The sequence below is a fragment of the Brienomyrus brachyistius genome, unplaced genomic scaffold (assembly GCF_023856365.1).
Source record: "Brienomyrus brachyistius isolate T26 unplaced genomic scaffold, BBRACH_0.4 scaffold27, whole genome shotgun sequence".
In the NCBI taxonomy this organism is placed as follows: domain Eukaryota; kingdom Metazoa; phylum Chordata; class Actinopteri; order Osteoglossiformes; family Mormyridae; genus Brienomyrus; species Brienomyrus brachyistius.
The window spans coordinates 5,647,946-5,720,034 of record NW_026042306.1 but is presented as its reverse complement, the minus strand read 5'-3'; the positions used below and the strand labels follow the sequence as shown (position 1 = coordinate 5,720,034).

Genomic DNA, 72,089 nt, shown 5'->3' with positions numbered 1-72,089 from the left:
GGCCTATAGCTGGTAGAAACGGAGCTATCCTACGGCCTACAAGATAAAAGCATATGGCACCAAATTGGAATCAGTAGTCTTTAAAAGAATAAATGGACTAGCAACTGTCTCTGGGGGAGCAGCCCCGGTTAGGTACTATTAAGCAGCATTTAGTGACATGCATCAAAACACATTTTTTAAAACTTTGACAGAATAAAGTCTTAGTTATTTTAATAAATACGTTTTTCAGTAAATGTTTATTCACGCGCATGCGGACAAACACACACCCCGGAGGTCAAACTAAAAAAAAGTTGATACAAACTACAGTTGTATCGGACACGCACACAAAAACACAAAAGAGTTTGCTCAATCAAAAAACACCAAACATATATAGTTCACGTTTTTTATTAAAATGTATAAGGATTGTTTTGATTTAAATTAATATGAGTGGAATATAAGTCATTTACGCAACAGGATTTGAGGAAGAACCTAAATAGCAGCTAGAAATGACCGACCAGGCAGGCAGAAGTCTGCTTTTCTTATCTCACAAGTCATGGAAGGGTGGGAGGGGGGGCCACATAAGTGTGGGGTAGGAACTGTGGAATCAGGCAGGGGTGTAAGAATTTAGGATATAGTCTTGTTATTTTAAAGAAGGTGTACATGATTATTTAATTATATTTAAAGAAGGTGTACATGATTATTTAATTATATTTAATAGGAACCAGTAAGCTGCATTTAGCACCATGCTGCAAATACACATTAAAAACTTTAAAGAATAAGGTCTTAGTTATTTTAATAAAGACATCCTATAAGGTGCCCACGGCCCCAGCTTATATAATCTACAAGCTTGATCTGAGATGCTTGCTGGAGTACAATGCTAAGTTGACAACGGTAACGGAGCTGCAGACTGTTTGATAGTTAATGAAACATAGTTCAAATTCAACAGTGTCAGCAGTCATCCACTATGCAGGGAGACTACAGATTCACTATAACGACCCCATTTATCTGCTAGAATTATTTAAAAATTGTTTTTGACAGAATAAAGCCTTAGTTATTTTAATAAATATGTTTTTTCAGTAAATGTATATTCATGCTCATGTGCACAAACACACACACACACACACACACACGCACACCGGTGGTCAGGGGCTATAGAGTTTAACTTTAGGTCTGTGAAAGTATAGGACCGCCATGTGTATACAGACCCCAAAACATACTAACTTAGTCGTTCATGAGTCTTATTGTAAAAAACAACACAAAATACACTTGTAAATTTTAAAGAAAACACATTAACAGCTTTTGTTAATGTTTAAATGTATAAAAACTTTAGATGTGTTTGTTAAACAGTCAAACAAAAATGTGTTATTTTAAAGTAGTATAAAATATAACCTTAACTTTGGACGCAAGATGAACAACCTACACAGACACAAACACAGACAGACACACACACACAGCAAAACCCCAAGCATGCGCACAAGCGCACAACCAAAGGTTGGGAAGTGTGCTTTCCTTATCTCACAAGTCATGGAAGGGTGGGAGGGGGGCCATATAAGTGAGGGGTAGGAACTGTGGAATCAGGCAAGGGTGTAAGAATTTAGGATATAGTCTTGTTATTTTAAAGAAGGTGTACATGATTATTTAATTACATTTAATAGCAACCAGTAAGCTGCATTTACACATTAAATGCAAATACACTTTAAAACTTTAAAGAATGGTAATATAACTTGACCATAGTTTTTAGTTACACAAATATTTTAAGACGTAACATGAACGTTTTTCAAAGTAAGATGTACAAATGTTTTAAAATGTGACATGAAAGTTTTTCAAAGTAAGATGTACAAGTATTTTAAAATGTAACATGAAAGTTTTTCAAAGTAAGATGTACAAATGTTTTAAAATGTAACATTAAAGTTTTTCAAAGTAAGATGTACAACTGTTTTAAGACGTAACATAAAAGTTTTTCAAAGTAAGATGTACAGATGTTTTAAGATGTAAGATGTTTGGGTGTTTTACAAAAACATTTTGTTATATGTTTGCAGCCCAAACGTATTTTTAAAATGTACAAAGTTTTATGCATTCATTTTGTGAATTAGTTTTGAAATCTAATATGAACATGGCTTTTATTTTACAAAAGCAAAGTTGTAAAAAGTTTGTAGGGATTTTATCAAAGGAGATTTTGTTAATGTAATATGAAGTTTTTTTTATTTTCAAAGTTGCACAAGTGTTTTAAAATGTATCATGTATACGTGTGTTTTATTTTTCAAGCTTGTGTACATTTATCAAATGAGTTTTTAAAATGTACCATGACCGGGTGTTTTATTATTCAAAATAAAAGTTGTGCATATGTTTTGTTATATGTATGTAGCACGGTTGTGTTTTTAAAATGTACTAATTTTGTGGGGTGGTGGGAATAAACCGTATTTAAAGGGGTACCTCTCATGGAATCTACCAATCTTTAACAGCTGATGAACCCTGAGCCACACGGGGACTGGGAGTTTTAACCGTGAGACTCGACACCTAGGCATTAGATCCTTATGTCAGCAATGCTCCCCATGCATGTACCCAGTGTAGGGTCAGGTCCAGAGAAAGCTGTAACTACGAGTGCAGCTGATTAATAGCATTTAATTTATAACAGTAGGAGCTAGTAAACTACATTTAGCAGTCGCATTAAAACACGTTAAAGACTTTAAAGAATAAAGGCTTAGTTATTTTTTAATAAAGATGGCTTTTCAGTAAATGTTGACTTCCCTACAAGGTGACCCCCAAGGCCTATGCTTATAGCATCCGGGTGCCTGATTTGAGATGCTTACTGAGGATGCCATGTTAACACCGGTAACTGAGCTGCACCATCTGTCACACTTAATGAAACTTAGTCCTAATTCAACAGAACCAGTCGTCATCCACTTTGCAGTGAGATTTCTGAGCGAAAAGTGAGCGAAGTTTCATTTTCTTACTTTACCACCTATCGGTTAGTAAGGGAAATGGAGGCGGTAATATGTCGGACACGTCAATGGCACTGAGCGCGAGGGAGTGTGCGGTGTGGCGCGAGCTGCTAGCTGATGTAACGCTGCGAACAGTGGGGCTCTTACGTTTTTAAGATGCGGCTAACTATCCCCGAGACACTTTAGCCAGGTTCGTGTATATTTGCTCTTAATGCTGCGGTCAACGCCAGGAGGGAGCTGGCTAGCAATAACATCTTTAGCTGGTCTTAAAGCTTGCTGTATTTTTCATTCAGTAAATACACGGTTTAGAAGAAAACCTAATCGACATTTAAATAAATAAAAAATAAACGTACAAAACTATTGAAATCCACAAGAAGCATGTGCATATTTTTCTGGTTTGCATGTTATGTGTGGTTGTCTAAGCACCGTCGGCCTAGTGTTTGATAGGTGATGGAGAAGCATACGGTCGTAAACTGCATGCGCTTATGCCAACAGGTGTTTAACATACAAACATAGACGCTTTTCTCTAACGTAAAACATTTAAAGGCTCATTCTGTTTTGTCGACATTCTTTAATTTTATTCAAGTAGCCTCTAATCACCTTACACTTGTTCTATTTTACTGTAGAGTATTTTAAAACAATGTCACTGAAATGTCACCACATGTCAAAGCTAACAAGGTAACATGATTGTATCAGCGGAACAAAAAGCCGTCGCCTGGATATGTATAGACAGATCATGTATTGCTCAGCAAATCGACAGCATTTTGAAATCTATTTGTATCTAGACAAATATATTGGGAATGAAGCGTCGCGTTTTAAGAGGCAGACATTGAGGCCGAATTTAAGTTGGTCACAAATGTATTTTTCTTCTGCAGCTAGAAGCGTCGTCTGAGCCTGATTTTAACTGGCATGTCGGTGTGGGATTCTTATAGTAGAAGTTATGTGAATTGCGGTACTCTGAAATTAAGTGATATGTGTATTAGAATCGTGAAGTGTCATCTTCTTTTTTGTTTTAGCTTCCCCCTAGGCATTTTTATGAACTGTATTGCAATATCAGACAGTGTGTCATGAATTTCTGAAGGCATGTTATATATGACCGTTCCTTGGATACGTCTCTTGTACAGTAGTTGCAGTTTGTCAGGACAAGACTGTTTGCCTAATGTGACATGGTGAACAAGTCCTGTGATTAAAGCATGTCTGCTGCTTAAAACATTGTGTTGTATGATGAAGGTTTCTTGCCGGTACATGTTGAATTACATTAGAATATTCAAGTATTATTTTTTAAATCATTTAATGAAATAGGTATTTATCTCATTATTGATGATGCCTGTGGTCCACCTGTATGACAAGTAACCTGTCCCGGACAGAGGTTTCTTCAAGGCCTGTTGTAGGAACCCCATGGTGTAGCATTATGAGAAAGTATACAGGGAGTAGTACAAATGAGCAGTCGCCCTGCCCCTCTTTTACTCATTTTGGATGCTTAAATTACTAAATTGTGTCTTTAATGCTATTCTGTATGATTCTATGGTCTGAGTGAGTCTCCAGTACTACATGAATGGTAAACTTAAAAACTCTACTTCTCTTAGCTTAATAATATTTTCTTTCTTGAGTTGAATTAGTTTGTGTCTAATTTTCATTTTATTGATTTTCTGCACACTTGGATTATTTATTTGCCCCCCTTGTCTTAAAGGCTAGAGGGGGTCTGTGCTTGTGACCTGGCAATTATTTTCGGTGTTTGTCACTAAACTTGCAATATAAAATTTGAAGACAGGTCTGTGACCTGTGCTTGCAACAAAAAACGTCTAAGTGGTAGTAGGCAAAGCACAGCACTGCCTATACTTTCTGAAAAGGCTAATCTTTTATGGCACAGACAGGAAAAGGTGATGATCCACTAGCAGCTCCAAGACGAAAATGGGGTTTATTAAAGAAAAACAGAGCACCCTGGGGTAAAATACTAAACAAAAAGGCCGTGAGGGGTCCGAAACTAGCTGGGAGAAATAAGATTGAACTAAAGAAATCATTAAGTAACACAACTAAGGAACTAGGCTAAACAGAGAGCAGGACTAAAAAACCAAGCACACAGTTCACAACTAACACTGACCACAGACAGACGGACGGACAAACGAATGCATGTGCCACACACACACACACACACACACACACACACACACACACACACACACACACACACACACACACACACACACTGTGAAATGACTGGTTGGTTTTTTAGTCCTGCTCTCTGTTTAGCCTAGTTCCTTAGTTGTGTTACTTAATGATTTCTTTAGTTCAATCTTATTTCTCCCAGCTAGTTTCGGACCCCTCACGGCCTTTTTGTTTAGTATTTTACCCCAGGGTGCTCTGTTTTTCTTTAATAAACCCCATTTTCGTCTTGGAGCTGCTAGTGGATCATCACCTTTTCCTGTCTGTGCCATAAAAGATTAGCCTTTTCAGAAAGTATAGGCAGTGCTGTGCTTTGCCTACTACCACTTAGACGTTTTTTGTTGCAAGCACAGGTCACAGACCTGTCTTCAAATTTTATATTGCAAGTTTAGTGACAAACACCGAAAATAATTGCCAGGTCACAAGCACAGACCCCCTCTAGCCTTTAAGACAAGGGGGGCAAATAAATAATCCAAGTGTGCAGAAAATCAATAAAATGAAAATTAGACACAAACTAATTCAACTCAAGAAAGAAAATATTATTAAGCTAAGAGAAGTAGAGTTTTTAAGTTTACCATTCATGTAGTACTGGAGACTCACTCAGACCATAGAATCATACAGAATAGCATTAAAGACACAATTTAGTAATTTAAGCATCCAAAATGAGTAAAAGAGGGGCAGGGCGACTGCTCATTTGTACTACTCCCTGTATACTTTCTCATAATGCTACACCATGGGGTTCCTACAACAGGCCTTGAAGAAACCTCTGTCCGGGACAGGTTACTTGTCATACAGGTGGACCACAGGCATCATCAATAATGAGATAAATACCTATTTCATTAAATGATTTAAAAAATAATACTTGAATATTCTAATGTAATTCAACATGTACCGGCAAGAAACCTTCATCATACAACACAATGTTTTAAGCAGCAGACATGCTTTAATCACAGGACTTGTTCACCATGTCACATTAGGCAAACAGTCTTGTCCTGACAAACTGCAACTACTGTACAAGAGACGTATCCAAGGAACGGTCATATATAACATGCCTTCAGAAATTCATGACACACTGTCTGATATTGCAATACAGTTCATAAAAATGCCTAGGGGGAAGCTAAAACAAAAAAGAAGATGACACTTCACGATTCTAATACACATATCACTTAATTTCAGAGTACCGCAATTCACATAACTTCTACTATAAGAATCCCACACCGACATGCCAGTTAAAATCAGGCTCAGACGACGCTTCTAGCTGCAGAAGAAAAATACATTTGTGACCAACTTAAATTCGGCCTCAATGTCTGCCTCTTAAAACGCGACGCTTCATTCCCAATATATTTGTCTAGATACAAATAGATTTCAAAATGCTGTCGATTTGCTGAGCAATACATGATCTGTCTATACATATCCAGGCGACGGCTTTTTGTTCCGCTGATACAATCATGTTACCTTGTTAGCTTTGACATGTGGTGACATTTCAGTGACATTGTTTTAAAATACTCTACAGTAAAATAGAACAAGTGTAAGGTGATTAGAGGCTACTTGAATAAAATTAAAGAATGTCGACAAAACAGAATGAGCCTTTAAATGTTTTACGTTAGAGAAAAGCGTCTATGTTTGTATGTTAAACACCTGTTGGCATAAGCGCATGCAGTTTACGACCGTATGCTTCTCCATCACCTATCAAACACTAGGCCGACGGTGCTTAGACAACCACACATAACATGCAAACCAGAAAAATATGCACATGCTTCTTGTGGATTTCAATAGTTTTGTACGTTTATTTTTTATTTATTTAAATGTCGATTAGGTTTTCTTCTAAACCGTGTATTTACTGAATGAAAAATACAGCAAGCTTTAAGACCAGCTAAAGATGTTATTGCTAGCCAGCTCCCTCCTGGCGTTGACCGCAGCATTAAGAGCAAATATACACGAACCTGGCTAAAGTGTCTCGGGGATAGTTAGCCGCATCTTAAAAACGTAAGAGCCCCACTGTTCGCAGCGTTACATCAGCTAGCAGCTCGCGCCACACCGCACACTCCCTCGCGCTCAGTGCCATTGACGTGTCCGACATATTACCGCCTCCATTTCCCTTACTAACCGATAGGTGGTAAAGTAAGAAAATGAAACTTCGCTCACTTTTCGCTCAGAAATCTCACTGCAAAGTGGATGACGACTGGTTCTGTTGAATTAGGACTAAGTTTCATTAAGTGTGACAGATGGTGCAGCTCAGTTACCGGTGTTAACATGGCATCCTCAGTAAGCATCTCAAATCAGGCACCCGGATGCTATAAGCATAGGCCTTGGGGGTCACCTTGTAGGGAAGTCAACATTTACTGAAAAGCCATCTTTATTAAAAAATAACTAAGCCTTTATTCTTTAAAGTCTTTAACGTGTTTTAATGCGACTGCTAAATGTAGTTTACTAGCTCCTACTGTTATAAATTAAATGCTATTAATCAGCTGCACTCGTAGTTACAGCTTTCTCTGGACCTGACCCTACACTGGGTACATGCATGGGGAGCATTGCTGACATAAGGATCTAATGCCTAGGTGTCGAGTCTCACGGTTAAAACTCCCAGTCCCCGTGTGGCTCAGGGTTCATCAGCTGTTAAAGATTGGTAGATTCCATGAGAGGTACCCCTTTAAATACGGTTTATTCCCACCACCCCACAAAATTAGTACATTTTAAAAACACAACCGTGCTACATACATATAACAAAACATATGCACAACTTTTATTTTGAATAATAAAACACCCGGTCATGGTACATTTTAAAAACTCATTTGATAAATGTACACAAGCTTGAAAAATAAAACACACGTATACATGATACATTTTAAAACACTTGTGCAACTTTGAAAATAAAAAAAACTTCATATTACATTAACAAAATCTCCTTTGATAAAATCCCTACAAACTTTTTACAACTTTGCTTTTGTAAAATAAAAGCCATGTTCATATTAGATTTCAAAACTAATTCACAAAATGAATGCATAAAACTTTGTACATTTTAAAAATACGTTTGGGCTGCAAACATATAACAAAATGTTTTTGTAAAACACCCAAACATCTTACATCTTAAAACATCTGTACATCTTACTTTGAAAAACTTTTATGTTACGTCTTAAAACAGTTGTACATCTTACTTTGAAAAACTTTAATGTTACATTTTAAAACATTTGTACATCTTACTTTGAAAAACTTTCATGTTACATTTTAAAATACTTGTACATCTTACTTTGAAAAACTTTCATGTCACATTTTAAAACATTTGTACATCTTACTTTGAAAAACGTTCATGTTACGTCTTAAAATATTTGTGTAACTAAAAACTATGGTCAAGTTATATTACCATTCTTTAAAGTTTTAAAGTGTATTTGCATTTAATGTGTAAATGCAGCTTACTGGTTGCTATTAAATGTAATTAAATAATCATGTACACCTTCTTTAAAATAACAAGACTATATCCTAAATTCTTACACCCTTGCCTGATTCCACAGTTCCTACCCCTCACTTATATGGCCCCCCTCCCACCCTTCCATGACTTGTGAGATAAGGAAAGCACACTTCCCAACCTTTGGTTGTGCGCTTGTGCGCATGCTTGGGGTTTTGCTGTGTGTGTGTGTCTGTCTGTGTTTGTGTCTGTGTAGGTTGTTCATCTTGCGTCCAAAGTTAAGGTTATATTTTATACTACTTTAAAATAACACATTTTTGTTTGACTGTTTAACAAACACATCTAAAGTTTTTATACATTTAAACATTAACAAAAGCTGTTAATGTGTTTTCTTTAAAATTTACAAGTCTATTTTGTGTGGTTTTTTACAATAAGACTCATGAACGACTAAGTTAGTATGTTTTGGGGTCTGTATACACATGGCGGTCCTATACTTTCACAGACCTAAAGTTAAACTCTATAGCCCCTGACCACCGGTGTGCGTGTGTGTGTGTGTGTGTGTGTGTGTTTGTGCACATGAGCATGAATATACATTTACTGAAAAAACATATTTATTAAAATAACTAAGGCTTTATTCTGTCAAAAACAATTTTTAAATAATTCTAGCAGATAAATGGGGTCGTTATAGTGAATCTGTAGTCTCCCTGCATAGTGGATGACTGCTGACACTGTTGAATTTGAACTATGTTTCATTAACTATCAAACAGTCTGCAGCTCCGTTACCGTTGTCAACTTAGCATTGTACTCCAGCAAGCATCTCAGATCAAGCTTGTAGATTATATAAGCTGGGGCCGTGGGCACCTTGTAGGATGTCTTTATTAAAATAACTAAGACCTTATTCTTTAAAGTTTTTAATGTGTATTTGCAGCATGGTGCTAAATGCAGCTTACTGGTTCCTATTAAATATAATTAAATAATCATGTACACCTTCTTTAAATATAATTAAATAATCATGTACACCTTCTTTAAAATAACAAGACTATATCCTAAATTCTTACACCCCTGCCTGATTCCACAGTTCCTACCCCACACTTATGTGGCCCCCCCTCCCACCCTTCCATGACTTGTGAGATAAGAAAAGCAGACTTCTGCCTGCCTGGTCGGTCATTTCTAGCTGCTATTTAGGTTCTTCCTCAAATCCTGTTGCGTAAATGACTTATATTCCACTCATATTAATTTAAATCAAAACAATCCTTATACATTTTAATAAAAAACGTGAACTATATATGTTTGGTGTTTTTTGATTGAGCAAACTCTTTTGTGTTTTTGTGTGCGTGTCCGATACAACTGTAGTTTGTATCAACTTTTTTTTAGTTTGACCTCCGGGGTGTGTGTTTGTCCGCATGCGCGTGAATAAACATTTACTGAAAAACGTATTTATTAAAATAACTAAGACTTTATTCTGTCAAAGTTTTAAAAAATGTGTTTTGATGCATGTCACTAAATGCTGCTTAATAGTACCTAACCGGGGCTGCTCCCCCAGAGACAGTTGCTAGTCCATTTATTCTTTTAAAGACTACTGATTCCAATTTGGTGCCATATGCTTTTATCTTGTAGGCCGTAGGATAGCTCCGTTTCTACCAGCTATAGGCCATGGTACGTCTGGGCTATTATGCTTAAATTCTTTATTAATTAGCGTTGGCTATGTGCTTTATAACACTGCTGATTCAGGTCTCTTGTAGATTTTCTCTTGACCGGTCAGCGCAGTCTCTCTCTCTTGTACATAGAAAAAACAGAGAATACCTATTATTAGAATGTTATTTTTAATTTAATTTAATTTAATTTAATTAATTAGCATTTTTATCACGCGAATAAAAGAAATAATATACTCACCGGGTAAGGCCTGGATGAACCTCTTTGGCTGGCAGGAAGGGTAAGACCTCGAAGATACTTGTGCCTCTGCCCTAGGAGGAATAGGCCCCCCCCCCCCCCGCTCGCCGCAATACAATTTCATTGTCTCTGTCACCCCATATCTGCACGGTCATGTATGACAAACAAAACTATAAACAGAATTTACTGGCGGGGAAATTGTCAGACTTGATGTATGACCAGGTGGTACGGCCTTGATGATGCTACTCGTGCCTGTGTAAGAAAATTATCTGTAATTTGGGACGTATGTGAAAACAAAACTTTAAACAGAATTTACTGGAGGGCAAAAGTGTCAGACTCGATGTATGGCCCGCGTGGCCGGGTAGGGGGGCGCCTCGATGGCCAGGTGGCACGGCCCTGCAGAATTTACTGGCGGACAAATTGACAGACTCGATGTATGTCTCGACTTATGACCTTTACAAATTGGCGCCATACGCCGATGTGATACAAACGCTCGCGTGAGGAAAAAACACACGGTCAAAACTAGCGCCGAGCGTTTTTATTGGACGATAGACCCTGCACCTCCTCCTCTCATTCTTTGCTCCAACTTTACCATTTTATCCCACAGTCTCTCACAGTTTCTCTCAGACTCGCGCAGCAGCACGCCTCTCAGCTCTCCCGCATCGCTCTCTCTGAGGATTATCCAAAGCCGTGCGGACCTTTCCGCGCTACCGCACCAGTATGTGAATAAGTCCTTTGCTGATTCTCCGAAGCCCAGGGACCTTACCACGCTACCGCACACCGTACGCTCGCGCTCCATCAGGTAACCCAGCCACGCTCACTCCCGCCCGCGCCCCACAAAATAATAATAATAATAACTTATTCAAATAACACACGCTCATAAGCACTCTCATCAATATCATTTTTAAAATAATACACACTCATAAGCACTCTCCTCAATATCATTTTAAAATAATAAACATTTAAAATAAGCATTTAAAATAATAAATAATTAAATCCAAATACCATTGCAGCACTAACACAACCAACCCAGGCCCCCTAAGCCACAATCATTTAAAATAATAAATAAATAATTAAATACAAATACCATTGCAGCAGTTACACAACCAACCCCCGGGGAAGAAGAAGACAAAAAAAAATATTTAAATAAATAATTAAATCCACATGCTATTGCGTCAGTTACACAACCAAGCTCAACCCACTACAACATAAGCTCCGCCCACTGAACTTTTGAACGTGACCTTTGACCCGACCTGTCATTTTGACGAAAGCGGTATTGCATCTCTCTCTAACATAGTATAACTATACTCACCTTGGGCAATAGGACTGAAATGTGGGCCTCTCGGGTGGCAGGCTCGTGCTCGATCCACCGGATGATGCCGTCAAACACCGCATCCTCTTGTCTGACATTCAGCTCATCCTGCTCTATGATGTCAGAAAGTTGTTCCAGGGTGAGTTCTGGGAACTCGTTTGAGGTGATGGCAACCTCCTGGAAGTTTTTCAGGATGAAGTCGAATGCAGACTGGCGCAGCTCATTGAGGCAGTAGACATCTCCGATCTTCAGAAGCCCAACACAGTTGTCGAGGCAGAGCTGCTCATGCAGAAAGTCACTGCAGCGCTGTATGATGCCCAGGATACTCAGCCGATCAGCAGCTGCCAGGAGGTTCTCCACATTCTCAGCCGTGACGAGCACAGAGTACGTGTAGGTGTATTCCATGATCTGCTGCATCGTATCTGGGGAAATGCCTGGGAACTGGTACTCCCGCTTTCCCGAATCCTTCCAGTCACCGGTGAACAGAGCCCTGAAAACAATCCAGATGTGAGTCAGAATCAGCTTTTTGGCTGATCACACAAGGAATTTGTCTCCAGTTTGTTGTCACTCTCAGTGAACTTAAACAGGAGACATACAAAAAATAAAAAACAGGACCACAACGGGACTCATTTAATAATTTTGGGTTTCCTAACTCTTCTGATCCAGGGACCCCCAAATGAATATCGACCAGAGCTAAGGACCCCCTGCCACAGATGATCACATAGGTACTTAAGAAGTAGGGTCAGGAAGGGCTTTAATCTTATCTTTCCAGCAGTGGCTCCCTAAAAATATTTTTCACTTAGACTAGAGGGCAGGTCCCCCGGAATATTATTTTTGCCACTGATTGACGTGGTCCACTTTTTGTAATATTTTTACACAGCTATTATGTGCCAAAAGTTAGGGTGGTACCTTTAATAACTGTAGCTCAGAAATATTTTTGCTAACCCCGTAGTATACTAATATAACACAATAATTGTCATGACCTGTGCGTCCAACCCTTGTATGTGCTCAGGATGAACCTGCTCTCATCTGTGAAAAGCTCAGGGTGCCAGTGGCAGACCTGCAAATTTTGGTATTCTATGGCAAATGCCAATCGAGCTCTATGTTGCTGGGCAGTGAGCACCGGGCCCACTAGAGGACGTTGGGCCCTCAAGCCACCCTCATGAAGTCTGTCTCTGACCAAACAATCAGAAACATTCACACCAGTGGCCTGATGGAGGTCATTTTCTAGGGCTTCAGCAGTGTTCATCCTGTTCCTCCTTGCACAAAGAAGCCAATACCGGTTCTGCTGATGGGTTAAGGACCTTCTACGGCCCTGTCCAGCTCTCCTTAAGTATCTTCCTGTCTCCTGGAATGTCCTCCATGCCCTTGAGACTGTGCTGGGAGACACAGCAAATCTTCTGGCAATGGCACATATTGATGCGCCATCCTGGAGGAGTTGGACTACCTGTGCAACCTCTGTAGGGTCCAGGTATCGCCTCATGCTACTAGTAGTGACACTGACCGTCATCAAATGCAAAACTAGTGAAAAAACCGTCAGAAAAGATGAGGAGGGGAAAATGCCAGTGGCCTCCACCTGTTAAACCATTCCTGTTTTGGGGGTCGTCCCATTGTTGCCCCTCTAGTTCACCTGTTCATAATTTCATTAACACCAAAGCAGCTGAAACTGATTAACCACCCCCTCCGCTACTTAACTGACCAGATCAATATCTCAGATGTTTAATAGACTTGATGCTATACTCTAATTAAAAAGTGTTCCTTAAATTTTTTTGAACAATGTATAATTGTAGCATCTCTTCCCTTGTCTTAAACTCCACACACCTAGAGTTGTAACCTAACATCCTATTGGCCTTTTTTATTGCTTCCCCACACTGACATGGAAGCATCAACATACACACCGAGATCTTTCTAATAACCAGCTACCTTTATTTCAATGGAACCCATAATATATCTGTACTTTTATATTTCTGCTCCCTGTATGGATTACCTTACATTTATCTATGTTAAATTCCATCTGCCAGGTATCCACCCAGTCGCTAATTAAATCCAGATCCCGTTGTAGCCTCTCCGCTGCTAGATCAGTACCTGCTACACCACCCACCCTGGTGTCGTCTGCAAATGTAACCAGTTTACTGTATGTATTGGTGTCAATATCATTAATGTAAATTAGGAACAGTAGTGGTCCTAAAATTTAACCCTACGGTACCCCACTATGAACGCAGGCCCACTGTCATGCCCGGCTCGTACGATCGTCGTGTGTGCCACGCCCCCTGATTATCCACGTGTGCTTCCCCAATCATGCCCAGCTGTATCTTGTTGTTTCACCATGTCTTTTGTCTATATCAGTCCACATCTTGCCCTGTCCGATGTCCGTCATTGATGTTAGTGCTGTTATGTCCCGTTCTGCCCATAGCCGTCTTTCCCCTAATAAAACCCCAGTTTTCCCCGTATTCTACCTCCCTGCTTCGTCCTTCCCTGCCTCCTTCCTGCCAGCCTGCCCGTCCGCACCCGCAAACTCTGACACCCACAATATAATAATATCGTGTACAGTACATACTGTAATCAGTCCAGAGGTAACATCACTTCTCCAAATTCAAGTTGCCGGCTATGTTTACTGTAGGTCCCAGGGGAAGGGGTTGCACTAAACCAGTATTTCAATGGATTACGAAAAACCTTAGTGCAGGGGTGCCCAAAGTGGGGCCCGCGGGCCAAGGTTGGCCCGCCGTACTATTTAGATTGGCCCGCCAATGGATATCTAAAATTTTTAATTATTACTGTACTAAAATTTGTTTCAAAAACTCTTAAAGCACGAATCCCAGTGTAGCTATCAGTGCGTTTATTTTTAGTGTACGTTGACCTAACTAATATATATTATACAGTCCTCACTCATGGTGCTTTGATTACATTTGAAATATCTAAGACTAAAATTGAAATACAAGCAACTATAAGGGTAATGTAGAGTATATCTGTCACGGGCGACCGCGGGCAGAGCGGCGATCGTGAGGGCAAGCGGGGAATCAGGAAGCAGGCAGGCAGGATTCGGGGCAAACGGGGATTTAATCAAAGGTTTTCGGGGAACAGGGAACATCGGACACTGACTGACATCAATGACGGACGAAGGACTCAGGTAAGACACGGACTGAAATACACAGGACTGAGCAAATGAACTAGATACAGCTAGGTACAATCGGGAGAAAACACATGGGTAATCAGGGGGCGTGGCACACAGGAGGAGTGGACGAGCCGGGCATGACAATATCTGTGCACATATGTACATTTTCACACTTCATAAATAGTCATATTTTAACAATTTGCAAAAAGTCCCATGAGTCTTTGTTGCCGCCATACGGGATCAAACCAGTTTGTGGCGGGTCACCACCAGGCTGCTAGCTTAAGCCACTATCAACATGGAGCGGCATCGTCAGTGGCACACAGACAAAAGACATTTTAAAAAATGCTGGGAGGAAGAATATTTTTTCACTGACATAAATGCTAAAGCGGTCTGCCTTATTTGTAACCAGTCTGTTGCTGTACTAAAGGAGTATAACATTCGTCGTCATTATGAGACGAAGCACGCAGCATTTTCGCAATTCAAAGGTGATGCGCGAAAGAACAAGACCAGGGAGCTGCTGGCTAAACTTCACAGGCAACAAGGGACTCTTACACGGCCCTCGACAGCCCAGGACAGCGCGACACGGGCCAGCTTTGAGATTACTGCGCTAATTGCCCGGACTGGGAGATCATTTTCAACGGGTGACTTTGTTAAGGAGTGTCTGTCCATAGCTGCGACAATCATGTGCCCGTCACAGGCAAAAACTTTCTCCCAGATCAGCCTCTCACGAAATACTGTGACACGTCGTATTGAAGAAATGTCTCGAGACATTAAGGAGCAATTTAAAGCAAAGGCTGCTGGATTTGTCGCCTTTTCTTTGGCGTGTGATGAGAGCACGGACATTTCGGACTCTGCACAACTTTTGGTTTTCATACGGGGAGTAAATGAAAACATGGAAATAACTCAGGAGCTGGCTGGATTTGAGACACTGCGCAGCACAACAAAAAGTGAGGATTTGTTTGCAGCCGTTGAGCGAGTGTTGGATACGAACGGGCTGAGCTGGGAAAAATTGGTTGGGATAACAACTGATGGAGCACCTGCCATGGTTGGGAGGAAAACAGGCCTTGCCACACTAATTTCCCAGAAGGTTTCCCAATGTGGAGGTAAGGTGGCAAAATACCACTGCATCCTGCACCAAGAGCAACTATGTGCCAGATCAGTTGGTATGGGAGACGTGGTGCGTGACGTGATTAAAATCATAAACTGCATACGATCAAAAGCGCTCTCACACCGCCAGTTCAGAGCTCTTCTAGAGGAGGTTGATTCACAATACAAGGATGTGCTTTACCACCAAGAGGTGAGGTGGCTGAGCCGCGGGAAAGTCCTCAAAAGATTTTTTGAGCTGCGCCATGTCATCGCGGAGTTTCTGACAAGCAAGAACAGTGACACTCAAGTCCCCACAGATGAAAAATGGTTTTGTGACGTGGCTTTTATGGTGGACATCACTGACCTGCTCAACACCCTGAATATTCAGCTTCAAGGGAAGGATCAGATCATCACTGAGCTGTTTGACCACATAACGGCCTTCAGGTCGAAGCTGCAGCTACTCTGTCGACATCTGTCAGCAGGTTGGTTAATACATTGTACACACACAGAGACACACATACACATTCAGTTTTAATGGTGATAATGTCTATCATACTGTATTTTATGCCGTAAATAAGTCCCGTCCTTGTTAACTGTGTCGCGGAGGGACAGCGCTGTCCATGGTTCTTAAACTTGATTGACAGGCAGACATGCGCTTTGTTTGTCTTTTGGAGCTTGCATATTTTTTGTGATTGTAAAAATGCTTATGATTTAATCAAGTGACAATGGAGAGGAAAGGTGGCAGCATGTACCTGCACCTCACATGATAAAAGTGCAGTTACTGGGACTGATATTATGTGGAATATGTTAGTAAGTGCATTTACTAACATATCCATATTCCACTGTTGTGCAGTTAAAAAGTATTGTTAAAAAGTATTGTAATAAAATTGTAAGGCTAACTCTTTCAAAGTACATAAAACAACATTTATGTTGCAATATTTATTATTATTTGACGACTTAGCAGCTCTTTCACTTCTTCCCAGGAAACCTTGCACACTTCCCTAGTCTGAGAGAGGTCAACCTGGTGAAGCAGAGACTGCCTGAATATGCAGCACTTCTCAGACACTTGGACCAGGACTTTGCGTTGCGCTTTGAGGACTTTAGGGAAAGTAGAGGTGACATGGAGCTGTTTTCTCAACCCTTCACCATAAGTGTGGACTCAGTGCCTGATCACATTCAGATGCAGCTAATTGAGTTTCAGTGTGATTCTGAGCTAAAGAATAAATTCACGTCACTACACCTGAAAGACTTCTACACACATGTCTCATCTGAAAGGTACCCAGACATTAGGAAACATGCACAGGTCATGTTAGCTTTGTTTGGCAGCACTTACATCTGTGAACAGACTTTTAGTGTAATGAACCTTAACAAGTCCAGGCTCAGAAGCACTCTGACTGACCCACACCTACAGGACATCCTCACCCTCTCAGTGAGTCAGCTGCAACCTAATATTGATAGGCTGATAAACGCCAAAGAACAGCTTCATGTTTCTCACTAGTGGTGCAATTATATTGTTCCTACTGTTGTTGTTGTGTTGCTGTTGGACATGCACTCTTTGACATTTTGCACTATATGTGATTACAAAAGTTTAGACGTGTTCTAAATGCCTATATATGACTTATTTGTCATATTTTGTTTAATGGTATTTACACAGAACGGAAGGTTAGATAACTGTTTGATAAATAAAACTACTTTACTTTACTATTAGTGTTTGTATTTTGTGTAAAATATTACATTTGGCCCGCGGTCCTCCGATAGATTTTCATTTTGGCCCACTAAGGGAAAATGTTTGGGCACCCCTGGTTTAAGGTATTAAAATGCTCCCCCTACATGCGCAATCGCATCATTGCATTCGGCTGCGCAACATTTAAGATGGACCGGAAAATCCGAATAAGACGCTGCGAATAATAAATAAGACTGGTGTGTGAGTGTGTGTGGGCTGGCCGCCCGTCCTGGGTTGTTCCCTGCCTCGTGCCCATTGCTTCCGGGATAGGCTCCGGACCCCCCGCGACCCAATAGGATAAGCGGTTTGGAAAATGGATGGATGGATGGAATAATAAATAAGACTGATGTGTGACTGTGCCCTGCGATGGGCTGGCCCCCATCCTGGGTTGTTCCCCGCCTCGTGCCCCCCGCGAGGTAGAAGGATAAGCGGTTTGGAAAATGGATGGATGGAATAATAAGTAAGTTACGTGTGATCCCGCTGCAAATAATAATACGTAATACGTTATTACATGAATGCGCACACAGATGGAGTGCGGAAAAGGTGGAAGCGTAAGAGCAAGATGAATGCGGTAGGCAGGAGTCCTCGCATTAACAGTGAGACACGCGTTTCTCTCATAATGTAATCTATCTTAAAGGTTTTGATGAAACTTGAGAGCCTTGAATAAAATAAGGCAACAATTTGCACCCACTTTTTGGGAGTAAACATAACTGTTTATTGGAGTAAACTGTTTTTTTTAGTGAAATACACCCAATTTAAAGAAAATAAATATTTTAAATATTTAACTGTAAAATGTGGAATTCTATACTGTACTGTTTTTCCGCCATACTACCTTTACCAGCATGCTGTGCAGTTTGTACATTCCCACCGTTAAGGCAGTTTTTTTTTTTCATCTTGGATGGACCAATTACAGTGGAGAAATCCACTTAGCCCGCGAAATCGCGGCGGCAATGCGTCAGTTGCTGGAGTGAGGGTGTTCTTTTTGGCGGAGATAACAGGTCTGTCGGCACGTCAAATTTTAAATGGCAAGCAATTTTTTTCAAAGAGCTGTAAACCAACTGAGGAACAGGGAGTTTCAGAAGTATCTGAGGAGGTATGTGCATCCAGAGGCGCTTGCAGTTTATTTAAAAATCCTATATGTAAACTTTCCTTGTCGATTGCCTTCAGTGCATATAGAGCTTAAACTCTTCGCTTTGTTGTAGATGTAAGCATAAAGTCACTGCTTACGTTTGGGTCCATCATTGCAGAAGTGCTGCTGGTGATCACAGAATTGCACTTATAATTTTTTTTGTTTGTTTTCTTTGTCTTTCCGTGATCTAAATGTGCCTGTTGGGAAAATCCTTACAACAAAAGCACGGCAAGAAAGTCACAAACTGATTTTTTGTTAATATACATGTAATTTTATGACTACTGTTTAATAATCTCACACTAATATATTGTAAGAATCCTCTGGAATTTCGTTAATGGTACCTTCACCCTGCTGCATGTTAGATCAGCTCTGTGTTTTATTGTTTGATTTCAGCACTTCTGGGGACCTGTAATTAATTGGGGTCTGCCCATAGTCGCTGTGACGGGCATGAGGAAGAGCCCTGAAATAATCAGTCGTCGAATGACCTTAGGTAAGAGGCAGAGGGCTCACCTTCCATCTATATAAGTGTCCACTGGGTCACTCGGGTCTCCAGAGGGACTTTTTAAAGGTTTTAAGCTGGTTGCTCTTCTTCTTTCTGGCCTCTGACCCCTGCATGATCTCTGTCTCCCCAGCTCTTACCTGTAACTCACTCGTTTTTATGAAGTTCTCCTATCGAGTCCTCTTCGGATGCCATGTCACCAATGCGACGGCGCAGATAATTCAGGGTGGCCGGCTCATCCGACACAAGTAGGTCTCCACCAGGCTCCCTCTAGAATATTTAAATCTCCACCCCTCATCTGTTGATTAATGCCATATTACTGCTCGACATAGCATTTGCAGCCGGCAACCAGGCAATCACTCAGCCAGCTTTTCTGCCAGTCAGATCCTTCCTTAATAGTGTCACACAAGTATCTTTTATAGGTTTGTGTTCTTCATGAATGTTTTTTTTCTTCCATTTCAGAATGCAGAAGAAAAATCTCCCCTCCTTCCAAATAAATATATATATATAAATTTATATATCTGTGTATTCATTTCTTTCATTTTTCTTATTATGAAACCACACGTGAGTAGGGGCAATTCACTGCCCATACAAAGTGTGAGGGGATAACATTTACCTAATGTAGTCCTGTATTAGACAAAATCATTTTATCATATGGGTCAGTTACAGTTACCTACATAAGAACTTTAAAGAAATTTACAAACGAGAGGAGACCAATCAGCCCATCAAGCTCATATGGGGAGAACTTAACTAATAGCTCAGAGTTGTTAAAATCTTATCTAGCTCTGATTTAAAGGAACCCAGGGATTTAGCTTACTACTTACTAAACTAGTAGCAAGACTCTAAAAACATGATGTGTAAAAAAGTGCTTCCTCAAATTTGTTTTAAAATGTTCTCTCACTAATTTCCACTTATGGCCACGATTTCTAATATTTAAACTAATATTGAAATATTGAACAGCATCCAGACCTGTTAGAATCTTATATACCTGGATCATGTCCTTCTTAGTCTCCTTTACTCGAGGCTAAACGGATTCTGCTCAGTTAACCTCTCGTAAGACATTCCTCTAAGACGAGGAATCATTCTGGTACCCCTACGTTGCACCTTTTCCAAGGCAGCAATGTCCTTCTTAAGGTATGGTGACCAAACCTGCACACAATATTCTAGGTGGGGGCATGCAGGGGCATGATCTATTTCCGTGATCTAAATGTGCCTGTTGTGAAAACATTCCAACAAAGTCACAAACTGATTTTTTTGTTAATATAAATATAATTTTATGACTACTGTTTAATAATCTCACACTGATGTGTTGTCAGAATCCTCTGGAATTTCTTTAACACTAGATTTACCGAGTTTTTATTCTCTGCTGAGAGTCCCAAGGTGTTTGTCACCCCTGCTGTGATTTTCGCAGGTCTTCAGCCCCATCCTCCTCCTGCTTTTGTTGTGCAAACACACCCATTACCTGTGAGGCCTGGCGCATTTGCATTTTTTACTCAGAGTAGCTCAAATCCAAGGCAGGCTAAACCTCTGTGTGTGACATGGAAACCTTCACAAAAGTCTGCCATATCTATACCAAATATCCCACACGCTGACTGACCTGCAAATATGAAAGACGCACATTCACAAAATATATGGAAACACAAGTCTGTGTTATTTATAAAACAAATTGAGTGAAAATAGAATGAAAAGTTGCTAATAGAATGAAATGAATAAAATGAAAACATGCTAACACTTCAGTCTCCAATGCATGTTTGTATATAAATGTCATAAGCTGAGTGAAGTCATGGTCCATGGTTTTTGACATGCTCATACACATACAGAATAAAATGTCATTTCATTTTCATTGGCCATCACTGAATTATAACACCAAAAGTGAATTTTGATTTGTGTGATCTCTCCAGCTTTGCATGTTTGGCTGTTCATGTAAAAATTGATGTATCCGTGCCTCAGTTCCAGGTTCATCTCTTCGTCATCTTTCTGCCTTTTGTCTCAGTGGTTACTGTCCCACACAGTCTGTCTATCTTTCAAAGTCTGTGTTTGCAGCGTTTGAAAACCCAGTGACCATCATCCCTGTATTTGGCAATGGAGTTCCTTGGCTAGAAGAATCGGAAACAATCTTCTTTTTCCTTTCCACCCTGTAGATGCTTTGTACAGAACGTAGGCATTCACCGCCACCAAGTCCAGCATGTTGTAAAACACAGCTACTGGCCACTTGCTTGTTGCTGCTCGTACTGAATACATGCGCGCCATTCTAAACACTGACGTGGAGAATTCCTCTCCCTGTGCAGTGTCCTTTGCCAATGGAGGAAGTTCACGGCAAACGTTATTCACCATGCCCAGTAAAGTGAAGCAGTCTGTGTGACAGTGACAGTGAGGTGAAGAAATTGTCCATTGTGACATTTCTCCCGTCATCCAGAAATGACTCCATCAGACTCATGACCACGTTCTCTGCCAGCCTTCACCAAGAACTGTGCTGAAAGTTTCACTCCAGGAGAACACATGAACATAGATGTACAGCTGTTCTCGACCAAGGTTCATTGTCCATGCAGTATATTTACATTTACATTTACAGGATTTGGCAGACGCCCTTAGCCAGAGCGACTTACATAAGTGCTTTGAGACTCTGCAATGAATTTCCGATGCTAGCTCAATAAGGACCCCAGCTACGAATACTATCTCTGAGAACGCCATTGAGTAGTGCAGAATTTTTATTTTATTTTATTTTTTTAAAACACACACCAGAAAAAGAGTCGAGTAAGAATATAGAAGTTCTACGTCAGGTATTTCTGAAAAAGAAAAGTTTTGAGTCGTCGCTTGAAGACATTCAAGGATTCAGCTGTTCGGACATCTAGGGGGAGTTCATTCCATCAATTAGGTGCCAGGACAGAGAAGAGCCGAGATGCGTGTCTTCCTTGTGCCTTGAGGGGAGGTGGGACCAGTCGAGCAGTGCTGGAGGATCGGAGAGATCGTGGTGCAGAGCGGGGTGTGATGAGGTCCTTTAGGTAGGATGGTGCCAGAGAATTTTTGGCTTTGTATGCGAGCATCAGTGTTTTGAATCTGATGCGTGCAGCTACAGGAAGCCAGTGGAGGGAGCGCAGCAAAGGAGTGGTGTGGGAGAACTTGGGAAGGATGAAAACAAGACGAGCAGCTGCATTCTGAATCAGTTGGAGGGGACGGATGGCGCTCAGTGGTAAACCCGCTAGAAGCGAGTTGCAGTAGTCAAGGCGTGAGATGACGAGGGACTGGACGAGTATCTGGGTAGCCTGGGTGGAAAGAAATGGACGTATCCTCCTGATGTTAAAGAGGAGAAACCGACAAGAGCGAGAAAGACTGGTGATATGTGAGGAAAATGACAACCGATCATCTATGGTAACTCCAAGGTTTCTAGCAGAAACCGAAGGACGGATCAGGGAGTTGTCAAAGGAGATCGCAAGGTCCTGGAGGGGGGATGAGTCAGCCGGGATGTAAAGCAACTCAGTTTTACTAGTTTTGAGTTTTAGCTGGTGAGTGGTCATCCAAGATGAGATGTCTGCCAAGCATGTAGAGATCTTAGTGGAGACATGAGTGTCTGAGGGAGGGAAGGAGAGGATGAGTTGAGTGTCATCGGCATAGCAGTGGTAGGAGAAGCCATGTGAGGATATAACTTCGCCAAGAGATTTAGTGTAGAGGGAGAATAGGAGAGGGCCAAGAACCGAGCCCTGAGGGACACCGGTGGAAAGACAACGTGGAGTAGATGTGGATCCATTCCATGTCACTTGGTATATCGCATCCAAGCCGGACAAATTTGGGATCAAGTTCTGGATGGCCACGGATTTGGAGACCAAATACGTCTGCAACGTGTCCCCTAACTTGGGAAAGGACCCCAGTCACCAGAAAAGGGAGAGGCTGGCAGAGAACATGGTCATGAGTCTGATGGAGCCATTTCTGGATGACGGGAGAAATGTCACAACGGACAATTTCTTCACCTCACTGGCACTGTCACACAGACTGCTTCAGCGCAAAACAACACTACTGAGCACAGGGAATAAAGTTTGGTATGAACTTCCTCCAATTTCAAAGGACACTGCACAGCAAGAGGAATTCTCCGCGTCAGTGCTTAGAAGTGGCAGTGTCTCCTTGACAATTTATGCACCTAAAAAAACAAGATTGTGTGTGTTCTGAGTTCCTTGGACCAAGATGTGGCGATCTGTGAAGGCAGAAAGAGGAAACCCAACACGATAACAGACTATAACCACATGAAGGTATGTGAATGTGTGTATAATTTTACATCAGTGCTACAATGTTTTCTGATATGTACTATACAGGCCTATATAGAAAGAAGGTAGAAAAAAAGCAAATACACTCATGACTCTCTCTCTCTCTGCTGTTATAGTGTGGTGTAAATGTGTTGGACCAAATGGCGCACATGTATTCCGTAAGAGCAGCAACATGCAGGTGGCCAGTAGCTGTATTTTACAACATGCTGGACCTGGTGGTGGCAAATTCCTACGTTCTGTACAAGGCATGTACAGGGTGGGAAGGCAAAAGAAGATTATTTTTGAGTCATCTAGCCAAGGAACTCCATTGCCAATTTATGCCACAAAAGGCTATGGGGACAGAGGAAGGCTGCTGCTGTGCCAGGACTTGTATGGACAACTCAGTGTCAGGTACAGGAGAACTGCAACAGAAACCGCAGCAGGTTTACCAGTGCAAAGTGTTACAAATTCACTTGCGCCAAATGCAGGGATGATGGTCACTGGGTCTGCAAACACTGCAAAGTTTGAAACACTCAATTTTTTTTATAAATAAAACAGACTTGTGCTTCCATATATTTTGTGAATGTGTGTCTTTCATATTTGCAGGTCAGTCAGCATGTGGGATATTTGGTATAGATATGGCAGACTTTTGTGAAGGTTTCCATGTCACACACAGAGGTTTAGCCTGCCTTGGATTTTAGCTGCTCTGAGTAAAAAAATGCAAATGTGCCAGGCCTCACAGGTAATGGGTGTGTTTGCACAACAAAAGCAGGAGGACAATGGCCCAAGAAACTCTCAGCAGGGATGCTAGTAGGTGTTAGGCCCAGGGAATTTACGCAAATTTGCGTAGATTTGGCAGTTCTAGTGTTAATGGTACAGTCGAACCTCGTTACTACGTACAAGACGGGATATCAAAAACATGTACGTTATAAGCATAGAACGTTGTAACCACTTAGTGGAAGATGGATGAAAGAACTCACGAAATATCCATGTAAATGATAAAACTTTAATAGAACAGACCCTTAAATTGACTACAAAACAAACGAACACATTATTACTTGTTAAATAATTCGACAAAGCTCATTTGGATCCTTGGAATTTTCATTAAATTACTCACGATTACTTAGTGCCGGCCTGCGATAAACGGCAACGAAAATACACAACGGCTGGTCAAAATGGATTTTTAAAATAAACATTTGCATCCAAATGAAATATTGGTCAAATTAAATCATAAAATCCTTTACTTCCATTATTATTCTGAATTCACAATTACCGAGATGACCCGTATTTCACAAGGTTTAATAAACGAAGAATACGCACACAACACTTAAGCCATTACTACGCAGCCCAGTAATGATCGGTCAAGGCAACTCATTTAACGCCAAGCAACGCAATAGACAAATGTGCATTGTCGGGCGAAGATCAGGTAGATACAGGTAGATGTAGCGACACAAGTTGTGGTGGGCGGGGAGAGCGCTGTACGTTGGAACGATGGTTAGTTTTCATATTTTCTCTAGAAATTTGGATGTTGTATCGAAGTTTACGCTGTAAGGGTGTACGCTGTAAACAATGGCTGCTATTGGAATAATACCTAGGCTAAAAATGGGAATTAGAAACCTGTACGTTGAAAAGGTGAAAATGTTGTATCCGGGGTACGTAGTAACGAGGTTCGACTGTACCTTCACCCTGCTGCATGTTAGATCAGCTCTGTGTTTTATTGTTTGATTTCAGCACTTATGGGGACCTGATTAACTGAGGTCTGCCCAAAGCAGCGATGAGTAATATGAAGAAGAGCCCTGAGATCATCAGTGGCCAAATGACCTTCGGTAAGATGCAGAGGGCTCACCTTCCATCTGTGTGAGCGTCCACTGGGTCACTCAGGACTCCAGAGAGACTTTGTAAAGGAGGTTTAAGCCTGTGAAACTAATCCAGGGTGGCCAGCTCATCAAATACAAGTAGGCTGCCACCAGGGCTTCAAACCGGCTCACTGTTCATTCAAAGGCTCCTGTAATATATTAAAAAGGACAATTCACCCTAAAACTGAGAAAAGGGGGCCGTTCAGCTCCAAAATCAGGCATCTCCCAGTGCAATGAACTAGATGGTTAGATATCAGTAAATCCTTTAAAAAAATCCTTCAGTTTTAGGGTGAACTGTGCTCTTTACATATCATTGATAAATGGGCACAGCTGATACAGGCTGGCCGGCTCATCAGATACAAGTAGGCCCCTGCCAGGCTCCCTCCAGTATATTTAAATCACCCCTCATCTGTTGATTAATGCCATATATATAAATATAAATGCCAAGCTGTAGAGTATTATGCTTAACGAGAGGGTGGATAAAAAGAGCCAAGTCGCAACAGCCAAACGCGAAGTATTGCGCTAATGATTTATAGCCTTGCCGAGCACTTTCTTGTCTATCGTCTTACCCGAACTCCTAACCTGATCTGTTTGCCCCGTGTATTTGCCTTACCTGTTTTCCTTCCCGTTCCAGACCCGTTCCCGCACCTGACCCGTTTTCCCCACCGAGCCCGGCACGTCCCGTCCCTGTACCCCTGTGTGGTCCTGTCCCGTGCCTCCGTGTCGGATTGCTTCCCCGGATTACGACCTACCTGCCTGTCCCTCGACCTTGCCTTTCGCCTTTCCCTTCTGGTGCCTTAGCTTGCCTTACAGCGCAAATAAAGCGTATTTGGGCTTGCATCTCTGGATCCGTGCCTTTCTGTTCTAGTTTCCCTGACTCTCATTTTCCCTGAAGTCTCATTTTAAATGTTGTAATCTTTATTTTTAAATTGATTGATTTCACACCGTCCCCAGAATGGTTTCCTTTCTTTTCCTTCAAGTCTGGTTCTGTACTTGCAATAATAAATATTATATATGTAAATATTATAAATGTGTTGATAAAACATCTAAATGTTGTTAAAATTTGAGAATATATTTTATGCATTATATTTGAAAAAGTCGAATTTGCAGCCAGCTCATTTAACTTATCACAAATAATAAGCTATAAATCATAATAGCAGCATGTGCATAAACATGTTATTGAAACAAACATGACCTGTAGATTCCTCAAGTACGGAGTCATTAAAAATGGCAAAACATGGGTCATGTACTTTTACATGTTGCCTTATGATATACCTTTATCGGCCCCTAGCGTAATTGGGTCAATGGTAGCGTAAATGAATCGGTCCTACAACCTTTTGCCAACACCTTGGTTGCCGTGCGGAAGCCATGCTCAGCATGATTCTGGAAAGCCACTGCTAACTTAGCCGACACTACAGCACATCAGCCTAGCCTCAACCGAACCTTCATGCTGTATTATATGGACAAAAGTACTGGGAAACCTGGCCTTTACACCTACAGGAATTTTTATGACATGTCGTTCTATGATCAGCATCGATATAGAGTTGGTCCCCACTTTGCAGCCATAACTGCTGCCACTCTTCTGTGAAGGCTTTCCACAAGAGTTTGGAGTGTTTCTGTGGGATTTTTTTCTCCACCCAGAAGAGCATTAGTGAGGTCAGGCACTGATGTTGGACATGAAGGCCTGGCTCTCAGTCTGCATTGTAGCTCATCCCAAAGGTGTTAGATGGAGTGGAGTTCAGGGCTCTGTTGACCAGTCGAGTTCTTCCACACCAGACTCACTCAACCATGTCTTTATGGACCTTGCTTTGTGCAGTTATTCTGGAATAGAAAAAGACATTCCATCAACTGTTCCCACAAAGTTGGAAGCATAGAATTATTGAAAATGTCTGGGTTTGCTGGCAGAATTCTTTTTACTGGAGCTAAGGGGCATAACCCTAACCCATACCATCACCTCTCCTCCAGCATCCATGACAGTTAAAACAATGTAGTCAGGCAGGTAATGTTCTTCTGGCATGCACCAAACACAGACTCTTCTGTCAGACTTCCAGACAGAAAAGTGTGAGTGGTCCCTCCCCAGAACATGTTTCCACTGTTGCCGTCCAGTGGTAACATACTTTACACCACCCCGTGATGTGAGCTTTGCATGCAGCTGTTCAGCCATGGAAGCCCATTCCATGAAGATCCTGGCACACAGTTTTCTTGTTGGGATTTTGAATTTTCTCAGCATGCTGCAAGCCCCGCATTATTACTATACATGATCTGAATCATATCTTTCAGGGAAGAAATCTCACAAACTTTTTAATTGCCACGGTGTCACCCTATGACAGTACCACACTTGAATTCATTGAGTTCTTCAGAATGACCCATTCATTCACAAATGTTTGTAAACCTGACTGCATGGCTAGGTGCTTGATTTTGGTGATGGGTTTGAATGAAACACCTCTATTCGGTGATTCAGAAGTGTGTCCCAAAACTTTTGTCCATATGGTATTTCTGAGTATAACCGTGTAATACCCACTTAAATCACAATGATTAGACATTTGTACTTGAAGACTAGGTTTTAGTTTTAGCAACAGATAATTTCCGAACTAATACTTAATTTTAGTAAATCGATGGATTTGGTCTTATATAACCGACATATTTAATAGTAGTAGGCGATACAGTATATAATTTTTGATACCGTCCAAATATCACACTCAGATATGAAATATTTTGACTGTATTCTAAAAAGCAACAATTTTACCAGACACAAAACAAATGGTAACTCCAGTGAATGATTTCAGCAGCTACCACATCAGGGCTGTACAGCAGACATAATACACAGTAACTCTGAAAATGGTGGCTCCATACACACAGATAAATCCAATATAGAAGTTGGTTCTAATTGGTCTGCTGAAGGTAATATTAATGGAAGTAGTTACTTAAAACCTCAAGATTAGGGGCTTCCATTACTCCATTTTAGACGTAAATAACAATATTTCAATCTGCATGCAAAAGGAGGAGGTTATTTTTTATTTCCCAATATAGTATTTGTAATTAAAAAAGGACAAGTATGTCAGTTATATACGTTTTATTATTCAGGTTAGTATTTAAACAAAAGAAGTAGAAGTACATATATATATTTTTTTATGTAATTTACCGGGTAAAACATTAAGACCAGTTTCTTATTTACAATGACATAGATATTTCCTTGGCACTGCTCTCTACATGGTGGTTTACATTGTGGCACCTGCTAGAAGAGACAAGGAAGCTCATTAAATCTGAAACCACAAAAATGTGTTCATATGAAAGTCATTTGGGTGGCATGGTGGTGCAGTGATTAGCACTGTTGCCTCACACCTCTGGGACCCGGGTTCAAATCTCCGCCTGGGTTACATGTGTGCGGAGTTTGATTGTTCTCCCCATGTTGTCGTGGGGTTTCCTCCGGGTACTCCGGTTTCCCCCCGGAGTTCAAAAGCATGCGGAGGTTAATTGGACTTGCTAAATTGCCCGTAGGTGTGAATGTGTGTGTGAATGGTGTGTGAGTGTGCCCTGCGATGGGCTGGCCCCCCATCCTGGGTTGTTCCCTGCCTCGTGCCCATTGCTACCAGGATAGGCTCTGGACCCCCCGCGACCCAGTAGGATAAGCGGTTTGGAAAATGGATGGATGGATGGTTTTTGCATCATTGGCCAAGTAACGTTTGCTGTAGGCTATTAGCTTCGGGACAGTGACGAAGGGGGACTAGGCCTAAAGTCATGCTGTTGAACGTTAACAGCCGATAGTTACGCGAGTGACACTTCATTTGAACTTTTAGCTTTTGCTAATGATGAGAGTCCCACTTCATTCAAATTTTTAGCAAGCTAGCTAACGGCCATTAGTCATATGAGTCTCGCTTCATATGAATTTTTAATTAGCAGTGAAACATTAATTATACACCTAAATTGAAGAATCTCAGGTAAGATTTGGGTTAATAAGAATTCCTAACTGTCACATATCAACATTGTCAGCCAACATTATACAATAAAAATCAGTTTGGCAGCTACAGTATACATATGGCAAAATTTAACAAGTGTAACGAACAGAGTAAACTATAAAAAAAAAAATAGGGGAAAAAAATACAAAAACTGTAAAAACAAAAGACAAATTGGACGGAAAAATAAATAGGCCACGGGTCAAATAGCGTCAGAGTGCACCCCTCCCTCCGAAGGAAAACAACTTTTTTTGCATGCTCTGGCCATGCTGAATGTGAATTTGAACGTTAACAGTGAAAATGATGGGATGCACCACCTGTTTCATCCATGCCCATCCCAACTTCTTCCATCCCATGGGCTATCCATAGTGTTCTAATGTATTTACACGGAATTAAATGAAAACAATGGATTTCAGTGGGCATGGCTGAAACTAACCAAAAGTATTTGATGCAACGTAAACATAATTTCTAGGAATTAAATTCTGTCTTGCTACTATTTTTTACTAACAGAAAAGGAGTCTACACTTAAGACTACTGAGCAGAAAGTCTTGCAAGAGGACCAACCAAAAAGCAAGAAGAGAAAGAGGTTACCCAACAAACTCTTCCCTGACACCCAGGAAGAAACTGTAGTTGCAAAAAAGGTAATAAGGGTTCTTTTCATGACGGCTGTTTTGATATTTTTACATTTCTGTAAGTTTTGTAGTTTGGTTGTGAGCCAGACTAACACAAACAATAGAAAAAAAATATTTGCTGCAATTGTGTTGAGACTAGCCTCACACAATTGGTGTAGTGGTGTAGTGGCTAGCACTGTCGCCTCACAGCAAGAGGGTTCTGAGTTCAAACCCTCTGGTTAGCTGGGGCCTTTCTGTGTGGAGTTTGCTATTCTCTCTGGGTTCTCTGCCTTCCTCCCACAGGCCAAAGGTTGCATGTTAGGTGAATTGGTAAATTGCTCATAGGTGTTTATGTGTCTGTATGTGTTAGCGCTGCTGGGTTGTACAAGAAAAGTTCCTGGCAACTTAAAAAAGGAACTATAGTACAACAGCTATGAATTTAAACAGATTCTCGCCATGGAACCATATTAAACTTGATGATTAATTTTGATACATTTTTGGTTTCACTTTCATAACTCTTGTGTGTATTCTTTCATACATAATTGATTTGATCATTTTTACCCAACAGAAAAACTACAAACTCATAGCTGCAAGACAGTCTGAATTAGAGGTTCTCTCCCAAGAAGAACCTAACCTCAGCCCAGTGGAGACTGCTTCAGAGGCACTTGAGGAGGAGATTAAAAGACTGCGGGACCAGCAGAGTGTTGGATCTTCCGCAGCCAGTAAAGAACTTGAGACCCAAGTCAAGGCTTTAAATGGGTTACCTAGCATCTAAGGTAGAGCTATTCTCAGCCTTCTTCGTAAATATGTTTTGAAACACGCTGCCTCTGGTCTGAGCATCATAACTGAGTAACTCAAGCAGGGGTTTCTTAGCTGACACAGATCTGCAAGTGGGATATTTAGGTTGGGAAATCAAATTACTTTGTACCTTATGATTACTTGTGCTTCCAAGTCCCAGGTTTCCAATGGATAGCATGATATATTTGTTGCAATTACAATGACTCTGCTGTTTTTCTCATAATGTGAGGTACCCTGAATACCTGGACATGCGTCCATTTATGTTTTGGTCCCACGGAGAACCCAAGATCTAACCATCTGTATACCGTGCTGGTTCACTTGGGATTCAGCTGTCACACTGGACATTACTACTGCTACATCAAGGTTCGTCTTGTGGGCTCCTTTCATTCCATTGCCTTGAGATGCTTTAGTACGAACTCAGCATATGGTTGAAACAAATATGCTGGTTTGTTCCAGGCCAGGAGTGTCCAGTGGTATTTGATGACTGACACTTCAGTCACTGTCAGAAACATCAAAATGGTAGTGTCATTCCCGGCTCGTATGATCCTCGTGTGCGCCATGCCCCCTGATTATCCATGTGTGCTTCCCCGATCTAGCCCAACTGTGTCTGATTATTTTTGCCCAGTCTTGTTTATTTCAGTCCATGTCTTGCCCTGGTTTCTTGTCCGTCATTGGTGTTAGTGAGTCTTAGTGCTGTTCCATCATGCCCTGCCTGCACCTTAATAAATCCCCAGTTTTTCCCCGACTTGCGGTTCCTTGCCTGCTTCCTGCTCGCTTGCATGCCCGTGCGCTCACCCGCTCACCCAGCGACTCTGACAGGTAGACTATGGTGATACTAGACAATATTAAGTGCCATTATATATATTCTGTAATATAATTATCACAATTGCTGGTGAGACTCTTTTTTCCTTTCAAATATAATCACACCTCAAGACACACTGGTACTTCTTAACTGTTACTATTCTGTAGATGTTCTGATTCAAGTATTATCAGTTCACCATACTCAGTTGTGCTCTATATCTGGTTGCTACGCGTACTTTATAATTAAGGGGGATCTGAGGCCCCGTTCAGAGGAGAGACACGGACGGGTGCACTGTACTCAGGATGGCGACCATGATGGAGCCAGACACTCGCACCCTGACCACAGCAAAAACATCCACATGAAACTACCTGAGTGAGACCAGCACTCCGAGGAGCGTCTCGCCAAGAGACACAAAGCATCCAAGACAAAGAAGAATGTCAAGGACATGTAACGTGACCACTGGTAGGTTTTCTGTGACACAGAGCTAGCTTGAAGCATTAAGAGATTTTTCAGTTCATTCCTTCATCTGTCATGATACACTTTGGTGGGATTATAGCTTAATTCTTTGTTTTTGAGCATCTGTTTATTCTGAAGAATAGCAAACACTATACAGTTTACTATATCGTTAATGTGTCCTTACCCTTTTAGAGACCAGGATACATCTGAGAGGAACTCCAGCAGCAGCCTCGAGGGATTCAACAAGACGAAGCGATACGACATGAACTCCCCATGCGGAAGCCACTCCAGCCTGAGCGATAAGGAGCACCATGGCAGCGACTACAACGAAGAAAACTGCAAGCACTGGCACCATGAGAGAGAGCAACCAGCACTGAGAACAGCCAATACAGCCACAGCGGACCACAGCTCCACATCCACGCAGGTGATCGGGCTGGTGAGAGTGGTGAGAAGCCAGGTAGCTCATCACAGTCCAGTGAACAGCTTCGACAGGTGAAATAGGTAGCATATGTTGATGACGGTACCCTAGGTATTTGTATTTCTAAAATATACAGGTTATACAGTGACACATGTCTCTGCACATTTTCAATATGGATATTGATATTCTCCATTTGTCTTTTTTTAGGACGTGGACTTTCTTCAAAAGAAGTGAATTTCAGACTGGAAAGTGATGCTTTAATCATATAAATCAAAGAAGAAGGCTTAACATCTTAGCTGCTGTTTATACACTCGGTACTTTGTCATTTTTTATTGTGTACTCTTAAAAAATTGGACCCTGTATTCATTTTCTAAAATCCCTTTTAAATGTTTTATGGTGTTTTCACATTAACTATTACACTTAAGATCATTTGTCTCTATTACGGGCTGACCCATGCCTAACCCTGAATAATTGCTTTTGAGCTCGAGATGGCACCAAAGTTGCACTTTCAGCTCTTTACTCTCCATAGAAACATTGATAACCAATGAAAATACTTGTTTTCATGCTTTCCATACATATTTTGCATATTACAATGTGATTTAGGACTTTAGGAATAATGTCATTGTACACATTTTATTTTTCATGCACAGCTGGGAAAAATGCAATTCTGAAATGCACAGCAGAATTAAACATGACATGCAGGATAAAATATTATATATATACACGCATACACACACATACATATACATTTACATATACATATACATATATACTACATGGACAGAAGTAGGCGGACACATATATACACAAAACGCACATACACATACATACAGTGACCTCTGCTGAATTCTTAAGTTGACCCATTAATAAGGAAATGAGAAGTCTGTAATTTCACTGGTATGTTTATTGAACCAGCAAAAGATAGATTATTAACAAAACAAGCAAGAAAAAGTCATTATGTAACAGTTACAAACTATAAAAATAATTATTTCCCTCATTGTATATACTACATGGAGAGAAGAAGGCGGACACATGTACAGTATATATACAAACGCACATACACATGCAAAAATACTAGATGGACAGAAGGCGGCGGACACATATTTTGTCCTGCCCTCTCGTCGACCACGCCCCCTCGTTAACCTCATGTGGAGTCTCCGTATTCACCACCTATTTCTAGTTGCTGTTGTTAGTTCAGTGTATTTCAGTCCGCGTTCAAGTACGTTTTCCTAGTCCTGTCATTAACATATGTTCCCCTTCAAATAAAACCCTTTTTATTACCACGGCTTCCTTCGCCTGCTTCCCTGTACTGATCCGTGACAGAATGACAGGACTACAGGAGAAGATGCCTCCCTTCCATGAGGCGGAACACCTTGACCTTTTGGACGAGGTAGAATACTGGCTCAAGGAGTCCAAAATGAAGGGAGACCCCACGGCGCAAGCCGTCGCTCGCCGGTCAAGGGAAATCTTGACCCACTTCTCCCCTGCCGAAGACCCGCGCCTCACAGCAGAGGTATGGTGGCATTTAGCCCGGCTGAAGAGCTGGGTAGCTGAGGACATGATCCAGCAGGTAGGGGGCGATTACAGTCTTTGTCCTTTTATTCCACATGAATTGCCGGACCTCGTTGCGCTTGTTCGGGGGAGAGAGAAGCAGGGAAAGCGACGAGGGAAAGCGTTGCACGTTTCCCTAGGGGCCGTCTCCATCTCCGCCATTTCCCCCGCAGTATGCCAAAAGGAACCAAACCTGACGTCGCCTGCGCTTGGGCCCGGAGCCCAAGCCCGTCTGCCTGTTGCTACTTCGCCTGCACCCACTGCCAAGGCGCGAACCCCAGCTCTGTTACCCCCACTTGGCAGATCCCAACCAGGAATTGGGCTCTTCATATCCAGGAGGGGGAGAGGTCACTTGCGCAGGGGTTGGTTCCTGCCTGCCCTGCCCCCTGGCTCATCCTCGGTCCCTGTGGCTGGGACTCATGCAGCACCTGCGGGTCCTTCGGTTCCTGCTCAGCGGTCGCCTGCGGTTCCCTGGACTCCTGCTTGGCGGTCGCCTGTGGGTGCTTCTCCGATGACTCTTCGGCCCCGCCTCCATTAACTCATCGGTCGTCTGCGGGTTCCCCCGCTCCGACTCATCGGTCACCTATGCCTGGGCCGGCTGTGGCTGCTGTTCACTCTTCCCCTCTCCCAGTGCCCCCTTCGCCTTCCTCTTCGCCTCCTCTGGTTATCTTCCTCTTCACCTCCTTTGCCTGTCCCTCCATCTGCCTCCTTGCCCCCTTCGTCGTCCCCTCCTGCTCCTGCCTCGCTGTTGCCGAAGGTCCCTTCGGCTCCAACCTCGCAGTCGCCGGCTGCCTCTGCAGCTTCTGCCTCTTGCCTACTGGGGTTCCCTCGGGCTCCCCATTTTCCCCCGTCCTCTACCATCCTGCCTCCTGTTTTCGTACCTCTGTGTCTGCTCCTCGTCGCTCCGCTCCTTTGTTCGCTCCTGGTCCTTTTTTTCCTCCTGTTGGTGTTCCCCCAGTGTCTCCGTTCTTGGTGCCCCTGTGCCTGTCTGCGTTCCCGTTGGTTTGTCAGTGGTTTTCCTGCTTCTTGTCCCTGTGTCTGCTCTGTGTGTCTGTCCTGTTCCCGGTTCCTCATTGATATTTTGCTTTTGTTTCTCTAGGTCCTGTTAGTCCCTTCACTCCCATTGGGTAATGTCATGCTCCATTCGTCCTGCCCTCTCGTCGATCATGCCCCCTCGTTAACCTCGTGCAGAGTCCCTGTGTTCACCAGCTGTTTCTGGTTGCTGTTGTTAGTTCAGTGTATTTGCAGACCGCGTTCACATGCGTTTTCCTAGTTCTGTCATTAACGTTACGTATGTTCCTCTGCAAATAAAACCCTTTTTTTATCCATGGCTTCCTTCGCCTGCTTCCCTGTGCTGATCTGTGACACAAACGCACATACACATACATATGTACTACATGGACAGAAGTAGATGGAGACATATACACACATACATGTACTGTATACTACATGGACAGAAGTAGGTGGACACAAACACCCATATATATACTACTGTATACGGACAAAGTTCCTTTTTTGACGGAGTACTTTGGTTTTTGGTTTAATATTGGAGTAAAATAGTGGAGTAAAAGCATAAAGTTGACCCAAAGTTGCATAAAACGGAAATTCATTTTTATACATTTAGACAGCCAATTGCCATTTAAACAACCAATTGCAGACTTGCCGATCAGGGTTTCAAGCGTCTGTTGTCTGAGGAGTTATGGCTGGAAAGAAGTATATGTAATTTTAAAAATCAACATTAGAAAAATATACAGAGGGCTAAGAAAGAGGATATATCTGAACTCCAAAACATGTAGCCAATGTTTCGGGTAATTTCCAAATTTCTTTGTTTTCATTTTATTGATTTTTGTACTGTATGTAAAGGCATATTTCAAATAAATGTTTAAAAAGATCATTATGATTTTTCAGTTTCATTAACTTTATGATACTTAAACCCTGTCCTACTTTCTGATACTCAAAGAGCTGTTACAGTACCAAATTGGTTGATGCAGCTCATTTTGTGGAGCAGCATATTGTGTACTGTAGCACACTGCATGTACTGACACAATAAGGAATGTTTGATAAATTGTCACAACAATTGTCTGCAGTGTGTAAACATGGTGAAAGTCTGAAGATGGACATGTTTCTTTTGCCTGAAATTTAATGGTGTGTTGTTGCTTTTTCAAAAGCCACACTCAGATCACAAAATCAGATGACAGCTGTATGAAAGTCACCCCTTTGACAGAGGTGACCTGTACACCCCAGTTATGAAATCTTTCCAGGATTATTATTTATATTTATGATAATTCCCCTGATGTCTTTTTTGACTGCTGTGGTACTGTGTTGTTTTTGATTTGTTTGGGGTCACAACATCTGATGGCTGATATCAGAAATTGTGACCCTTCAACTGAAGTCATGAAATCTATCCAAGATTATAATATCTATTTAGGACAAATTACCTGAAGGGTTTTTGATTGCTTAGTCACTGTTTTTTCCTTGATTTGTTTGGGATCACATAATTTGATGGTTGCTATCAGAAATTGTGAGCCCATGTACCTAGGCCCAGCTGTTAACCAGAGTTGTGACAGTTTTTGGTTATACATAGGAAAGGCAGATAAGCCACCTGATGTGGCCCATTTAAATAAGGTTGGTGTGTCTGGCATTATTAAAGTGTTAGAAGCTATGACTGTATGAGGAAGGTACCGGTAAGATGGCACCTCTCTGGTGGCATCGGTAAGAACACCAGGGAAGGCAGACGCAGTTCCAAACTTTACTGCATTCAATTAGGCGGTACAGTATTGCACTGGAGTTAACATACTGTAGGCTGGCCATTGGCTGTTACAGGTGCAATGACTTAGTTGTAGACAGGGTGTGCATGTGGTCTAAGGAAGAAAATAATATTATATAAATAACTAAAACAATAAGAACATGGAGACATGTTCAGCTAATTAACACAAATACAACCACTTTATACGATCTCTAATCATCAATCATGTAACAGTACTGCCATCTATTGGTTAACCCCGGTACATACCGGATACGTAACAGTAATACTATTACCCTCCCTTACTGTATTATCCCATCTCTCCTAAATATTTTGCAGTCTAACGAGAACTGACTAACAAAACAAATTTAATATATAAGATACACAATTACAAGAACGAACGCAGAATACAGAGAATCTGCCTGCAATACACTCAGTAGCAGAGCTCCTCAAAAGTTACACACTAACAACTAACAATCCGGTAGACCGCATTGCAATATTAAAGCACCGAATGTAATCAGTCCAGGACCAGTCACTTACAGTTCGTCAGTGGCACACAATACTGCACCCCTGAGTATGGTGAGTAACTGGCCAGGATCGTTCGGCACTGGGTAGGATGATCTGGTGCGGCACAATCAGAAAACCACCTCTGAAAACTCAAAAGAGACGCTCCTGACGCTGATCCAAGCGTATGCGCGTTGGCATCCCGTTTTCGGAGACGGCCTTTCCAACAGGCACTCTCTCGCAGGTTAGAGTGGCCCATTTAAATATGTTCAAAGTAAAAAGTATGTGAACCCCTTGGAATTTTCTACGTGTATGACTAAATCCCATATAAAACATAGTTGAATCTTCATGTAAGTCACAATAATTTACAAACACTGTGTCCTATAATTAAGATACACAGATTTTCAGAGAATATTTGACCATATTGTATAAAGTAGGAAAAAGTAAGTGAACCCCAAGTAAATGACTTTTTTTAAAAGCTTAAAAATTTAGCACACCTGGAGTCCATTTAATGAAACGAGTTCAGGGGTGTGGCCTAGAATTACTTTGGTTGATAAAAACCACTGAAAAGGTTCAGTTTGGGCTTTTGACAAGAAGCATGTCCAGATGGGAATCATGCCTCGCACAAAAGAGCTGTCTGAAGACCTAAGATCAAGAATTGTTAAGTTACATAAGGCTGGAAAGGGTTACAAAGTTGTCTCAAAGATTTTACATATTCATTAGTCTACTGTTGGCAAGTTGTCTATAAATTATTATTATATTATTATTAATATAAACTATTAGGCAAGTTGTCTATAAATGGAGACAATTTGGTACCGTGGCTACTCTGCCTAGAAGTGGGCGCCCTGCCAAGATGACCCCAATAGCACAACGCAAAGTCATCTTTGAGGAAAAGAAGAATCCTAAAGTGACAGCGAAAGACTTGAAGAAGTCATTAGAACTGTCTAGCATCTGTGTTCATGAATCAGCTAGAAAGGAGTCCATGGCAGAGCACCAAGAAGGAAGCCACTGCTGTCAAACATTGCTGTACGCCTGAAGTTTGCGAAGGAGCACTTGGACACTCCACAGCGATACTGGGAAAATGTTTTGTGGAGTGATGAAACTAAAATTGAACTATTTGGGAGGAACAAGCAGAACTTCATTTGGCGTAAAAAGATAAATGCATCATCCCTACAGTAAAGTATGGTGGAGGGAACATCATGATTTGGGTCTGCTTTGCTGCATCAGGGTCTGGAAAGCTCGCCATCATTGAGGGGAAAATGAATTCCCAACTTTATCAGCAAATTCTTCAGGATAATGTGAGAATGTCTGTCCTTCAACTGAGGCTGGGTGATGTAACAGGACAATGACCCCAAACATCGCAGTGGAGTGGCCCAGTCAGAGCCCCAATCTCAATCCTATTGAGATGCTGTGGAATGACTTTAAGAGAGCAATACACAGAAGGCAACCAAAGAATATGGAAGAGTTAAGGCAGTTTTGCAGGGGAAGAATGGGCTAAAACTCTCTCCACACGATGTGCAGGTCTGATCTGCAATTACAGGAAGTGCCTGGTTGCGGTCATTGCTGCCAAAGGAGGGTCAACCAGTTATTGAACCTAAGGGTTCACTTACCTTCTCCAGTACCACTGTGAATGCTGAATATGTTTGAATAATAAAAACTTGAAAGAGTAGAACCTTTTTTGTGTTATTGGCTTAAGCTCATTGTGTATATCAGTACCTGTGACTTAGATGAAGATCAGATCACTTTTTATGAATAAATTCCAAGGGGTTCACATACTTTTTACTTTGACTGTATACTCATAGCATCAAGTTGCCCATGTGAGCTTTAATCACTTTTTAGTTGTGTTAGAATTATACAAATAGGCTACTCTACAAATCAGCCTAATTTTGTTTAATCTGATATAACAAGCAGCTAAACCTATATCATGTTAAAAGCCAGCATTTCTATACACCCACTCTACATCGCATTGACATTCATTTGTTTACAACGTATGAGTTTACATTGTTTGCGTTAGGAACACATCTGTGTGAGCAAGCTCAAGCTATATAGTGGCAACAGTATCTACTGGAGTCACAGAATACAATGGTCACAGAATTGCTGTTACACATATATTTAACTAAAAAAAGACAATGCTTGTGTCGAATGTACACTTTCTTTGGAGGAAATACTGAAGGAGCAGGAGATATTTGTATATTTCACATAATTTAATTTTATAAAAGCATTTTAGCACAATAAAATTAGGTGTACATTTAGAAAACAAGTCTGAGAACCACATATTTTAACTTTGATATAATCCATCATGTAGTTTTTGAGATATTCACAAAATACCAAAACACAAAGATGTGTTTTTGTATTTGTTTGACTTTTTTGTCAAATTTTTTGACTTTTTAGACAGAAGTTATGAATTTGAATTATCCAAGTTACTGCAATCAATGGTCAGCTTTCATTTCAGCTATCAGACATAATTCACATCTGAGGTTATATAGTAACCAAACCAAAGGCAAAAAATTGGCCCAATCAAACATGAAGCCCTGTCAATTCCCATAAGGTTAAGTGTCTACACTTCATCAATGTTTATTCCTACTTGTAAACTGCATTTATAATTAGTAGTAATACTGATTCCGGTTGCACCACCTGCACAATTTTAACCTTTGTCCTTGATATCAAGTTTTTATATATGATTTAAATAATAAATTATTTCATGATATTCATACTTTATGATATTCATCATGTTTTGATGGGTTTTCTTGGGTTGCACTACCTGGCATGGAAACTGTTCAAAATGTTTTAAACATAGAATTATGCCAAGCTAAATTATTCTTCTTTTTCCTCTTCTGATTTAGTTAGTTAAATACCGATTTTAATCGTTTTTTCACTCTGCTCATTGGAGTTGTCACTACCTGACAGTTTTTTGTGAGAAAAATGCGAAATGCCAATATTGTTCGAAGGTTTTGAAAATATATTTCCATTAACGAGGTTTCCTACAATAACTTTTATGGAAATGGAATTCCCACTCCAAGAGATTAACATGTCATCAGGAGTCACGCTGGGCCACACTCTGGGTGATTACAGTCAGAGGCACATTGGGCCTTATGCCATGTGAGTAACATCTGATTTCACACAGAGACATGAACTGAAGCAGGTTTATGATTTCTAACATGAAAAACATTAGGTTGATTTCTAGTCAGTTGCAGCTGGAAGGCTGATATATGTCTTAATCATTAACTCAGAGATTATTAATATAGTATCATTACCTCTGAGCTATAATTTCCGTCTGAGACAGTCGAGCTTGTTCACAGTCTTGTATAAAGTACCCGAAAGTCACACTTAAGTATAAGTACAGATACCCTCCCAAGTCACCAACTAGAATTCCACTCAAGTAAAAGTCTTAAAGTACCTAGTGTTCACTGTACTTAAGTATTACAAATAATCTGTAACTAACTGTACTTGAGTAATTAAAGTGCAAGTAAATATGAATAACAACGGAACGCTGTCTAAACTTTTAATATCAAAACGTTTACTCAGCTTTTTAAAGCATGGAAAAGAAAAATTTTGCATACATCACACACTTCAAAAAGAGGGCTTTAAAAACCTAAACAGGAGTATGCTATTGTTAAAAAAAGAAGTACAGGTTAATGTTAACGTATTTTAAAGCCATTTCTGAAAACACAAGTCACCGTTTTTCCTATTACCAGCATGGGGTTCATTATCTCAGTCACAAAACCCTGTTTTTCAGCTTACATAACTATTTCAGTGTTCATTGTTCAAATGTCCAAGTTAATATTAGTGATTCAAATGCCCTAACCAGCCTATCACCAAGAGAAGAAAACGTTCACTTAACATCAGACACAAAGCTCTCCCCAAGCTGTTATCCAGGCTAATCGTGATAACTGAAATTAATTCACTGGTGTTTACCATTAGTTTAGCTTTCTTCGATGTGCTTCTTTAGATTGAGATTTTAAAAGCCAAAATCCCAATGTCTTTCCAATGGGACACGTCCCAAATACACAGACGCCGAACTGCAAGATGCACACACGGTGGATGATTTACACACGCTAAATACACGTGAGGATCGGACCGTTTACAAAACACGGCCAAACACACACGCGACAATAGGGAAATGCAACCATTAACATTAACAACCACAACAATGCAAGGGGTTTAATGACTGTAAATAAAAAGCGTAATTACCCCAGCAAGCAAGTCTCCATGTCTCCCGTGATGCCTCGGTCCGCCCGTCGCCACACTATATTGTGTTTTTCTTTAAAGTTTTCACTATAAAAACCAGAAAATTAATTGACAACAAATCATTATTTGGTAGACTTCTGAACGAATTAATGGAATTTAAATGCTTTCTTATTGGGAAAATTGCCTTGGATCGCGTACAAATTGGTTCACGACCACTTTCCTGGAACGGATTGTGTTCGTGAACCGCAGGCACCACTGTAGTAAGAATCCACGCAATAAAAGTCACACTGAAATATCCAGGTGTGGATACAGATGTGTCTGCGTCCATGTGCCTGCTGAGTACTTTGTACTTTATGGTATGCCAAGTGTCAAGCGCTGATTTTTCGTGACTCTGCAACAGATGAAATGCATTTCCTGCTTCCACAAAAGCACTCCGTAATTCCGCAGAATCGATTTCTTCCACGAAATGACTCTGTATCATTCATGACATTCCTTTCCTCCACAAAATGACTTTCGTTCAGGAAATGCATTTTGTACACAAAATGAATTTATTCAGTTGACAAAATTCATTTCGCCCACTAACATTCTTCCATTCAATTCCAGTCCGTTTCCAAGGAGATGTTGGAACAGTTACGTCAGTTACGTTATCAGTAGCCTACGTATGTAAGTTCTAGAATCTAGAGTGCTGATGTCATTCGCATTCCTATATAAACGGCAAATTCATCTTCACATTTCATTTTGAACAAAATCAACATACGTGCATGTACATTCACTTTATCATGGCAAGGAATTTCTTTCAGAGAGCTGTAAACCAGCTTAAAAACAAAGAGTTTCGGAAGTATCTGAGGAGGTATGTGCATCCAGAGGCGCTTGCAGTTTATGTAAAAATCCAATATGTAAACTTTCCTTGTCAATTGCCGTCAGTGTATAAGAAGCTTAAACTCTTCACTTTGTTGTAGATGTAAGCATAAAGTCACTGCTTACATTTGGGTCCCTCATTGCAGAAGTGCTGCTGGTGATCACAGAATTGCACTTATAATTTTTTTTGTTTGTTTTCTTTGTCTTTCCGTGATCTGAATGTGCCTGTTGGGAAAATCCTTACAACAAAAGCACGGTAAGAAAGTAACAAACTGATTTTTTGTTAATATACATGTAATTTTATGACTACTGTTTAATAATCTCACACTAATGTATTGTAAGAATCCTCTGAAATTTATTTAATGGTACCTTCACCCTGCTGCATGTTAGATCAGCTCTGTGTTTTATTGTTTGATTTCAGCACTTCTGGGGACCAGTTATTAATTGGGGTCTTCCCCTAGTCGCAGTCAGCGATATGAGGAAGAGCCCCGACATCATCAGCGGTCGAATGACCTTCGGTAAGAGGCAGAGGGCTCACCTTCCATCTATATGCGCGTCCACTGGGTCACTCGGGACTCCAGAGGGACTTTTTAAAGGTTTTAAGCTGGTTGCTCTTCTTCTCTTCTTTCTGGCCTCTGACCCCTGCATGATCTTTGTCTCCCCAGCTCTTACCTGTTACTCAATGATATTTATGAGGTTCTCATACCGAGTCCAGCCCCGAAACTGGCTCCTTTTTTCTTGCCACATGGCCAATGTGACGGCACAAGTGATCCAGGGAGGCCGGCTCATCCGACACAAGTAGGTCCCCACCAGGCTCCCTCTAGAATATTTAAATCTTCACCTCATATCTGTTGATTAATGCCATATTACTGCTCGACATATCATTTGCAGCCGGCAGCCAGGCAATCACTCTGCCAGCTTTTCTCCTAGTCAGATCCTTCCTTAATAGTGTCACACAAGTACCTTTTATAGGTTTGTGTTCGTCATGAATGTTTTTTTTCTTCCATTTCAGAATGCAGAACAAAAATGCGAAATGAGCCTTTGCATGCAGTAGATCAGAGCACAGACGGGTTCGTGCAGATAAAGGCAAATTGAGGAAGATCTCTACCAGATCCATGCATCAGATCAGGAGAGCAGCTGCTAAAATGCCATTATGTAGCAGCAAACAGATATTTGAAGCTGCTGGTGCCTCTGGAGTCCCATGGACATCAAGGTGTAGAGTCCTCCACTGCAACTGTGCATAAACCTTCTATTCTGCCGCCACTAACCAGTGCTCACAAGCAGAAACTGTCCAAATACACAAGTTCAATGGATGCAAGACTTGTGAAGCTGCTATCAAATAAGGAGTCCTATGTCAAAATGTGACGTGACCTGTTTGATTTCAGTACATATGTTGCAAACACAACAAATGACAATTTTCAGTTCTTTGCAACTTATAAAGTGTTTTGCAGCTTACTGTGCATAATAATTTGGAACAGTTCATTGTAAGTGTTTTGTTTGACAAAAAAATACTGTAATCATTAGATTTGTTCAATAAAATTTGAATTGCACTCAATAGTTGACAACATGAGAATTATTCTGACTATATGTGTGTTCATTTCTTGCATTTTTCTTATTAGGAATCCACACGTAAGTAGGGGCAATTCACTGCCCATACAAAGTGCGAGGGGAAAATATATACCTAATGAAGACTGTAGTCCTGTATTAGACAAAATCATTTTATCATATGGTCAGTTATTTTTATACCTACATAAGAACATAAATTTACAAATGAGAGGAGGTCATTTGGCCTATCAAGCTCGTTTGGGGAGCACTCAACTAACAGCTCAGAGTTGTTAAAATCTTACAAAAGAACATAAGAAATTTACAAATGAGAGGAGACCAATCAGCCCATCAAGCTCTTTTGGGGACAACTTAACTAATAGCTCAAAATTATTAAAATCTTCTCTAGCTCTGATTTAAAGGAACCCAGGGATTTAGCTTGCGTTACACTAGTAATAAGACTATTCCGTACTCTACCTACACGCTGTGTAAAGAAATACTTCCTCAAATTCGTTTTGAAATGTTCTCCCACTAATTTCCACTTAAGGCCACCGGTTCTATTATTTAAACTAATATTGAAATATCGAACAGCATCCAGACCCATTAGAATTTTATATACCTGGATCATGTCCCCCCCCTTAGTCTCCTTTGCTCGAGGCTAAACAGATTCAGCTCAGGTAATCTCTCCTCATAAAACATTCCTCTAAGACCAGGAATAATTCTCGTAGCCCTACATTGCACCTTTTCCAAGGCAGCAATGTCCTTCTTAAGGAATGGTGACCAAACCTGCACACAATATTCTAGGTGGGGTCTTACCAAGGAATTAAATAATCGTAGCATCAGTTCCCTTGAACTCCACACACCTAGAGATGTAACCCAACATCCTATTGGCCTTTTTAATTGCTTCCCCACACTGGCAAGAGTGGGACATGGAAGCATCAACATACACACTGAGGTCTTTCTCATAATCAGCTACCTTTATTTCAGTGGAACCCATAAAATATCTGTACTTTATATTTCTGCTCCCTGCATGGATTACCTTACATCTATCTACATTAAATTTCATCTGCCAGGTATCAGCCCAGTCGCAAATTAAATCAAGATCCCGTTGGAGCCTCTGCTACAGTTGTTAAAATCCCTTCAGTTTGGAGTTTAAGCAAGAGCCGTTTGTGGTGGACAACATCAAAGGCCTTCTGCAAAACTAAGCAGATCACATCATAGGCCTTTTTGTGATCAATTTCTTTTGTAGCTTCCTCAAAGAACTCAAGTAGATTAGTTAAACAGAAGCTACCTCTCCTAAATCCATGTTGGCTATCCCTCAGAATGTTATTTCATGCATCCAGGTAATCTATCATTTTCACTGGGATTGTAGCTTCCATTACCATTCCAGTTATGCAAGTTAAACTGATTGGCTTATAGTTTGCTGGATAACTTCTATCCCCTTTTTTGAATATGGGTGTTATATTGGCATGCTTCCAATTAGAAAGTGCCACACCAGTAGATAAGGATTTCTCAAATAGTAATGTTAAAGGTTGGCTAATAATATCCCTCATCTCTTTTAAAACTATAGGTAAGATGCCATCAGGGCCCTGCAATTTATTTATTTTGAGCTTAGCAAGGCTTTGTACCACATCAGCCTCAGTTATACATATATTGGTCATAGACGACACTGTATTTGTATTAAATGGTGGCAGGTTACCTGTGTTCTCTATTGTGTAAAAGAATCATTAAACTCTTATTTTTACTATATCAATTTCATTTTCAGTTATAAGACCCTTACTATCCTACAGATTACTGATTTCAGCTTTTAGAGCTCTTTTGGAGTTAAAATATTGGAGGAAACTTTTAATGTCATCCTTAGCCTCCAATCCAACCTTCCTTTCTACATTCCTCTTACAGGGTTCCCACGTGTCCTGAAAACCTGAAAATATTTAGGGTTATTTTCCAGTCATTGAAATGACCTGTAAAGTGATACAAATGGCAAAATGTCCTGGAATTTCATTTCTGTTTTTGCTTTTAAATTTTTCTACATTTGTAAAATTGAGGAATCACAATTATTACAACATCATCATGAGCAGAGCTTTGGAATGTTTCTCACCCAGTTTGCTTCTGCTATGTTTTAGATGTAATTTGTGTCCTTGTGAAATTATTATACATTATTTGCCTTTTTAAAGATGTCCAGTGAAACCATTACAATTGTTGACCCATTGGAAAAGTAAGATGCATATGAATGTAAAGTTCGGAGAAATTGGAGGTAACTGTGCATATGATGTCATGTGGGAATATTTCTAATTAAACAAGTCACTCCGATGTAATTTAATTGAAAACATGTTAAGAGCTATTACATGCATTTCAGTAATGACCATTGGAGAGAAAACACGGGCTTTAATTCTTAGCATGATTTTTTATGTTCCCAGATTTGAATGATTATTTTATGACATTACATTCTTAGTGTAAAACACTGATAGCCCATTAAAAACTATAGGCAGCAATTTCTGGCAGCATAAAACTATGTGTAAAAACTGCTACCCTTTCTAAAGTACAGGAAAGTTATTTTGATAGCATAAATCCTTTTACAGATGTCCATTCAGGAGTATGGGTAGGAAATTCTGGCAAGGCAGCAAAAAATGGCAGAACATCGGCTTCTGCCTGTGAGCCGGAGTCAGAGCGGCTGTTTTTCTTTCTCTATTTTTTTTTCCAAGCCGCATGGATTGGAAAACCTTGCTCTCGCGAAGTTTTTGTACCATGTGACATGGTCAAGGGTGGTGACGTTTTGCAGCGCCGGCTGAAGTCGGACAAAAAATCCTAATCATGATGCATTGCGTTAGGACCAGAATTCATTGGTTTAAGCCAGCGCGGCAGCGTGAAGTGGAATGTACCCACAGACAAATGCAGCAATCACACGCACAGAGAAAGAAACAGGAGGGAAGGAGACGCGCGACAAAATGAGTGACCACAGGAAACAGAGTAAAATTTGGATGCATTTCAATTACATTGACAATACAAAGGCAGAGTGTAGAGCGTGCAAGGTTAAAATCTCATATCGAACAGGCTCTACAAATAACCTGCATCAGCACATGAGAACTGTACGTCCATCAGTGCAGTGGGAAGAAAAAGGACAAGCAAGTGAACAATCCCTCCACTCTGCGTGTGATAAGCACAGTAGTGTCGACGGTCGATTTTCAACCACTCAGAGAGCTTGTGGACCACCTGATTAGAGAAATGTGTACCATTATCAGTGGTAATGCATATTGGAACATCCCATCGCGGGAATATTTCTTTTAACAGATTTTTCGCAACTATCTGGGCCGTTGCTTGCTTGGCCGGGAAGGCTTCCACCCATCTGGAAAAGAGATCAACAACCACTAGACAATAACGATAACCTCTACAGGGTGTTAGTTCTATGAAATCCATCTGCAAATGTTGGAAAGGACCCTCAGCTGGAGGAGTTGTGGCAGTTGGTGGCTTCAATGCACGACCCATGTTGTGAGTCATACATGTGGAACACCTGGAAACGAAAGTTTGAGCATAAGCCGTGAATGAAGGGGCGGTCCAGTGTCTCTGGTCCAATCCATGGGCCACCTTTGCCAATCCTGGAAAGGCAGACTTTGGGAGCAGTCATGAAACCACCTCTTTCATCCACACACAATTGAAATGGGCGTTTGTAATTTGGGACCCCCAATGCCGGGGTCACACAAAGCGCCTGCTTTAGATCAGTGAAGTGCAGGTAGTGCACTTCAGATCTTACCAGCTGCAGCTTGCTTTTAGAGGCCTTATGTCCATTCTCTGCACAGAACAACAACAAAGCTTGCGTATCTCTCTCACAACTCTCTCTCGTTTCTGCACACAGCAACAAATCATCCACATACTGCACCAGTGTACTTCCCCCTGGGGAGGTGAAGCGCTCTAAGTTTTTTCCTAGCTCCTGAGCATAAACACTCGGTGACTCAGTGTAGCCCTGTGGCATGACTGTCCAGGTGTACCTTTTCCCTTTGCGTGCAAACCAGTACTGAGAGTCTGGGTGAACTAGAACAGAGAAGAAAGCATTTGCCAGATCAATAACTGAAAACCATTTAGACTCTGGGGGTATGGATGATAGAATGGTGATTGGGTTAGGGACTATGGGCGCTCGCGGATACACTGAGTCATTTACCCCCCTTAGGTCCTGCACAAATCTCCAGGACCCATCTGCTTTCTTTACTGGCAGGATGAGGGAGTTCACCGGAGAATAGCTTATCTCAGCTATGGCCCCACGAGCCAGCAAATCGCCATGCATTTTTTCAATTCCCTCTTCTGCTTCTCTGGAGAGGGGGTACTGCACGCGCTATGGTCTGTACTGAGACTTAGGCATTACCCGTAGAGGTTCAGCCGTCACAATTTGCCCAAAATCGTTTTTCCCCTTTGCCCAAAAGTTTTCTGGGATCTCATCCAGCCATGCCGGTGAATCCTCAATCTCTACAGATTGCCCTTTTGTTCTATTATCGCAATGAATTTACCGTTTTACCTCAACAATTAAAACCTTGTCATACCTTTGTACAGTCCCGTCCTTAGTTACCCATCTACCTTTCTCCACATTCACCCAATCATCTCGCTCCTTACACTCTTTTACCCATAATCCTAGAAATTTCCAGTTTTTACCTTCTACCTTTCCACAGGAGACATGTGGAACGCCTTCATCAACGGGGCAGAACCAGCGAAGCTGTTGTTCTTGGAGTGTCACAGAAACAGCAGTGGCTTGATGTCCCACATAAATACAGTCAATTTGAATCATTTCTGTAGGAAATCCATTCCCCATGAAGTCTTGCATATCATCCAAATCGTGTTGTGTGGGGTTTTCCACATAAGTGGCTGTGCAGTGGAGTCGTGATGCTGGTAGACGTCGTCCAGGTTCATCACCTCCTGCCAGAAGCGGTGTCTCCCCACCTCTTGTGGATCTGGGAGGGAGTTGACCACCTCTCTCAGCTCTGCCAAGTCCCAGTTGCGCTGGACGTACAGTACACCATCCTTGGTGTTCCATCAGGCGCAGGGCCCCTTGGGTCAGGCATCTCCACCAAGGGGTACAACTGCGATGGCTGTGAGCCTGAGTCTCTCCCCCTTTGCAGCAGTCTCTGGCTCTGTCTTAGCGGCGGGGCTCCTGCTTCCCCCACTGCGTCATCTTCCTCCTTCTTCTCTGAGGGAGGGGCAGTGGCCTCCACAGACGCCGGTGCTGCTGCAGCTGTTCCTAGCTGAGGATGATAAGCAGGGGGAGGAGGCACATTCGGCAGAGGAGGGTACAGAGGTATCTCTTCCTTTTTCTTCTTAGTATTCTGTAACACCATGCTGAAGGATTGGGCCTGAGCCTCATTCCTGGCCCTTTCAGCGTTTAACTCCACTGACTCCCTGGTCCCCCTGTCCCCCAGTTTGTCCCGCAGTCCCTTATTATTTGCCTTTTCCTTCTCTAACTCTTTCAATTTAGCCACATATATCCACTTTTCAAACTTATCATCCATCCATCCATCCATTTTCCAAACCGCTTATCCTACTGGGTCGCGGGGGGAGCTTATCCCGGAAGCAATGGGCATGAGGCAGGGAACAACCCAGAATGGGGGCCAGCCCGTCGCAGGGCACACTCACACACCATTCACTCACACATGCACTCCTACAGGCAATTTAGCAACTCCAGTTAGTTCACATATGTCCCAGGCTTCGCTGGCTTTGAACGCAGTAATTCGCTGTAACAGAAAACGCAGATCCGACTGTGCCATAAAGTCTTGTAAGACAGTCCTTTACAACATGAGACCAATCAAGCAGCAACATGTCGTCTTTCCGAGTGCCAATGGGTACGCATTCTTGGAACAGAATGACTTAAGACAGATCGTGCAGCACTGTCAGTACCCTTTGCGTGCTGGCTGCACAATCTGTCTTAAGTCATCTTGCTCTCGCGAGGTTTTTGTACCATGTGACATGGTGACATGTGGTGACGTTTTGCAGTGCCAGACAAAAAAATCTAACCATGATGCATTGCATCAGGACCAGAATGCATTGCTTTAAGACAGCGCTGTAAGTGGCTGCATGAAGTTGAACGCACCCTATTTTTTTCTTGTTGCCAATAGCAACCTATGACCACACCTAAGATTGGTGACAGAGAACATTTGGAATCAACACCGGGGGCATTTCAGATTTCAGCACAGACGGTTTGATTGTTACACTCTGGCAATAGCATCAAGATAAGTCTTATTAGCCCAATAAATCATGAAAACGAGGTTTAACATTTTCTACATGACGTGCAGGGAGATTATCAGTCAATGTTTATGATTTAGTGTTGTTTTGTGCTATAGTATAGGCTGAAACCTGTGGTTATCATCAAAAACAAAATGCGGTAATCGTAAGTATTAACAGGAATGTTAAATCTGCATTTGCATGATTTCAGAAACTACTGAGAGGTATGAAAAGAAAGGATGACATCACTAGTTTCTTACACACAAAGAGGAGGGATCAGGGAGGAAAAGCAGACGTAGTTGCGGATGGCGAAAGAGGAGAAGGAGCAAGAAGAAGAAGAAGATCAAGCTGAGCCAGGGCAAGAAGGTGAAACAGGTAAGCAGCAGAGGAAGTATGAATAGACATACACTCCAAAGCTGAGGTGCTAGGGAGGAGAGACTGTGAGTTCCCTGGATTTGATGTATTTTAACCATATATGGTACATGCAGTATTAGAGAATGTAACACCTGCAAATGTATAAAGAAACGGCTTTGATTTTGCCATCCCAACTGATTTCCATGCCACCCTCATGCCACCCTAAGAAAATTTCTCTAGATCCGCCCTTGTCGGTGAACAAGGGAATGTTACCTGGCTAACTAGCCCCAGGTAGCTTACATGCCCTCCCTTAGGCTGCTTTCCTCACACTGTTCAGTGAGTAAAAGTACTTTCAGCATGAGGAAGAGCAGACTCATAACTTTAACCCTGCAGCTAAGATAATTGCATATTACAGCTTAAATGTAGCTTGAATGTTTCCTGGTCAACATTAGACAGAGGAATACAAGCCAGCTAACCCCTAGTCAGTGCCCCCCCCCAGCGGAGACACCGGGTTGGTCTCATAAGCTCTTGATTTGAGCTTCTCCGAAGGGATGTTGAGGCACACTGTTGAGGCTCTTCAGGTGGTGGGCCGCCCTGAAGATGGGCCCCAGTCAGCAGGAGACAGCAGGTCCATCCAGAGCAGACTACAGCAGCAGGGATCAGGAAGAGGAATCCTTGAGATCCTGGGGACCCCCACACATTATCAAGCAGCACGAAATGGCACTGAATAATAAAGGTATATGTCTGACACACTTGTCCTTTTTTAATTCCAAATACTCTATTGGGAAATAAAAAATAACCTCCTCCTTTTGCATACAGAATGAAATATTGTTATTTACGTCTAAAATGGAGTAATGGAAGCCCCTAATGTTGAGGTTTTAAGTAACAACTTCCATTAATATTACCTTCAGCAGACCAATTAGAACCAACTTCTATACTGGATTTATCCGTGTGTATGGAGCCACCATTTTCAGAGTTACTGTGTGTTATGTCTGCTGTACAGCCCTGATGTGGTAGCTGCTGAAATCATTCACTGGAGCTAAGCAGAAACAGCAGTGTACTCCAACACCTTAACCTCCAGAAAGAGCCATGCAGTTCAAAGCCCCGCAGAGAAAGTGTTGCATCAAAGGAAGTTCAAAATGCCTGATCGTCATGAGAATTTCTCCACAGGGATCAATAAAGTGTTATTATTATATTTCAGGCTTACCTGGATTAAAGGGCATGTTGTTAGTGTATAGTGCTTAGAATGTTTAATTACTCTTACTTTCTTAACTTGTATAATAGATGAGCCATCATATCCTTAATGTGTATTGATATATGCAAAGGGAGGAGAAGGGAACAGACCCAAGATGCAGAGTAAGAGCTAATGTTGAGTAAAATAGCATTAGAGAAATAAAATTTACAATAAATTCATGGTTTATGTCCATGGTTAATGTCACATTAACTTTATCCAGTCTCCTAGCTGAATATGTTAAGCAGGGTTTCAAGTGGGTTGGAAAGATCTGGAACAGGGTTCTGACGCCTTCATTTAATAAATAAATATATCTTGATGCCAATTTCATACATAAAGTTTGTTTTCATTTGTTGCATCCTGGCCTTCCTTCCAGTTGATGCCATAAAGATCAGTATTTCCCACACAAAGACTTTGCTTGTAGGGCTCCAGACTGGGACAATTTATTCACATTTTGAGATCATTTTTGGAGACAGTGTCACTAAATTTTATAAGAAGGTACAGCAGTGCAAAGTAACATTTGTTTGTTTTTGTCTGGAATACTGTTGCTTTTTTAAATACATTCAAAATATCTTATACCTGAGTGTGATATCTGAACGGTATCAAAAATTAGATATCGCCTAATACTATTAAATCTTTTGGTTATATATGACCCAATCCACCGGATTAAATTATACCACAAGTAAGTGTTACGCGTAGTTACGAAATTCTCTGCTGCTAGAACTAAAAGTTAGTCTTCATGTACAAACGTCTAAGAACTGTGGTTTTCGTAGGTATTACATGCTTATACCCAGATACACTATATGGACAAATGCTTTGGGACACAGGAGCCAGGCCATGTCCAACATTAATGCCTGACCTCACAAATGCTCTTCTGGATGAATGGAAAAAAAATCCCACAGACACCCTTCAAAATCTTGTCAGCCTTTCAGGAACATTGGCAGCTGTTACAGCTGCAAGGGGGGGACCAACTCCACATTGATGCCTAAGGATTTCATATAATTTCCTGTAGGTATTGTGGCCAGATGTCCCAGTACTTTTGTCCATAGAGTGTAGCTGGAAGACTCAGGTTAGGCTCGGCTGATGTGCTGCAGTGTCGGCTTAGTTAGCAGTGGCTTACAGGAGTTGTGCCAAGTGCGGCTTATGCACGGCAATCAGGGTGTTGGCAAAAAGTAAGAGGACCGATTCATTTATGCTACTATTGGCCCAGTTACGCTCAGGCCTATGGTTGCATATCATAAGGCAATCGGTAAGGGTCCATGAACTACGTTTTCCCGTTTTACAACAACTCTGTACATAAATAAGGAGCCTACCGTCCATTTTGTGTCAATAACATATTTATGCACATTATGATTTTTTATGATGAGGTGTTAAATAAGCTGGCTCCAATTTAGAATGGCTTTCTGTTTTTCAAATATTATGTATAAAATAATAAATTATGTCAATTTTTATTAACATATTAAGATGTTTTGTTATCATATTTATTTTATTTACACTGTAAAAATGTCCATGCTCTTACAAGACAAAGTACTGTATTTTGATTATACTAAGTGTCCATATTATTGCAAATACAGGACTGTTATTTTTTCCCAACTTCGCATGCATTCTGGGTATTGCAAAAGCTGTTGGAGATCACGAGCCTGAAGACATTTTCCGGCTTTACTGTGACAGTCTCCAAACCTGCTGTCAGAAAGAGCATCACCTCTGGGGTAACATGTGTTTCTGTAGATTTATTCATATTATTAGTTGGTCATTAGATAATTATGGTGAACTCTGTTGTTCAATGTATAATATTTAACTGTTAACCCTGCTGAAAAAAACCAACAAAGACCAGCATAGCTGGTAACCAGTATGACCAGCATAATGCATATGATTTTACCAGTATATATTGTATTTTAGTGCCGGGTGACCAGCATCATTAATGAAATATTGCTGGTGGAACAGCTTCAGTTGCAAGTGTGGAAAGAATATTGGACATTGGTAGACCCGGGAGGGGAGGCATATTGGGTCTGTTATGTCTTAGGCAAGAAGAGATTGTCTTGAATACTGCGTGACCTCGCTCCATGATAGCTGCCTGCAGTTAGTTCCACAGACACTGAAGAGAGATCAGAACTTGACAGACAGTGGAGTACAGTGGGGGGGGGGGAGCCTGTTCTGGTAAATTGATCAAAATGGGTGGATTTTACCTTGCTGCAAATGTCAACCAATAGAACTTGATTTCTTGTTGTTTCATGACCAATCAGGACTTAGATGTCCTTATAGGGAATTGGCTATTATAGTCTATCAACTGGTTGCTCTTTGTGCTCGGGGTACCTGGTGCTAGAGTGTGCTGGATTGTTTTTATAAAAGAGAACTCTCTCACCAACTGAGAGGTCTGGAGTTTAATTCTAAGTGGCTCAATTAGAGTTATCAGAGAGGTTGATTCATAATTTTCTTACCACACAAGCAGACCAGAATTAACTATCATAGACCAGCATGTAAACAGTTGAATAGGACTGTTGCCTCAGGGTTGCCAACTCTCCCGCATATGGAATTAAACACAGTCAGGCCCTCACGCTCAAGCAAGAAGTCCTACAGCAAATCTATATTATTCTGTTATAAACCAAAAATTAGATACATTAAAAGCATTGGAGTACAGACTATTTAGGTACTGTAATAAATCTAATAAAGACATGTAAAGGTGTGTGCAGACTTGTCTCAAATTGAAAATCTGCGCAACATTTAAGGTGGACCGGAAAATCCGAATAAGACGCTGCGAATAATAAATAAGACTGGTGTGTGAGTGTGCCCTGCGATGGGCTGGCCGCCCATCCTGGGTTGTTCCCAGCCTCGTGCCCATTGCTTACGGGATAGGCTCCGGACTCCCCGCGACCCAGAAGGATAAGCGGATGGATGGATGGAATAATAAATAAGTTACGTGTGATCCCGCTGCAAATAATAATACGTAATACGTTATTTACATGAATGCGCACACATCCGGAGTGCAGAAAAGGTGGAAGCGTAAGAGCAAGATCCGATGAATGCGGTAGGCAGGGGTCTGAAGTCTCACGCATTAACAGTGAGACACGCGTTTCTCCCATAATCTAATCTATCTTAAAGGTTTTGATGAAACTTGAGAGCCTTGAATAAAATAAGGCAACAATTTGCACCCACATAACTGTTTATTGGAGTAAACTGTTTTTTTTGTGAAATACACCCAATTTAAAGAAAATAGATATTTTAAATATTTAACTGTAAAATGTGGAATTCTACACTGTACTGTTTTTTCGCCATACTACCTTTACCAGCATGCTGTGCAGTTTGTACATTCCCACCGTTAAGGCAGTTTTTTTTCATCTTGGATGGACCAATTACAGTGGAGAAATCCACTTAGCCCGCGAAATCGCGGCGGCGATGCGTCAGTTGCTGGAGTTGTTCTTTTTGGCGGAGATAACGGGTGTGTCGGCAAAGACTTATTTTGTTTGTTTGTTAATATAATCGTGGTTTGCGGTTGGAGTTGTGTACAGCTGGCAAAGTTAAAAATTACCAGGAGGATAATGCTAGCTGACCGGGAGGAGCCAACCGCGGTTAAACTAATTCATCTTGCCGCCCCTCCGAAATTCGGTGAAGAAATTCATTCGAAATCGTAGTCCGGTGTTGGACCCACCAGAGACACTGGATCTAAGACCGGGAGACGGATCCCTCATCGTGCTGCTGTGTGCCATGTGGTCGGCTGTAACCAACCTCGCCATAGGATGTTCCCTATCTACTCATTGGAGGTAGTGGCAGGACACCCGCTCCACCTGTTACAGGCTCCGTGACTGAGAGAAACCATTTGTGAGTAACCTACACCTATACTGATACACGCATACGTGTCGCATCGACAGGTCTGGGTTTGAATGTGGAAGCGCTGTAATATCTGCTGGATTTAATTCCTCCAGAGTTGAACATCATTGTGCACCAACAACGGGCCCCGACGACAAGCTCTTGATTTTAATATATATATATATATATTTTTCTTTTTGGTTGGCAGCGTGACTGATTCATTTGCTTATGTTAAAGTATGAACGGTTAGGGCCAGGATACAATTGACACAACGTATACGCTACTGCGTGCTTAGTGTACGTTTATCTGGAGGATTAAGGGTCATGTCCACCAGGGGGCAGTGCGAGACAACCATCTTGCTCAGCTCCTTCATTTCCGGTGTCACTTTTTTATTTTAATTTTCAGTAAATTACATAACAAACAAGAGTACACACTACAGACCAAGGAGATTAAGTGAAGGTAGAGAGAACAAGAAACAAAATAAAACAAAAAGTTGTCATTACAATACGGCCGGTACATCAGCAGAATAGCAGGGTTACGTAAACAGATTCAACAGACTGAACATAGAGTATGTCCGGATAGCTTTTCTGTTTTTACACTTTGATATAGTTTGAAGATAAATATTTACCTCTACTTTAAATTACTCAAATACAAGGTGTTTCCTCGGTCTCACTTGTTTGTATGAGGTCGTGGCATGAAATGTGTTGGAGAAGCAGTTTTTTTTAGTCCGCAGAAGGGGCGAACGTTATTGCACTACATAAGATTTAGGATTTAAGACGTTTTTGTATTCATCGGTAGGCAAGGTTCTTAATATTTGTGATTTGTTTTTAATTGCATTTTATGCATTACAATTTATGCATTAATTATGCAATTATTTTTCGTTCAGATCATTTCTTTCATATCCATAAAAACTTAGTTGTACATACAATTGCTAACAACAAAAGTCGTTCCAACCTATTGTATTTCCGTAAGATTTATCTTTCATATGTGTAAAGACTTTAAAATTTGAGTTTAGTATGCTACGGCTTCACCCATTGCAGTGCCCAGGGGTACAAAAACAGTGTCCAGACATGTGCTGGGTTGGGCTTGAACAGGCAATCTTTGGGTCAAAAATGACACTGCCAAAACTCCGTAAACAGTGTTTTTGTGTTAGCACCTTATTCAGCTTATGTTCCATACACCTGTGTGAACTAAGCCTCTCTACTCATGGTTCAAAGGTCACCAGTTCAAGCCCACTGTCAGCGCATGTGGGGGCCCTTGAGCAAGGCCCGTGACCCCCATCTCCCTATAGGTGCCACAACTGGTAGCTACCCTTCACAGTCAAGTTTGCTGTCATTCCCCACAGGGATCCTCAAAGTCTGTCTGCTGTTATTTATTACTGTCATGTTTTAAATAACAAAACAGTCAAATAGCATGTTTATCTTCATTTATAATGATTAGATGACATATTTTGCGGTTTTGAATTCTTAGCATGTTTAACTGAAATTTTTAAGTTTTTACACATATGAAAGATAAATCATCTGAACAAAAGAAAGTTGGCACAACTTTTATTGTTTGTAATTCTTAGTATTTAAAACAAAAAATCTGATATTTTTATACATATGAAAGATTCCCAGTCAAAATGTCATATTCACTGATTCAGCTAGAACACATTAGACATTTGTGGTTGTCGGTACAAGCAACAGCAAAATGATCAGTTGTCTTTGTGCACTTAAGGTGAAACCACCGCCAGCAAATGACTCATCCCTGTACTCTGGATCAACCTTACATTTTGACTAGTAGCACAGGGCCCAGTTCTTAGTGTTTGTGTGATTTAGCTTTCACCCTTGCAAGGTAGAGTTTAGAGCTGGGCGGTATAACCAAAGGTTTACAGTATATCATGGTATTTTTCAAAGTTATATCGGTTTGACGTTACACAACTGTATTTTTTTTAAATATAATTTGAGTATGACTGGGCGTTTACCACATTTTACAGGACAAATTTTTGTTTTACGCTTTTGTATTGTTCCCACGTTAATGATATTATTTTATTATTACACATTGCATTAATGATAACAGACGGCTAACATGTTTGTTGGCTAACTGCTTATAGATTTCCTTTTCTTAGAAGGAAAATGCATTGCCTGGTTTTTATTACAAAGGCTTTAATGGGCAAATTACCTCAGTACATATGTAGTTTGCTGACATTCCACACCAATACATACAGAACCCGTTCATCAGTTAAGCTTCTCCTTCAGCCTCCCACCACACTCACAGAACCGAGGAAATCCGCCTTTTTTCTTATGAACCACATGAGTGGAATATATTACAAAATACACTGCTCAAAAAAATTTAAGGAACACTTTTTAATCAGAGTATAGCATCAAGTCTACTAAACTTCTGGGATATTGATCTGGTCAGTTAAGTAGCAGAGGGGGTTGTTTCAGCTGCTTTTGTGTTAATGAAATTAACAACAGGTGCACTAGAGGTGCAACAATGAGACGACCCCCGAAACAGGAATGGGTTAGCAGGTGGAGGCCACTGGCATTTTTCCATCCTCATCTTTTCTGACTCTTTTTCACTACTTTTGCATTTGAGCTACGGTCAGTGTCACTACTGGCAGCATGAGGTGATACCTGGACCCTACAGAGGTTACACAGGTCTTAGTCCAACAAAACGCTGAGCATATTAGCTGTTCTTATAAAGAAAATAAAGTCATTATTATGGCTGCAACTATGGATTATTTTAGTACTCAAGTATTCTATGAATTATTCCATCGCGTAATCGGATAAGAAATACTTTTGTCTTATTAAATAGCAATAGTAACTAGTCTTAAAATTAATAATTCATTGGTTTCCGTTTTAGGAACATTTTTAATGATTGAACTCCATACAACAACTGACAAAAGAACTAAACCCTTTTAGTGCATTTATGTATATACTTGTTTTTTTTTTTTGTTGAAAGAAAACACTCTCTTGAATGCAAAATAAAATAATGTCAAATAAAATTACTGAAAAAAAGGTATACATATGTCTTAAACTAAGGCATAAATTAGAACGGCCTTTACTCTCTGTGTTCTTGTACATTTGTAGTTGGCATAAAAAAGTTCTGACAAGTTTGTATCTCCTGGATGAGGTAGGAATGGTGTGTGCATGTTCATGTGTGTGTAAGTGAAAGTAAGTGAGAGTGTGTGTTTAAGTGTGTTACAGAATGTGTGTGTGTGTAAGCCTTTAAAGGAGCATGTGGCGGTTGGGTAATTCAGCGTCTCAGTTTCACTAGGCCAAGGTTGTTGGGGGAAAGGGGTGGGTGGGTAATTTTTGTATTATATTTATATTATAATTATGTAATATTATTCATATTAATCTAAATCTGCAAAACAATATTACTAAAGCCTTGAAATAGATCTAGTTGAGTACACGCCATGCTCCCCTTTAGACTCACCCCTGTATGCTGCAGATATCACTGAGAAAAAGTGTAACGGCTGCTGTCAGCCTGCAGCAAGTTTCCAAATCTAAATACTGTGTCAAACTAAGCTAACAGTTTATCTGCATACAAACAGCTTCTACTTTAACTTGTATAGCTTCACTATAGCCTTGCTGCTGTGGAACACAGACGGCGGTGGATGGGGGTAGCTGAAAACATCGCTTTTCTTCACATTTCAGCTTGTTGAACAGCTGGTTTGATTAAGGACTCTCGCCAGCTCTTTGCCAGTAAAGGTTTAGTAGCGATTACAAGCACTACTGTTGTTTTCCTTCACTCCACCTGAGTTCACCATCTCTGTAACGGAACCGTCTCTTTGCTGTTAGTGTATAGACATGCTCCAGCTCCATGTTAATTAAATTACGACAGCATCATTTTCACTGCTCTTATGTTATCAATGTTTTTATTGAGGAAAAATAGGGGCTGCTTGAGCTGAGTCTCGTTATACTTTTTTTATTCACACATATGTCTATAAATACATTTCTATTGCAGGTCTATTTTAACCGCGAATGTGAGTGAAACGCTCTCGCTAATCTGGTGTTGGTTCCGCTATGTGGAGTGGATGCATAGACTGGGTGCTTTCTGTTGAGATGTTCAATCATTAACGTTGTGCTATTGTGGTAAGCTAATTCGATTTTACAATGGACACACTGTACTGTATGTTCGCTTTTCTTTTGTTTGAAATGGTGCCAAACTTTAGACATTTTTCATTTTTTTTCTCTGACTTTCCTCGCTATTTTCCCTGTCTTCCTCCATTGCGGCATCAACTCAAACCTGCTTCATGCAAAGCAGCGTAAGCACACTGTGCGACAGTGATAATCCCCCGAGTGAAACACGCTGATCACTAAGCAGTACATAGTCATGCGGTTTACACGAAGCATCGAAGCAAAGAATTTGCATCGAGGATTTTTTGTAATCAAGTAATTTGAGTTACTCGATGAATCGTTGCAGCCCTACGTTGATGTGCTTTTCACCAGTGCAGTGGATTGACACTGAGCGATAGGGGAGCTTCCTCTTTGTATCTTGGCATCTCCTCCTTTGCCTGGTCCTCTGCATTTTTCAATTTCTTTGCCGAACCTGTAGCAGAGTATGACAACACAATAAATAAGTATGAGTAATGTCACAATAGAATATCATTCTGATATAGTGTTTACAGCAATAGGCACTGAGTGACTTTGTCCGACACCCTTTCATCACAGGCTGCTAGTGAATTGTAACTTTTTAAAGCAAACTTAACACGTCTTTCAGAGATGTTTATGATGAAACATTATGGTAGTTATTTTTTCCAGTGACCTTTAAAGTATTATCAAACTAACCTGCAGCATGTGTTTGACCAAGCAGGTCAGCTAGAGAGCAAGAATGCCTTGATCTCTTTGATGTTACTGCAGAGATATCTTCTTGCTGAGGACAATGATTGCCGTCCATGTCTTTTTCTGGCAGCACATTTACATCAGTTTCTGCCTCTTCAATCTCCACTCCTGTCTCACTCTGCTGTGAAACAGCAATGCATCAATATTAGCTTTACAGAATTAGTAAATATAAGATTAGTAAGTATAAAATCCAAATGCCAGTTGAATTAAATTTACCAGACTTTGACTATCATTCACAAGTATTTATGATTTTTAAATATGGATGATTTTTAAATGAATGGATATTTAAAATGTTTTTAGAATGTAAATTGTTGTTTACAGTAGTTAAACAATGCCATAAACTAAAATATACCTGTAGTGCTCCCTTGCCCCTTGCAGCTTCTGCAATAATTCTAGCATACATGTCTTGGCGCTGGTCCTCTATAAGGTCGGGCAGGACTTCAAGCCTTGGATCTACATCTGAAATTCAGTGTGTCAGCAAAGCATTTAAAATATGGCATATTGGCAAGCTGCGCTGCAATGGTCATGTTTGACTATGCTTTTTATGTCCCATACCTCCACTGCCCCTTTCAACAGCTTGGCGATGTTACCGGCAGTATGGTTCTCACGCAATGCCCTTGTCTGCAAAACACTGGAAATCAGTTGCCAGTCCTCATTAATGAGGTGCGACGTGATCGTAATGTAGGATCCAGTGGCTCACAAAGTCCTGCAGAGAGAAGAGATTTTTTTTTTTTTACAGCTTGCGTTACCTCCTCAACTTACCTCCGTCAGTTGTTTGCGAGTTGGGATCACATAGCACTGCTCCAGGGTGTTGACAATGTACCTGAAGCTGGTGTTTTCTGCCACGCTATAGGGGTGCGAATCCTGATAAATAAAAGACACTACCGATTCTGTAATTTTTTGAGTACGAGGCAAGGTGGATGGGAGTTTGCGATATCGAGCGTACTTTGTCTTTTTGTGTTGATAGGCTTCGGTTGTTGCCGTACTGTATCTGGATGGTGCATGATCAAATGAGCTCGTAAATTGGTTGTGTTACCTGAATATTTTACAGAAGCGTGACACAGCGTGCAAATTGCATTTCCTTTATCCAAGTCCATACTACCTGGCTAATTTTTTAAACAGAAGTGTGCCCACACGTCGGCTTTATATGTTGAAGGGGCCGCTCTAATGACAACCGCTCGGTCTGCCATGTTTTGCGATTTCAATCTGCCAGAAATGCCAAGTGGTAATTCAAAATACCTAGCCGTACAGCGACATCTACAGCAGTTGAGATTGTAGCTGTAGGAAATCCCAAAACGTCCGGTTATATTTTCCATGATTCTCCCCCTTGAAGATATCGATTTTTGGAGTAAGAAATCGATGTAGTATATCATGAAAGGAAAATTCGGGATATATTGATGGATCAATTTTCTTTTTGCACAGCCCTACTGTTGACCAGCTTGGCTCATTGATTTTTATGTGCAGCCGAGGAGCAAATATGTTTTGCCGTTTGTGTTTTTTTTTTCCAGATCAGGTTCTGCCTCTGGGATTCTCACCATACCAGACCACCTAGTATGATGACTGCTGCTGTCTCCCTCGGAATTTGATGTGTGCATAGTCATATCACAATTATCCGTGTTGTCCTGTTTTATAGTGACATTAGGGTGAACTTGGGACATATCATGCAACAGGGAGCCATGCATTTTTGACAGTAATGAATCTGGGGCCGGATTTACTGAGTAATCATAAACTTTTGTTCATGGTTTTTTTTTTCTTCCGGATTTGCTCTCACTTCCTCTACGCCTTTTCCGCATTAATGAAAGGCTGTACTCTGTTTTGTGGAGAAACGTAGTCCAGTACTCATTTCCACAGCCAGAATGTGGAAACACTTCCCTATCTGCTAGGCCAGGAGCATGTTGTGCCGCTGGAGGTATTTTGCAGTACGTGGACTGATTTGTTTGATGGACTTTTAACTACGAACACGCCCAAAGATGAATTCAGACTCACCAGGCCCATCTCAACCACAGTCTTTGCTAAGGAGGTCTGTGACATCAATTGATTGACATGGCCCTTGATTCGTCCAACAATGCTCTACAAGGGAATAAATGAAGGTATCTTAACATCCCACAGTGACCCTCTGCTTTATACTGTAATTTTCAGTGGTGCAACGGATCAAAAAACTCACGGTTCGGATCGGATCACAGTTTTAAGTCACGGATTGGATCAATTTTCGGATCAGCGAAAAAAGACAAGACATATTTAACTCTCCATTTATTTATTTAAGTATTTTTTGCTCATTAAAAAACATTCAACTCAAGACTCATTCCACGCAATTATATAAAAACAAATTAAGGTGCAATATGGGGCATGATAATTATTTCAGCCATAACTTTAGACTATTCCTGCTCATACATGCTTGGAACGATCTTGTCACTGAAGTAGGCATGCGACGGGATATCATAATGTGGTTCAAGCATGTTCATCATATGTTTAAAGCCCTTGTTTTGCACAATGGAATATGGCCTCATGTCTGCAGCTATAAACACCCCAATGGCTTTTGTAATAACTTCAGCCCGGTCGGATTGGGCAGCAAAGGACTGCTTAAATGGCGTGGATATCAGCAGTTGTTGCGCAGCCTTCGTCTTAGCTTCTGTCACACCAGGGTGATGTCGTTTCAAATGAGCAGTCATGCCCGACGTGTTGCCAGTCTCATACGTCTTCCTCGTGCCACACTGTCGACAAACTGTAGTGGTTTTATCCACCACCCTTTTCCCATCAATATATTTAACGGGGAAGCCAAAGTGCTCCCACACATGAGATTTAAGTGATGCTGGAGGTTTCTCGAGCTCCTCTGCTCCTCCACTTGGACCGCTGCCACTGGCAATAACTATGGCTTGATAGAATGACCATGTGCACCATACAGTGGAACTTTTTTTTTTTTTTTCTTCGAATTTTCAGATTACGTGCATGCTGAACCGTGGAGAGGGATCGGTTCGGATCACGGATCAACAGTGATCCGTGGCACCACGAGTACTTTCCCAAACCACATCTGGCTCTTTGAAATTCTAAAAGGATGTATGACTGCATGTAGTACAAAGACAGAACCATTGCATCAACGGGAAGTTCCCTCCACTCATTTTGTGATTTTATCATTTTGTTTATGGTCTCACTGATATTGTTTGTGTTTGAATGCTTCCAATTGCTTGGTGTGGAAGGAGACTATGTTGTCACATAAATATGCTTTCAGATGCTGGTGGAAGTATTTGACAAATTCCTCTGACCACCCATTCACAAATTTGGAACATTGTGCCTCAAATTCATCTCTGTTGGCTGAATCAATGAGAGTGTCGATTTGGTCTTTCAGTACCTTCACACCTTCCCTTGTACCACCATGTTTTTTGACCCAGTGCTCAATGTCGTGCATCACATGATTCCTGCAGAAAACTAGGCTAACGTTGGGAAACCTCCTCTTCAAGGCCCCAACAATTCCCTTCCTCTGTCTCCAGTGACAGGCACTTTCTTGAATTTTTTAAAACCTAGTTTCCTCAGAATAAGAACCAGAAACATTTCATGATGTTGCATGAATTTGCGCTCATGCAGCATGAACCCTACAGGAAATACAGGGTCATTAACTAGAAAAGTGCTTGTTATGGCAAGCACACAAACATAAGTCACCCATCTGAAAGGTTGTGTCATAGCTAAGGATTTGAGGGTAGTTGAACGTAATGGCATCCTCCAAGTTGGCGCGTGCGAAATCCAGTATATCAGGCATCCCAGCAAAAACTAGAAGATTGGGAATACTTTGTACCAGACAAAACCTGGAAGCTGGTACGCCAGTTCTGCAAGTGTTTCAAACTGCATTTTGCAATGTATGTACAAATCTGACATATTTACAAAGCACGTTGAAATAAAGCTGAGTGTAATGCCAAAACAAATGTATAAGAAATAATTCATGGCAAATAAATTAAGTTTATGATATTGAATGAAATGTGTCACCATGACCCCAGTCAGTGAAAGTGTGTTCCCTACCCCTAGACCCCAGAGGGTTAAATTCTGATGATGCCTTGTCATACTGAAGTGTCCTAATACGGTAATACCGCTTCATCACTCTGCCACTGTATTTTAAAATGTTGTTATAATTTGACTAGGGCTGCAAGGATTCATCGAGTAACTCGAATAACTCGATTACAAAAGATCCTCGATGCAAATTCTTTGCTTTGATGCTTCGTGTAATCTGCATGACTATGTACTGCTTAGTGATCAGCGTGTTTCACTCGGGGGATTATCACTGTTGCACAGTGTGCTTACGCTGCATTACGTGTAGCAGGTTTGATTTGATGGTGCAGTGGAGGAAGACGGGGAAAATAGCGAGGAAAGTCAGAGAAAAAGATGAAAAATGTCTAAAGTTTGGGACCATTTCAAACAAAAGAAAAGCGAACATACTGTACAGTGTCTCCATTGTAAAATCGAATTAGCTTACCACAATAGCACAATGTCAATGATTGAACATCTCAACAGAAAGCACCCAGTCTATGCATCCACTCCACAAAGCGGAACCAATACCAGATTAGCGAGAGCGTTTCACTCACATTCGCAGCTAAAATAGACCTGCGATAGAAACGTATTTATAGACATATGTGTGAATAAAAAAAAAGTATAACGTGACTCAGCTGAAGCAGCCCCTATTTTTCCTCAATAAAAACATTGATAACATAAGAGCAGTGAAAATGATGCTGTCGTAATTTAATTAACATGGAGCTGGAGCATGTCTATACACTAACAGCAAAGAGACGGTTCTGTTACAGAGATGGTGAACTCAGGTGGAGTGAAGGAAAACAACAGTAATGCTTGTAATCGCTACTAAACCTTTACTGGTAAAGAGCTGGCGAGAGTCCTTAATCAAACCAGCTGTTCAACAAGCTGAAATGTGAAGAAAAGCGATGTTTTCAGCTACCCCCATCCACCGCCGTCTGTGTTCCACAGCAGCAAGGCTATAGTAAAGCTATACAAGTTAAAGTAGAAGCTGTTTGTATGCAGATAAACTGTTAGCTTAGTTTGACACAGTATTTAGATTTGGAAACTTGCTGCAGGCTGACAGCAGCCGTTACACTTTTTCTCAGTGATATCTGCAACATGCAGGGGTGAGTCTAAAGGGGAGCATGGAGTGTACTCAACTAGATCTATTTCAAGGCTTTAGTAATATTGTTTTGCAGATTTAGATTAATATGAATAATATTACATAATTATAATATAAATATAATACAAAAATTACCCACCCACCCCTTTCCCCCAACAACCTTGGCCTAGTGAAACTGAGACGCTGAATTATCCAACCGCCACATGCTCCTTTAAAGGCTTACACACACACACATTCTGTAACACACTTAAACACACACTCTCACTTACTTTCACTTACACACACATGAACATGCACACACCATTCCTACCTCATCCAGGAGATACAATCCTGTCAGAACATTTTTTTATGCCAACTACAAATGTACAAGAACACAGAGAGTAAAGGCCGTTCTAATTTATGCCTTAGTTTAAGACATATGTATACCTTTTTTTCAGTAATTTTATTTGACATTATTTCATTTTGCATTTAAGAAAGTGTGTTCTTGAAAAAAAATTACATATATATACATAAATGCACTAAAATGGTTTAGTTCTTTTGTCAGTTGTTGTATATGGAGTTCAATCACTAAAAATGTTCCTATAAAGGAAACCCATGAGTTCATTCATTTTAAGAGACCTGTCTATTTTTTTCTTTTTCGAATAGTTACTATTGTTTTTTAATAATGCAAAAGTATTTCTTATCCGATTAATCGATGGAATAAACGATAGAATATTCGACTACTAAAATAATCGATAGCTGCAGCCCAAAATTTAACCCTTTCTGTTTCCACTGCATTTGGTCAAATCAAAATTCCATGATTTTCCTCCATTCAGACTCTTATATAGATATACATCATCCCCCTTTGGCTCCAGGGGGGGTTCATTGGGAATTTGTTGTTGTTCGGCATTAACAAGAATGGGCTCAATTTCGTACAGAGTAAACTCTGACTCTATTCGCATGAAAGACATAATTTCTCAGTTCGTTACCACAACTGTAAAATAGTAAAAATTTTATTAATGGAGACTTGAAGTTTCCCAGACAGTTGCAATAACTCTCATGCCTGGTGGTGTAATTCACAAGCTCTGTGCATTAACTGTGCACATTGGCCCTCACTGGTGCCATGCAGCTGTATGCTAAGCTGTTTGTTTTCTTATTTGTTGATCATTCTGCTGTGTGTGTGACCCCATGCAGTATATTTGGTGGGGGGGGGGGTGTAAGGATCGATATAATCTGGTTTATGTGTATGTTAATAGGATACTAAGCTGTTCTGTTTTCCCTCTATACTACATTCACCAGCATGCTGGGCAGTTTGTACATTCCTGCTGTTCAAGATCTTTGTATTATTATTTTGGATGGACCAATTACAATGGAGGTCCAGTACTTGGAGAAGTGTCCATTTTGGCAGAGAAGAAAAACACCCAGTCTGACAGCAAAGACTTCTTGTCTTGTATGTACTTTTTTCTTTTGTTATTTTAATTGTGGTTTGTGGTTGCAATTGTGTGTACCTGGAGTGTTAGAAATTACCAGATGGTTTCTACATGCTGACTAGCAGGGGCCAGCGCCTTTTAAACTGATTCATCTTGTCGCTGCACCCACTGGAGGCACAGGAATTACCTGAGACGGGGAAACTGCTCCCTCATCGCGCTGCTGTGTGCCAAGTGTTTTGGCCATAACTGACCTCGCCATAGATTGTTCTGGAACTCTATTCAGCGGAAACAGCAGCAGGACACTTGTTCTATGCTGCGGAAATGAGTGAAACCAAAATGAGTGAGTAACCTACACCTATACTGATACGCACACATATCTGTGGCATTGGCAAATCTGAGTTTTAAAGTGGATGCAGTGTAGTGTCTGCTGGATTCAGCTCCAGGAACATCACTGTGCACCAACGATGGGCCCCAACGACAAGCACTTGATTTAAACTTTTTTTTCCTGGTTGTTAATGTGAGTGATTCACCTGCTTATGTTAATATGTGAACTGTGGTATACACACGTATTTGGGAATAAGTGGCTATAAGACCAAGACCTACCCACTACTGAGACCATCCGACTGAAATCAGTGTGGGTGGGAGGGTGGGGTGCTGTAACACCCCCTTTTGCATTTTCGCCAATATCTTCTGAATTGTTAGTTCTGGAGTCGAAATTCTTTTTTTTGGTGGCCATGCCCTACCAATGTGCCAGTGGGACTGGTAAGTTCTGCCTACGAAGTATTTCAGCTGATCAGCAAAATTTCATAAAACCTACTTTTGTGAGGTAGTCGTACCTCTTCTAACCGACAGTTGTGATGTCAGACCAGTCAGACCCCTGAGCTGGTTAATAATTGTTAAAAAAAAAACACGCTCAAACATAACCTTAATCACGACAGTTTTAATCAGACAACTAGAATTTGGTGATGCCTAGTCTTCCCATAACCAAATTTGAAGTCCTACATCCCAACACCATTCTGGAGACACAGTAAAAGGTCGGCTGCATTTTGTCAATAGAATGACAAACTACAACTTGTCTGTGCAAAGGACACACATACAGTAGTCATTTTGAAATAATTAAAAAATAAAAATTACATCTTTTTAAGTCAGACTAACACTGTTTAGGGTATGGTATCACAACTAAAAAATTGACCCAAACGATTTTGTTTAATACAGTACTACTGTCTTCATTAGGTATATGTTTTCTCCTTGTGCTCTGCATGCTCAGTGAATTGGGTTTAGTAATGTGTGGATTCATAGGAAAATTGAAAGGACCTCACATTTAATTCTTTGTTTATTAATTTATTTGTTGGGAAGGACGGGACAAGGAGGGCGAGTCTGCACAGCACATCGAGACTCACTTTGTCACTAATTTGCCACCACTCATTTTGTCTTTGTCTCTGTCTGTCAGTCTGTTCCGGTCTGTGTGCATTTCTGCATTTCTTTGCCAAGACAGGACACAGAGACTTGGCACTTTTCTTCCCCATTCTGAAAAGGAAGAAAAAACGCATTCATGAAGAACTCAAACCTATGAAAGCCACCTGTGTGGCGCCGTTAAGGAAGGACCACACTGGCAGAAAAACTGGTTGAATAATGGCCTGGCTGCTGGCTACAAATGCTATGTCGAGCAGTAATGTGGCATTAATGATGAGGGGTGGTGATTTACAGGGGCGGTTCCCCCTTAAACTAAAAAAGTTTTAGGAGATGCCTAGTGTTGGAGGTGAACTGTCTGCTTTTCTGTTTTATGGTGAACTGCCCCTTCATATATACTAGAGGGAGGCTCCGAAAGAACAGTGAGCTGGTTCAAAGCCCTGGCGGCAGCCTACTTGTATTTGATGAGCTAGTTGCCCTGGATCAGTTACGACATCCCATTTGTGATGTGACACACAAAGAGGAGCCAGTTCCTTGGCTGAACTAGGGTAGCGCAAGCTAAATCCCTGGGATCCTTTAAATCCGAGCTAGATAAGATTATAACAACTCTGAGCTGTTAGTTGACTTCTCCCCAAATGAGCTTGACAGGCCGAATGGCCTCCTCTCATTTGTAAATTTATTATGTTCTTATGTAGGTATAAAAATAACTGACCACATGATAAAATGATTTTGTCTAATACAGGACTACAGTCTTCATTAGGTAAATATTTTCCCCTCGCACTTTGTATGGGCAGTAAATTGCCCCTACTTACGTGTGGATTCCTATTAAGAAAAATGCAAGAAATGAACACACATATAGTCAGAATAATTCTCATGTGTCAACTATTGAGTGCAATTCAAATTTTATTGAACAAATCTAATGATTACAGTATTTTTTTGTCAAACTAAACACTTACAATGAACTGTTCCAAATTATTATGCACACCAAAGCTTGCAAGCTGCAAAACACTTTATAAGTTGCAAAGAACTGAAAATTGTCATTTGTTGTGTTTGCAGCATATGTACTGAAATCAAACAGGTCACGTCCCATTTTGACATAGGACCCCTTATTTGATAGCAGCTTCACAAGTCTTGCATCCATTGAACTTGTGTATTTGGACAGTTTCTGCTTGTGAGCACTGGTTAGTGGTGGCCGAATAGAAGGTTTATACACAGTTGCAGTGGAGGACTCTACTGCAGGCACCAGCAGCTTCAAATATCTGTTTGCTGCTACATAATGGCATTTTAGCATGAAAAACACAAACCTATAAAAGGTACTTGTGTGACACTATTAAGGAAGGATCTGACTAGGAGAAAAGCTGGCAGAGTTTAGAAATGTTTAGCGCTGTTTTTCTGGGTAATAAGTGCACATTTTCTTAGAACAAAAAATATAATTTGACATAAGAACATATGAAAATTACGAGTAACACAATAAAAACTAGTATAAATGTCTTCTGTTCTCCAAAAAGTTACTGATATCTACTTGGATAGCTAGATGAACACCACTTCAGTTCCCAAACTTCTCCTCAGTGGCACCCGAACCATTCTATGTATTTATTAAATTTCACCAACAGCTCGCTTAATTAGTTAACTTAATTAGTTAAAAAAGTGAACGAGATATTGGATAGATATATGAGGTGGGCTAGTGGTCAGGTCAAAAAATACATGGGTGTATTGTATGGTTGCTGGAAATAATAGGGTTATTTTAGCAGAGGTTTTGAAATGGCTAAGCTGACGCATTTTGCTAGGCGTAACAGCATAGTTTTACACCAACAGTTATTTGAACATATTTTTTTTTTTTTTTGGGTGCCTATGACTTTTGAACAGTACTGTGTATAATCTACAGTTTACTTGTTTTATATTTCAGTTGATGACATTGCTGCTGCTTTTTCTTGCCTTTAAGGTCCAACGACTATTCTGAGCTCCAAGGTTCATATGGGTGAAGAATGCAAATTCCTGCTTTGGTTACTGACTTATGAAATTGATGCCATGTTTTGTCGTTCCTTGTTCAGCTGCAAATCTGTTTGAGTGAGCTGGACGAAAGTCTGCTGACAATACAGCCTCCCCCTCAGGGCCTGATTTTGGCTGGCCTGGCAGACCTGAGTCGACCCGCTGACAAGCTGAGTACCATCCAGTGTGCAGTACTGACTGCCACAGGTACAGCACTGGAGTGGGGTGCTGCAATTTTGGTACGTTGTGTACGGGGAAAACGAGGCGGGATTTGGCAGAAGTGCAGCACTCCTTAGCTATGTGACCAACCTGTGATAGCTTACCATGGTGGTGAATGGTGCAGGAATTGTTGATATGAGTTTTTATATCAGCCCATCTCTCACCCAGGCTTCATGTGGGCCAGATACTCTCTGGTAATTGCCCTAAAGAACTGGAACCTTTTTACAGTAACATTTGTTGGTGCTTCTGACAGTTTCCAGCTGTTCAGAATCTGGAGGTGAGTAGGCCTCTGCTGCTGAAGCAGAAGGAACAGGAGGCAGCAGCGCAGTACTGAGCTCCAACCTTTCCATCTGGTCCCATAGACTAAAAGGATATCTGGCCACTTGACTCCACTCCCCTCCAACCCTGTCCAAATCTTTAACCGGAAAATATTTGTTTCAGTGCTTAAACATTGGTCCTTAGTACACCCCTCTCCATGTGCAGACTCCAGGCACACAAGGTACTGCCAGGACCAAGAGCAGGATGGGCTTAGCCACAGCTGGCAAAGGCGCCGTCCACCGATGCGCCGGAGTGGGGGGACCTGCAGACGGCGGAGGAGTCGGAGCGGGGGAACCCGCAAGCGCCCCCTCCCCCGAGCCCCAGCCCAGGCAAGAGAGGGCGGACCAGGGGGCAGGGTGGGCGGGACCCGGGCCCTGTGCCCTCTCTCCTTTTGGGACACTGAAAGGTGGGGTTCTGGCCGGGGTCAATCTCTCCGGGGCGAGGGCAGAGGAGTCATTAGGGAGGTCCCCGTGGGATCCCACTCAAGCTCTTCCTCTCCCTCCATCAAGGGAGGAGGAGCGATGATCTGACAGCCTGAGACCTCCTCGGGGACTGGAGCTGGAGCCGAAGCCCCTTTGCGTGGAGCCAGCCCATTAGGAGCGGGTGGAGCCCAGGGCTGGAGCAACAGGCGAAGGTGAAGGCAGAGGGGCCTCAGGCGTAGCAGGTGCCTCAGGGATGGGCGGATCTGGCGCCTCAGAGACGGGTGGAGCAGGAACGGGCGCAGCAGGGACTGGAGGAGCGGGCGAAGCAAGGACGGGCGGAGCAGGAGCCTCAGGAACCATGGGCGGCGAAGCTGCAAGCAGCACAGGCAGGGCAGGCACATCAGGCGCCAGGTAGGACAGGCATGTCAAGCTGCCCCTTTAAGGGACCGTGGGACCTGCGGGATGGTGTCCCAAGCAGATCTGGCCCCATTAAGAGCCAGACGAGTCCCTGAAAAGCTGGCTGAGTGATTGCCTGGCTGCCGGCTGCAAATGCTATGTCGAGCAGTAATATGGCATTAATCAACAGATGAGGGGTGAAGATTTAAATGTTCTAGAGGGAGCCTGGTGGGGACCTGCTTGTGTCGGATGAGCCGGCCGGCCACCCTGAATCATCTGCGCCGTCGCATTGGTGACATGACAATTGAAGAGTAGCCAGTTTCTCGGCTGAACTCGATATGAGAACCTCATAAAAACGAGTGAGTAACAGGTAAGAGCTGGAGAGACAGAGATCATGCAGGGGTCAGAGGCCAGAAAGAAGAAGAGCAACCAGCTTAAAACCTTTAAAAAGTCCCTCTGGAGACCCGAGTGACCCAGGGGACGCTCATATAGATGGAAGGTGAGCCCTCTGCCTCTTACCGAAGGTCATTCGACCACTGATTATTTCAGGGCTCTTCCTCATATCCGTCACAGCGACTATGGGCAGACCCCAATTGATTACAGGTCCCCAGAAGTGCCGAAATCAAACAATAAAACACAGA

At 41.3% G+C, this 72,089-nt stretch overlaps 1 protein-coding gene across 1 annotated transcript; it reads left to right on the top strand.

Annotated features, from left to right (window-relative positions):
* The first annotated feature begins 14,876 nt into the window (after positions 1 to 14,876).
* LOC125720855 (general transcription factor II-I repeat domain-containing protein 2-like) lies at positions 14,877 to 26,130 on the top strand. Its single transcript, XM_048996719.1, has 3 exons — positions 14,877 to 16,369; positions 16,871 to 16,996; positions 25,964 to 26,130. Exons 1-3 carry the CDS (start codon positions 15,097 to 15,099, stop codon positions 26,128 to 26,130), a joined length of 1,566 nt encoding a protein of 521 aa, XP_048852676.1. The 5' UTR covers positions 14,877 to 15,096.
* Positions 26,131 to 72,089: the final 45,959 nt, after the last annotated feature.

Excerpts from the sequence above, each read along its gene's own strand:
- LOC125720855 (XM_048996719.1), top strand. The coding sequence starts at position 15,097 with ATGGAGCGGCATCGTCAGTGGCACACAGACAAAAGACATTTTAAAAAA. Across the intron at positions 16,370-16,870 it reads CTGTCGACATCTGTCAGCAG|GAAACCTTGCACACTTCCCT; the intron begins GTTGGTTAATAC and ends ACTTCTTCCCAG. Across the intron at positions 16,997-25,963 it reads CTTTGAGGACTTTAGGGAAA|ACCCGTTCCCGCACCTGACC; the intron begins GTAGAGGTGACA and ends TTCCCGTTCCAG.